The 72,089-nt window shown below is 46.2% G+C and overlaps 1 protein-coding gene across 2 annotated transcripts; it reads left to right on the top strand.

Annotated features, from left to right (window-relative positions):
- The first annotated feature begins 18,362 nt into the window (after window positions 1-18,362).
- On the top strand, window positions 18,363-69,844 carry kbtbd12 (kelch repeat and BTB (POZ) domain containing 12). 2 transcript variants are annotated; one of them, XM_070895683.1, is made up of 7 exons: window positions 18,363-18,493; window positions 24,774-24,882; window positions 30,622-31,842; window positions 39,860-40,130; window positions 43,294-43,444; window positions 61,601-61,798; window positions 64,138-69,844. In XM_070895683.1, the coding sequence occupies exons 3-7, from the start codon at window positions 30,764-30,766 to the stop codon at window positions 64,305-64,307; spliced, it is 1,869 nt and encodes a 622-aa protein (XP_070751784.1). In that variant the 5' UTR covers window positions 18,363-18,493; window positions 24,774-24,882; window positions 30,622-30,763; the 3' UTR covers window positions 64,308-69,844. The 2 variants fall into 2 exon arrangements, with proteins under 2 accessions (XP_070751784.1, XP_070751785.1); XM_070895684.1 differs by lacking the exon at window positions 24,774-24,882.
- Window positions 69,845-72,089: the final 2,245 nt, after the last annotated feature.

Genomic DNA, 72,089 nt, shown 5'->3' with positions numbered 1-72,089 from the left:
AGTAGCCAGGTCCCCTCAAGGTCAGAAGGTAATCCCCGCTCCAGGGATATGATTCTATTGCACAAGATCAAAGTTCACGGGTTGGGGGTAATATATTAGCATGGATAGAGGATTGGCTAACTAACAAAAAACAGAGAGTCAGAATAAATGGTTCATTCTCTGGTTGGCAACCAGTAACTAGTGGGGTGCCACAGGAATCAGTGCTGTGACCCCAATTATTTACAATCTATATTAACGACTTGGAGGAAGGGACTGAGTGTAACGTAGCCAAGTTTTCTGATGATACAAAGATGGGAGGAAAAGCAATGTGTGAAGAGGACACAAAAGATCTGCAAAAGGACATAGACAGGCTAAGTGAGTGGGCAAAAATTTGGCAGATGGAGTATAATGTTGGAAAGTGTGAGGTCATGCACTTTGGCAGAAAAAAAAATTAAAGAGCAAGTTAATATTTAAATGGAGAAAGATTGCAAAGTGCTGCAGTACAGCGGGACCTGGGGGTACTTGTGCATGAAACACAAAAGGTTAGTATGCAGGTGCAGCAAGTGATCAGGAAGGCCAATGGTATCTTGGCCTTTATTGCAAAGGGGATGATGTATAAAAGCAGGAAAGTCTTGCGACAGCTATACAGGGTATTGGTGAGGTCACACCTGAAATACTGCGTGCAAATTTGGTTTGCATATTTACGAAAGACTATACTTGCTTTGGAGGCAGTTCAGGGAAGGTTCACGAGGTTGATTCCAGAGATGAAGAGGTTGACTTATGAGGAAAGGTTGAGTAGGTATGGGCCTCTACTCATTGGAATTCAGAAGAATGAGAGGCGATCTTATCAAATCATATAAGATTATAAGGGGGCTTGACAAGGTGAACGCAGAGTGGATGTTTCCACTGACGGGGAGACTAGAACTAGAGGGCATGATCTTAGAATAAGGGGCCGCCCATTTAAAACAGAAATGAGGAGAAATTTCTTCTCTCAGAGGGTTGTAAATCTATGGAATTCGCTGCCTCAGAGAGCTGTGGAAGCTGGGACATTGAATAAATTTAAGACAGAAATAGACAGTTTCTTAAACGATAAAGGGATAACGGGTTATGGGGATTGGGCGGGAAAGTGGAGCTGAGATCATGATCAGATCAGCTATGATCTTATTGAATGGTGGAACAGGCTCAAGGGGCCATATGGCTTACTCCTGTTCCTATTTCCGATGTTCTTATGTTCTTATGTGCACAAAATAGAATCACAGAAATTTACAGCACGGAAGGAGGCAATTTTGGCCCATCGTGGTCCGTGCAGGCCGGCAAAGCGCTAACCGGCCTAATCCCACTTTCTTGTTCTTGGTCCGTAGCCCTATAGGTTACGGCACTTCAAGTGCACATCCATGTACTTTTTAAATATGATGAGTGAGTTCCAGGCCCCCATCATCCTCTGGGTGAAGAAATTTCCCCTCAAATCCCCTCTAAACCTCCTAAAGCAATAATAAGGAAGGACATTAACTTGGATGATGTGGAATCTGTATGGGTGGATCTGCGGAATACCAAGGGACAGAAAACGCTGGTGGGAGTTGTGTACAGACCACCAACAGCAGTAGTGAGGTTGGGGACAGCATCAAACAAGAAATTAGGGAGGTGTGCAATAAAGGTACAGCAGTTATCATGGGCGACTTTAATCTACATATAGATTGGGCTAACCAAACAGGTAGCAATACGGTGGAGGAGGATTTCCTGGAGTGTATTAGGGATGGTTTTCTAGACCAATATGTCGAGGAACCAACTAGAGGGCTGGCCATCCTAGACTGGGTGATGTGTAATGAGAAAGGACAAATTAGCAATCTTGTTGTGCGAGGCCACTTGGGAAAGAGTGACCATAATATGGTAGAATTCTTTATTAAGATGGAGAGTGACACAGTTAATTCAGAGACTAGGGTCCTGAACTTAAGGAAAGCTAACTTCGATGGTATGAGATGTGAATTGGCTAGAATAGGCTGGCAAATGATATTTAAAGGGTTGATGGTGGATAGGCAATGGCAAACATTTAAGGATCACATGGATGTGCTTCAACAATTGTACATCCCTGTTTGGAGTAAAAATAAAACGGGGAAGCTGGCTCAACCGTGGCTAACAAGGGAAATTAAGGATAGTGTTAAATCCAAGGAAGAGGCATATAAATTGGCCAGAAAAAGCAGCAAACCTGATGACTGGGAGAAATGTAGAATTCAGCAGAGGAGGACAAAGGGTTTAAGGAGGAGGGGAATATAGAGTATGAGAGGAAGCTTGCTGGGAACATAAAACCTGACTGCAAAAGCTTCTATAGATATGTGAAAAGAAAAAGATTAGTGAAGATAAACATAGGTCCCTTTCAGTCAGATTCAGGTGAATTTATAATGGGGAACAAAGAAATGGCAGACCAACTGAACAAATACTTTGGTTCTGTCTTCACGAAGGAAGACACAAATAACCTTCCGGAACTACTTGGGGGCCGAGGGTCGAGTGAGAAAGAGGAACTGAAGGATATCCTTATTAGGCTTGAAATTGTGTTAGGGAAATTGATGGGATTGAAGGCTGATAAATCCACGGGGCCTGATAGTCTGCATCACAGAGTACTTAAGGAAGTGACCTTAGAAATAGTGGATGCATTGGTGATCATTTTCCAACAGTCTATCGACTCTGGATCAGTCCCTATGGACTGGAGGGTAGCTAATGTAACACCACTTTTTAAAAAAGAAGGGAGAAAACAGGTAATTATAGGCCGGTTAGCCTGACATCAGTAGCGGGGAAAATGTTGGAATCAATTATTAAAGATGAAATAGCAGCGCATTTGGAAAGCAGTGACAGGATCAGTCCAAGTCAGCATACATTTCTAAAAAGGAAATCATGCTTGACACATCTTCTAGAATTTTTTGAGGATGTAACTAGTAGAGTGGACAAGGGAGAACCAGTGCATGTGGTGTATTTGGACTTTCAAAAGGCTTTTAACAAGGTCCCACACAAGAGATTGGTGTGCAAAATTAAAGCACATGGTAACATAGAAACATAGAAACATAGAAAATAGGTGCAGGAGTAGGCCATTCGGCCCTTCTAGCCTGCACCGCCATTCAATGAGTTCATGGCTGAACATTCAACTTCAGTACCCCATTCCTGCTTTCTCGCCATACCCCTTGATCCCCCTAGTAGTAAGGACATCATCTAACTCCTTTTTGAATATATTTAGTGAATTGGCCTCAACAACTTTCTGTGGTAGAGAATTCCACAGGTTCACCACTCTCTGGGTGAAGAAGTTCCTCCGCATCTCGGTCCTAAATGGCTTACCCCTTATCCTTAGACTGTGACCTCTGGTTCTGGACTTCCCCAACATTGGGAACATTCTTCCTGCATCTAACCTGTCTAACCCCATCAGAATTTTAAATGTTTCTATGAGGTCCCCTCTCATTCTTCTGAACTCCAGTGAATACAAGCCCAGTTGATCCAATCTTTCTTGATAGGTCAGTCCCGCCATCCCGGGAATCAGTCTGGTGAACCTTCACTGCACTCTCTCAATAGCAAGAATGTCCTACCTCAGGTTAGGAGACCAAAACTGTACACAATACTCCAGGTGTGGCCTCACCAATGCCCTGTACAACTGCAGCAACACCTCCCTGCCCCTGTACTCAAATCCCCTTGCTATGAAGGCCAACATGCCATTTGCTTTCTTAACCGCCTGCTGCACCTGCATACCAACCTTCAATGACTGATGTACCATGACACCCAGGTCTCTTTGCACCTCCCCTTTTCCTAATCTGTCACCATTCAGATAATAGTCTGTCTCTCTGTTTTTACCACCAAAGTGGATAACCTCACATTTATCCACATTATACTTCATCTGCCACGCATTTGCCCACTCACCTAACCTATCCAAGTCGCTCTGCAGCCTCACAGCATCCTCCTCGCAGCTCACACTGCCACCCAACTTAGTGTCATCCGCAAATTTGGAGATACTACATTTAATCCCCTCATCTAAATCATTAATGTACAGTGTAAACAGCTGGGGCCCCAGCACAGAACCTTGCGGTACCCCACTAGTCACTGCCTGCCATTCTGAAAAGTACCCATTTACTCCTATTCTTTGCTTCCTGTTTGACAACCAGTTCTCAATCCATGTCAGTACACTACCCCCAATCCCATGTGCTCTAACTTTGCACATCAATCTCTTGTGTGGGACCTTGTCGAACGCCTTCTGAAAGTCCAAATATACCACATCAACTGGTTCTCCCTTGTCCATTCTACTGGAAACATCCTCAAAAAATTCCAGAAGATTTGTCAAGCATGATTTCCCTTTCACAAATCCATGCTGACTTGGACCTATCATGTCACCTCTTTCCAAATGCACTGGGGATAATGTACTGACATGGATAGAGAACTGGTTGGCAGACAGGAAGCAGAGAGTCGGGATAAATGGGTCCTTTTCAGAATGGCAGGCAGTGACTAGTGGGTGCCGCAGGGCTCAGTGCTGGGACCCCAGCTATTTATAATATACATTTGTAAAGTCCTGTCCCCTCAGTACAGATTCACACGAGGCATGTAGTGAAGTCAAGGTCACTCTGGACCTGCTTCTTTATTTCACAGCTCTGGAATGCTGCACTTGCCTGAGACCTGTCCTTATATACCTGTCTCTTGCAAGTGCACACCTGGTGGTAAGGTATGCTGGTGGTTACAGGTCATATCTTATTACAATCATGTATAGCATGTTAGGATACAGTTATATATAATAATGTAAGATTCATGACATCACCCTCCCCCAAGGTCTTATTGTCTTTATAGGTTCAGTCTCTCATGTGGTCTAGGCTCTCGCGTGGAGCGTCTGAGTTGTGGTTCAGTTGTTTGCCTTGGTGTCTGTTTTTCTTTGGGTGTGGTTGCTGGTATCTTGCCTGGGCTGTCTGTTTCGATTGGTGTGATTGTTGTTGACTCGCCTGGGCTGTCTATTGGGATTGCCCTTTCCTCAGGTTGTTCCCTCTGTCTGTCCACCAGGTGTGGTGCGAGTTCCACATTGTAGTCTGCCTCTGGTTCTGCAGTGTTGTTGGTAAATCTGCTTTTGACTTGGTCTACATGCCTCCGGCAGGTTTTGCCATTGTCCATTTGTACTACCAGTAGTCTGTTTCCTTCCTTGCCCGTTACTGTCCCAGCAAGACATTTGGGACCCCTGCCGTAGTTTAGTACAAACACTTTGTCCCCGATCTCATTCCATCTCCCCCTCGAATTTCTGTCATGGTACTCAGTCAGCTTATGGCGCTTTGCCTCAACGATTTCGTGCATGTCTGGGAGGATTAATGAGAGCCTTGTTTTTAAAGTCCTTTTCATCAACAGTTGCGTGGGGGTGGATCCCAGTCAGTGAGTGCGGACGAGATCTGTATGCCAGCAACAGTTGCGACAGGCGACCCTGCAGCGTGGGACCTTTGATTTTAAGCATGCCTTGTTTAATGATTTGCACTGCTCTCTCTGCCTGACCGTTGGAGGCCGGCTTGAACGGTGCCATCTTGACGTGATTTATGCCGTGGTCAATTATAAAGTCTTGGAATTCTGCGCTGGTGAAGCACGGACCATTGTCACTGGCCAATATGTCAGGGATTCCATGCGTTGCAAACATGGTTGCGAGGCTCTCCACAGTGGTGGAGGTTGTGCTCGAGTTTAAAATGGTGTATTCAATCCACTTTGAAAATGCATCTGCAACTACGAGGAACATTTTGCCCATGAATGGGCCCGCAGTCTATGTGCACCCGTGACCACGGTTTGGTAGGCCAGGGCCAGGGGCTCAGTGGAGCCTCCCTGGGGGCATTGCTGAGTTGGGCACAAATGGTGCACCTTCGGACACAGAGCTCCAAGTCTGCGTCAATACCAGGCCACCAGACGTGGGATCTGGCTATGGCCTTCATGAGAACGATCCCCGGGTGCTCGCGGTGGAGCTCCCGGACAAATGCCTCTCTGCCTCGCAGAGGCATGACTACTCGGCTGCCCCACATCAGGCAGTCTGCTTGTAGTGATAGCTCATGCATGCGCCTGTGAAAGGGTTTTAATTCCTCGGGGCAGGCATCGCGAGCCTCTGCCCAGTCAACCGGGATAACTAAGGATAACGTGGGGTCGCTGGCCGTCCAGGCTCTGATTTGGCGAGCTGTCATGGGCGAACCTGTGGACTCAAAGGCATTGATTGCCATGACTATCTCACAGTCCTGTTCATCAGACCCTTCCGTGGTCGCCAGGGGTAGCCTGCTGAGCACGTCGACACAGTTGTCTGTGCCTGGTCTGCGCCTTATGGTATAGTCATAGGACGCCAGCATGAGTGCCCACCGTTGAATTCGCACCGAGGCGTTGCCGTTTATTGCCTTGCTCTTGGATAGAAGGGACGTGAGGGGCTTGTGATCGGTTTCTAACGCGAACTTGGCACGCGAGCACCTCCTTCTCTACCATTCCGTACCTGCGCTCTGCCCGCGAAAGTGACCTGGAGGCATAAGCTATGGGTTGTAATTTGCCCGCACTATTGACATGTTGCAAAACGCACCCGACCCCATATGCTGACGCATCGCATGTGAGAACTAGCTTGTTACCTGGATCAAAGAAAGTCAAAACACTGTTGGAACACAGAAGGTTGCGTGCCTTATTGAAGGCGCGTTCCTGGGCGTCCCCCCAAAACCAATCGCACCCCTTCCTGAATAGCATGTGGAGAGGCTCCAGCAGTGTGCTTAAGTTCTGCATAAAGTTCCCAAAATAATTGAGTAGCCTGAGAAAGGCGCGCAGTTCTGAGACATTCCAGGGCCTGGGTGCCAGACGAATTGCTTCTGTTTTGGACTCTGTTGGGCAGATTCCATCAGCGGCAATCCTTCTGCCCAAAAATTCAACCTCGGGTGCGAGAAACAGGCACTTGGATTTCTTGACTCGTAGGCCTACCCGATCCAACCGCTTTAGTACTTCCTCCAAATTACGGAGATGGGAGTCGGTGTCCCTGCCTGTGATAAGTATGTTGTCTTGAAATACAACCGTCCCCGGGATGGACTTGAGCAGACTCTCCATGTTGCGCTGGAATATGGCAGCTGCCGACCTGATGCCGAATGGGCATCGATTGTACATGAAAAGGCCTCGATGTGTGTTGATGGTGGTGAGTAGCTTGGAATCCTCGGTCAATTCTTGCGTCATATACGCAGATGTGAGGTCTAATTTTGAGGAAAGTTTACCTCCAGCCAATGTGGCAAATAAGTCCTCCGCTCTGGACAGCGGGTACTGGTCCTGCAGGGAGACTCTGTTTATGGTAGATTTGTAGTCCCCACAGATTCGTACGGATCCATCAGGCTTCATGACTGGGACGATGGGACTTGCCCAGTCGCTAAATTCCACAGGTGATATAATGCCTTCCCGCAGAAGCCTATCTAGTTCGTGTTCAATCTTTTCCCTCATCACAATGGCTACAGCTCTGGCCTTGTGATGGACCAGTCTAGCATCCTGTGTGATGTAGATTTTGACTTTGACCCTTTGAAAGTGCCCACACCTGGCTGAAAGAGATGTTCAAATCACTTTATAACTGTTGAGCAGGAGGTCCGTTCCTCTAATGACATGGCATGGACATCATCCCATTTCTCGTTTAGTTTTGCCAGTCAGCTTCTCCCCAGCAGTGCTGGGGGGTCTCCGGGGACAATGCACAGGGGAAGTCGGTTCACTGTCTCTTTGTGTGTGACAGAGAGCATGGCGCTGCCGAGGACTGGTACGATTTCTTTGGTATAGGTCCTTAGTTTGGTGTCGACCCTTGTGAGATTTGGTCTGTCTCTTTTATGCGGCCACAGTTGTTCAAATTGTTGAGCGCACATGAGAGATTGACTCACTCCCGTATCCAGCTCCATGTTGACAGATATCCCGTTGAGTAGGACCCTCATCATTATAGGAGGCGTCCTGTTGTAGGAGCAGCGGCCATTGATCGTGTTGACCCGCTGTGCATCGGTGTCCCGGGTATTGTCCCCACCATCTTCTGGTCCGCTTTCCGACCCATCCGATTCGTATACCAGCCGAGCTGCCGTTTTTTTGCACATGCAGGCCAAATGCCCTGTATATTCACAATTTCTGCAAACAGCCTGCTGAAATCGACATCCCCTTGACGAGTACCCATCCCCACACCTCCAGCACGGACTGCTTGCAAAGAATGAGCTGCGTCTGGCTGATCTCTCTTGAGCTTCTCTCAGTTTGTAGTTGATTGCTCGCATTGTGGGTTGATGAGATGTGAACGGCCTTTCCTGTGGCCCTTGATGGCTTCTGCCTGCTGTTGAGAGCCTGTTCTCCCGGTTTTGTCGGTGTGGGGGGGTAGCAGCTTGTTTCGTGCTGTGAACTTCTTGTTCCGATATTTCGTTAGTTGTCGTACCTGCATTGTAAATCAACCTCGCATCTTCTTCCCCTACCAAGAATGTCTGTGCAACCAGTGCTGCTGCCTCTAAGGTCAGGTTCTTGGTCTCTATGAGCTTTCAGAATATGCCTGCGTGGCCTATTCCTTCAATGAAAAAGTCTCTCAGCATTTCTCTCCTTAGTTCATCAGAGAACTCACATAAACTAGCCAACCTCTGAAGTTCCGCCACGAAGTCGGGTATGCTCTGACCCACACAGCGTCTGTAGTTGTAGAACCTGTGTCTGGCCATGTGTAGGCTGCTCGCTGGCTTCAGGTAGTCTCTTACCAGTGTGCTTAATTCTTCAAACGACTTGCTTGCAGGTTTCTCGGGTTGCCAACAGATCCTTCATTAAAGCGTTTGTTTTCAAGCCACAGCTGGTCAAGAGATGGGCTCTTCTCTTGTCTGCCTTATCGTCGCCTAACCAGTCTTTGGTTACAAAACTTTGCTGGAGCCTTTCTATAAAGTCCTCCCAATTGTCTCCCGCATTGTACTTTTCATCTGATCCATTGTTTGCCATTCCGTGGATTCTGTAATCCCGTAACTCGTCACCACTGTAAAGTCCTGTCCCCTCAGTACAGATTCACACAAGGCATGTAATGAAGTCAAGGTCACTCTGGACCTGCACCTTTATTTCACAGCTCTGGAATGCTGCACTTGCCTGAGACCTGCCCTTATATACCTGTCTCTTGCAAGTGCACCCCTGGTGGTAAGGTATGCTGGTGGTTACAGGTCATATCTTATTGCAGTCATGTATAGCATGTTAGGATACAGTTATATATAATAATTAAGATACATGACAACATTAATGATTTAGATGAAGGAATTGAGTGTAATATCTCCAAATTTGCAGATGACACTAAACTGGGTGGCGGTGTGAGCTGTGAGGAGGACGCTAAGAGGCTGCAGGGTGACTTGGACAGGTTAGGTGAGTGGGCAAATGCATGGCAGATGCAGTATAATGTGGATAAATATGAGATTATCCACTTTGGTGGCAAAAACACGAAGGCAGAATATTATCTGAATGGCGGCAGATTAGGAAAAGGGGAGGTGCAACGAGACCTGGGTGTCATGGTACATCTGTCATTGAAAGTTGGCATTCAGGTACAGAAGGCAAATGGTATGTTGGCCTTCATAGCTAGGAGATTTGAGTATAGGAGCAGGGAGGTCTTACTGCAGTTGTACAGGGCCTTGGTGAGGCCTCACCTGGAATATTGTGTTCAGTTTTGGTCTCCTAATCTGAGGAAGGACGTTCTTGCTATTGAGCGAGTGCAGCAAAGGTTCACCAGACTGATTCCCGGGATGGCTGGACTGACATATGAGGAGAGACTGGATCGACTGGGCCTGTATTCACTGGGGTTTAGAAGGATGAGAGGGGATCTCATAGAAACATATAAAATTCTGACAGGCTGGACAGGTTAGATGCAGGAAGAATGTTTCCGATGTTGGGGAAGTCCAGAGCTAGGGGACACAGTCTAAGGATAAGGGCTAAGCCATTTAGGACTGAGATGAGGAGAAACCTCTTCACTCAGAGAATTGTAAACCTGTGGAATTCCCTACCGCAGAGAGTTGTTGATGCCAGTTCATTGGATATATTCAAGAGGGAGTTAGATATGGCCCTTACAGCTAAAGAGATCTAGAGGTATGGAGAGAAAGCAGGAAAGAGGTACTGAGGTGAAGGATCAGCCATGATCTTATTGAATGGTGGTGCAAGCTCGAAGGGCCGAATGGCCTACTCCTGCACCTATTTTCTATGTTTCTAATTTACCAATTACTTTAAATCAATGCCCCCTGGTTGTTGACCCCTCTGCTAAGGGAAATAGGTCCTTTCTATCCACTTAATCTAGGCCCCTCATAATTTTATATACTTCAATAAGGTCTCCCCTCAGCCTCCTCTGCTCCAAAGATAACAACCCCAGCCTATCCAATCTTTCCTCATAGCTAAAATTCTCCAGTCCAGGGAACATCCTCATAAATCTCCTCTGTGCCCTCTCTGGTGTTATCACATCTTTCCTGTATTGTTTGTATAATGTAGGTTAATTTTTCAGTGCAGTACTGAGGGAGTGCTGCATTGTTGGAGGTGCCATCCTTCAGATGAGATGTCAAGCCAAGGCCAGTACAGCCTGGCACTAGTGGTTTAGGTGTATCTCAAAAGGCCCTATGTGCTTTCTGAGCAGTGAGTTCTCCTGGTGTCCAGCCCAATATTCCCCCCTCAACCAGCACCCTCAAAAACCATTAACTAGTCACTCATTTCATTCCTGCCTGTGCACTCTTGAAGGCCGAGAGTGGGTACATGTCATGTTAGTTCCAGCTAGAGAAATACAGGGGGCAGATTTTTGGGTCTTTTCTGCGTTTTTCACCCCGGAGCGGCGGCAATGGCGGCGGTGAAGTGTTCTGGATGGGTGGTCAGCCTGCAGGGGCCGGTTTGTGGCACGGGGAGCAACATCGCCCAGAAGAGCTGTGCCCGGTATGCAACGCCCCTGGTTACAACACCGGCGCGAGTGTTCACTTCAGCCTGACCCGTTCACCCCACAGCATGCCCCGCAGTAATGGACTCCGAAGCTAAGTGTGATTGTTTTTTCTTTTAATTTTTTTTGTAATTTATGTTGTGGTGGCGTGGGCAATGTTTTGGGAATGTTTTTGTGGGTTTTGGGTTTTTTTCTCCCCAGGCGTCTCTCGGAGTGCTCCCGGCCTGGCTCTTTAGCTCGGGAGTTTCCCATGCTAGCGCCCAAGAGAGGTGTACGACGCCTCCCTAGCGCTGCGCCCCCTGACCCAGGGCTCAGCTGCCCAATATTACTTACTGAGGCGCAAACTGTTCCGGGGCACAAACTTTACAGTCCCCCTCTCCCCCACGCCGAAATCATCAAAGCCGAAAATCCAGCCACTTGCATCTATAGAGAAATAGAGAGAGGGACAGAGAGAGGGACAGAGAGAAATGGACAGAGAGAGGGACAAAGGGACAGATGATAAGGGAGTTGAGGGTTATGGGGAGTGGACAGAGAAGTGGAGTTGAGGTCAAGATCAGCTCAACCATAATCTTATTGAATGGCGGAGCAGGTTCGAGGGGCCAAATGGCCTACACCTGCTCCTATTTCTTATGTTCTTATGTTCAGACAGAGGGACAGAGAGAAAGGGACAGAGAGAAATCTGAGAGACAGACATGAGAGAATCAGAGACAGAGACACACATTAGACAGAGTGAAACAGGAGTCACAGAAAGAGGCAGAGACAGAGAGAGAAACACTCAGTCATATTGTTGATACATGAGAGACAGAAACAGAAGCGACAGAGTCAGAGGCAGAGAGAGAGACTCGGAAACAGAAAGAGAGACAGAGAGAAACACAATAGAGAAAGGTCGGAGAGGCACAGAGAGAGGCAGAGACTGAGAGAAAGACACACAAGGATATTAGGGAAACCCGAGAGACAGCAAGATTCAGAAGCAGAAACACGGGAGGCAAAATTAGACAAAGAGACGAGAAACACTGTGACAGTTTTAAAGAAACAGAGATAGAAAGAGAAGGGGAAAGAAACATCAGAGAGATACAAACAAAGAGACAGGGACATATCAGCAGCAGGAACAAGGAGAGAAAAGCCATTGTTGCAGAAAAGAGCCCAACTTCGAAAAGTACTTCATTGGCTGTAAAGAGTTTTGGGATGCGGAACCAACCAGGGAGCAGGCTGTCTTAGATCTGATACTGTATAATGAGACAGGATTAATAAATAATCGCCTAGTAAAGGACCCTCTAGGAATGAGTGGCCATAACTTGGTTGAATTTCAAATCCAGTTGGAGGGTGAGAAAGTTGGAACTCAAACCAGAGTCCTAAGCTTAAATAAAGGAGACTACAAAGTTATGAAGGCAGAGTTAGCTAAAGTGGACGGGGAAAATAGATTCAAGTGTGGAACGGTTGATTAGCAGTGGCAGACATTTAAGGAGATATTTCATAACTCACAACAAAAATATATCCCAATAAGAAGGAACGACTGTAAGAGACGGGATAACCATCCGTGGTTAACTAAGGAAATAAGGGATCAAAATGAAAACAAGGGCATAAAATGTGGCCAAGACTAGTGGGAGGCCAGAGGATTGAGAAATTTTTAAAGGCCAACAAAGAACGACTAAAAAAATAATAGAGGGAAGCAAGATTATGAAAGTAAACTAGCACGAAATATAAAAACATATAGTAAGTTTCTACAGCTACATAAAAAGGAAAAGAGCAGCTAAAGTAAATATTGGTCCTCTAGAGGATGAGACTGAGAATTAATAACGGAGAACAGGGAAATGGCAGACATTGAACAAATATTTTGTATCGGTCTTCACGGTAGAGTTCTTTGAGGATGTAATGAGTAGGGTGGATAAGGGGGAACCAGTGGATGTGGTGTATTTGGATTTCCAGAAGGCATTTGAGAAGGTGCCACATAAAAGGTTACTGCACAAGATAAAAGTTCACGGGGTTGGGGGTAATATATTAGCATGGATAGAGGATTGGCTAACGAACAGAAAGCAGAGAGTCGGGATAAATGGGTCATTTTCCGGTTGGCAAACAGTAACTAGTTGGGTGCCGCAGGAATCGGTGCTGGGGCCTCAACTATTTACAATCTATATTAATGACATGGATGAAGGGACCAAGTGTAGTGTAGCCAAGTTTGCTGATGGTACAAAGATATGTGGGAAAGCAAATTGTGAGGACACAAAAAATCTGCAAAGGGATTTACACTTGCTAAGTGAGTGGGCAAAAGTTTGGCAGAGGGAGTATAATGTGGGAAAATGTGAGGATATCCACTTTGGCAGAAGACATAGGAAAGCAAATTATAATTTAAATGGAGCAAAACTGAAAAGTGCTGCAGTACAGAGCAACCTGGGGGTCCTTGTGCATGAAACACAAAATGTTAGTATGCAGGTACAGCAAGTAATCAGGAAGGCAAATGGAATGTCGGCCTTTATTGCAAGGGGGATAGAGTATAAAAGCAGAGAAGTCCTGCTACAACTGTACAGAGCTTTGGTGAGGCTACACCTGGAATACCTCATACAGTTTTGGTCTCTGTATTTAAGGAAGGATATACTTGCATTGGAGGCTATTCAGAGAAGGTTCACTCGGTTGATTCTGAAGATGAGGGGGTTGACTTATGAAGATAGGTTGAGTAGGTTGGGCCTATACTCATTGCAGATCAGAAGAATGTGAGGTGATCTTATCAAAACATATAAGATAATGAGGGGGCTCGACAAGGTGGATGCACAGAGAGGATGTTTCCACTCATAGGGGAAACTAAAACTCGGGGACATAGTCTCAGAATAAGGGGCCACCCATTTAAAACTGGGATGAGGAGGAGTTTCTTCTCTCAGAGGGTTGTAAATCTGTGGAATTCTCTGCCCCAGAGAGCTGTGGAGGCTGGGTCATTGAATATATTTAGGATGGAGATAGACAAATTTTTGAGCGATAAGGGAATAAAGAGTTATGGGGAGCAGGCAGGGAAATGGAGTTGAGTCCATGATCAGATCAGCCATGATCTTATTAAATGGCAGAGCAGGCTTGAGGGGCCAGTTGGCCTACTCCTGCTCCTATTTCTTATGTTCTTATATCCTGAGGTTGTAAAAGGTGATATAGAAATGCAAGTTCTTTCCTTATTTTCCTTTCCTTTGTCCTAGCATAGACTGATGATCGAACTGAAAACATTCTTGGTCTAGGTGGCTCAGGGAAGGTAGGGCAAACCTTCGGAGTACATTGTTGTGGTGGGGAGCCTTGCCTGCATATCGCAGATGCACTGCCCACGATCTCCCAATATCCACAGGCAGAGGCCCAGCCTTCATCCACCAGTGCAACATCCCCAGGAAATTACCCCACAGCCAGCAAGGAGACAATTTTTATTTTTAAATAGTATTTTTTAAGCTGTTTGAAACTTTGCTTTCCCTCTGGATCATGGAAACTCAACATTCCTCCCCACTCGTGCCCTTCAAGAAATGCTTGGCACAGCACTCTATTGGCCCACCCACTCTCACATACTTTATGGGTCAACGTGGCATTCTTGAACCGCCTGAAACAATCTTGCAACAACTTCCAGATCACTTCACTGCATTCTTAACAGTGAAGGACAGGAAATCGGATTCCATCCTTTAAAGTCGTATCTCCCACAATCGCCTCATTACTGGGGGCAGCAGTACTGACACTAACAGACTGTGGACCCGACAAACCCACAATCCTACTCCGACATCGTAACAACAGCCAAACTCAGCAAGTGACAGCCATGTCTCAGTGGGCGGCTCTCTCGCCCCCCCAAGTCAGAAGGTCAAGGCTTCAAGTCCCACTCCAGAGATTAGAGCGCAAAATCTAGGCTGGCACTCCCAGTGTGGTACTGAGGGAGTGTTGCATTCTCAGAAGTGCTGTCTTTTTATGTCCTCTTAAGTGGAAATCTGGAATTCTCTCTCTTAGAAAACTGTTGAAGAATTGCTCATAGAATCATAGAATCTTACAGCACAGAAGGGGGCCATTCGGCCCGTCATGTCTGTGCCGGTTCTTTGAAGGAGTTGTCCAATTTAGTCCCACATCCCAGCTTATTCCCCATAGCTCTGCAACTTAGTCCTCTTCAAGTACATGTCCAATTGCCGTTTGAAAGTTTCTATGGAATCTTTCAGGTAGTGGGTTCCAGATCTCAACAACCCTCTGTGTGAAATAATTTCTCCTCATTTCCCCTCTAGTTCTTTCACCAATTATTTCAAACCTGTGGTTACCGACCCGCTTGCCAAAGGAAACAGTTTCTCCCTACTCACTTTATCAAAAGCCCTCATCATTTCAAATATCTCCATTCGGTCTCCTTCTCTGCTCTAATCGAATGAATATTTCAAAACTGAGATTGAAAGATTTTTTTGACAAAAGGTCATCGACCTGAAACGTTAACTCTGTTTCTCTTTCCACAGATGCTGCCTGACCCGTTGAGTATTTCCAGCATTGTCTGTTTTTATGTCGGATTCCAGCATCCGCAGTATTTTATTTTTGTATTTATTATTGAAATATTTTTGTTAGCTAAGGGTATTAAGGGTTACAGAACCAAGGCAGGTAGATGGAGATAATATACAGGTCAGCCATGATCCAATTCAATGGCAGACCAGATTAGAGGGGCTGAATGGCCTACTCAGCTGTGGCTCAATGTGTAGCGCATTTGTCTCTGAGTCAAAAGGTTGTGGGTTCCAGTCCCACTTCAGAGACTTGAGCACAAAAATCTAGTCTGACACTCCCAGTGCAGTGCTGAGGGAGTGCCCACTGTCAGAGGTGCAGTCAGAATCAGGGGAAGTCATAACATGGAACAAAGAAATGGCAGACCAATTGAACAAGTACTTTGGTTCGGTATTCACTAAGAAGTACACAAACAATCTTCCGGATATAAAAGGGGCCAGAGGGTCTAGTAAGAAGGAGGAACTGAGGGAAATCCTTATTAGTCGGGAAATTGTGTTGGGGAAATTGATGGGATTGAAGGCCGATAAATCCCCAGGGTCTGATGGACTGCATCCCAGAGTACTTAAGGAGATGGCCTTGGAAATAACGGATGCATTGACAGTCATTTTGTAACTCCATAGACTCTGGATCAGTTCCTATGGAGTGGAAGGTAGCCAATGTAACCCCACTTTTTAAAAAAGGAGGGAGAGAAAACAGGGAATTATAGACCAGTCAGCCTGACATCGGTAGTGGGTAAAATGATGGAATCAATTATTAAGGATGTCAGAGCAGCGCATTTGGAAAGAGGTGACACGATAGATCCAAGTCAGCATGGATTTGTGAAAGGGAAATCATGCTTGACAAATCTTCTGGAATTTTTTGAGGATGTTTCCAGTAGAGTGGACAAGGGAGAACCAGTTGATGTGGTGTATTTGGACTTTCAGAAGGCCCCACACAAGAGATTAATGTGCAAAGTTAAAGCACATGGGATTGGGGGTAGTGTGCTAATGTAGATTGAGAACTGGTTGGCAGACAGGAAGCAAAGAGTAGGAGTAAATGGGTACTTTTCAGAATGGCAGGCAGTGACTAGTGGGGTACCGCAAGGTTCTGTGCTGGGGCCCCAGCTGTTTACACTGTATATTAATGATTTAGATGAGGGGATTAAATGTAGTATCTCCAAATTAGCGGATGACACTAAGTTGGGTGGCAGTGTGAGCTGCGAGGAGGATGCTATGAGGCTGCAGAGTGACTTGGATAGGTTAGGTGAGTGGGCAAATGCATGGCAGATGAAGTATAATGTGGATAAATGTGAGGTTATCCACTTTGGTGGTAAAAACAGAGAGACAGACTATTATCTGAATGGTGACAGATTAGGTAAAGGCGAGGTGCAACGACACCTGGATGTCATGGTACATCAGTCATTGAAGGTTGGCATGCAGGTACAGCAGGCGGTTAAGAAAGCAAATGGCATGTTGGCCTTCATAGCGAGGGGATTTGAATACAGGGGCAGGGAGGGGTTACTACAGTTGTACAGGGCCTTGGTGAGGCCACACCTGGAGTATTGTGTACAGTTTTGGTCTCCTAACTTGAGGAAGGACGTTCTTGCTATTGGGGGAGTGCAGCGAAGGTTTACCAGACTGATTCCCGGGATGGCGGGATTGACATATCAAGAAAGACTGGATCAACTGAGCTTGTATTCACTGGAGTTCAGAAGAATGAGAGGGGATCTCATAGAAACGTTTAAAATTCTGATGGGTTCAGACAGGTTAGATGCAGGAAGAATGTTCCCAATGTTGGGGAAGTCCAGAACCAGGGGTCACAGTCTAAGGATAAGTGGTAAGCCATTTAGGACCGAGATGAGGAGAAACTTCTTCACCCAGAGAGTGGTGAACCTGTGGAATTCTCTACCACAGAAAGTTGTTGAGGCCAATTCACTAAATATATTCAAAAAGGAGTTAGATGTAGTCCTTACTACAAGGGGGATCAAGGGGTATGGTGAGAAAGCAGGAATGGGGTACTGAAGTTGCATGTTCAGCCATGAACTCATTGAATGGCGGTGCAGGCTCGAAGGGCCAAATGGCCTACTCCAGGCCCTATTTTCTATGTTTCTATGTTTCAGATGAGATATTAAATTGAGGCCCTGTTTGCCCTCTCAGGTGGAAATAAAAGATCCCACGGGCATTATTTCAAAGAAGAGTAGGGGAGTTATCCCCAGGGTCCTGGGCCAATATTTATCCCTCAATTAACATCTCTAAAAACAGATTATCTGGTCATTATTACTTTGCTGTTTGTGGGAGCTTGCTGTGCGCAAATTGGCTGCTGTGTTTCCGAAATTACAACATAAGAACATAAGAAATAGGAGCAAGAGTAGGCCATTCAGCCCCTCGAGGCTGCTCTGCCATTCAGTATGATAATGGCTGATCTTCCACCTCAACTCCACTTTATTGCTCTATCCCCATATCCCTTGATTCCCTTAATATCCAAACATCCAAATATTACAACAGTGACTACACTTCAAAAGTACTTCATTGGTTGTAAAGCGCTTTGGGGCATCATCCTGAGGTCATGGAAGGTGCTATAGAAATGCAAGTCTTTCTTTCTTCCTTTTACTCCTGTTTCTATGTTGACTTACTTACCATTTTGTCTACTATTTAAAACGTGGCTTTGTCTCTATTAAAACTTTTACATAGTTAAGAAGCAAAATCAATAGTTAACAACAATTCTTCCCATGGGTCCATGGGCTTTGAGGATCTGTCAAACTGCAGGACTGTTGTCGGAAACTGCAACTCCCAGGATACATCACGTTGGTGCATGTGATTGACAGCGGTGTCCACAATAATAATACAGTATTCCTGAGTGACATACCTTTTAACCAATAACAACGCGGGAAGGGCGGGAATAATTAGCATGTACCATAAAACACCCCGGGAGGGGGGATGGAGTGAAGGTAAATATGAATTTAGCTCAAGAAAACGACACTCGTTTCCAGGATTCAAATTTAAAAAAAATATTTTATGTGAATCATTAAAATTCTGAAATATTTAGACCAAGATTTTGTAAAGTTAGGTAGCAACTCTCTCGCTATTCAAAACCTTCCCTCATGCATTACCTGTATTGAGTGTTGCACAGTGGATTTGCTACAGTTCTGGATGTCCTGTGAAGGGTATTAAGGGGATTGTGTTGGAGGTAAGTGGGCTGTTACCTAAAATAAGTTAATTACTGAAAAAGAAACTCTTGCTTTTTTACATGACTTTGGAAATGTTCCCTGTAAATAAAGTTTTATTTTTTTCCCAGACGAGTTTGGAAGCAGTGGTGTTGATGTCCAGGGTCTATTTTTAATGCTAAGTCACTCAGGCATGTGGCAATCACAGACTATGTCAGCAGTGTGGTTTCCCACTAAAGAATGCTTTACGTTAGAAATTTAAGGAGCCCAGGTACTGGTTTCAGATTGGGACCAGGGTTAATAATAAATAGTTAAAGAAAGACTTGCATTTATACAGCGCCTTTCACGACCCACTGGATGTCCCAAAACACTTTGCAGCCAATGAAGTACTTTTGAAGTGTAGTCACTGTTGTAATTTTAGAAGCTAATTTGTGCACGGCAAGCTCCCACAAACAGCAATGTGATAATGACCAGATAATCTGTTTTAGTTATGTTGATTGAGGGATAAATATTGACCAGGTCACTCCTTCGAAATAGTGGCATGGGGTCTTTTACGTCCACTTGCGAGGGCAGACGGGGCCTCGGTTTAACGACTGATCCGAAAGACGGCACCTCCGACAGTGCAGCACTCCCTCAGCACTGCACTGAAATGTCAAAATGATATTTGTGACTTGAACTCTCAACCTTGTGACTCAGAGGCGAGAGTGCTGCCCACTGAGCCACAGCTTAAATGAGTATAAATGGTTTCCATGGTGCCTAATCACACAAAAACCATTCAAAGTGCTTCATGTAGCGAGTTACCTTCAAAATTGCAGTGACTTGTTGAAAAGGCAAAAGTGGCAGCTATTCTGAGTCGTCAACATATTGAAGAACCAGCAGGGAACAAAAGGAGAATTTATTTTACACACCGAGTTGTTGTGATCTGGAACGTGCTGCCTGAAAGAGTGATGGAAGCAGATTCAATAGTAACTTTCAAAAGGGAATCAGATATATACTTAGAAAGTAAAAGATTGCAGGACTATGGGGAAAGAGCATGGGAGTGGGACTAATTGGACACAGGCACGATGGAGGCTGAATAGCCTCCTGTTAGAGTCTGATTCCTATTTCTATCTCCTTAACATCTCCCATATCCACCCCTGCATCAGTTCATCCGCTGCTGAAGCCCTCGCCCATGCTTTTGTCACCTCTAGACTTGACTATTCCAACGCTCTCCTGGCCGGCCTCTCGAGTTTTACCCTACGTAAACTTGAACTCATCCAGTCCGTTCACCACGCCCCGTGCTCTCTGACCTACATTTGCTCCTAGTCAGGCAATGTCTCAATTTTAAAATTCTCATCCTTCTTTTCACATGCCTCCGTGGCCTCACCCCTCCCTATCTCTGTCACCTCCTCCAGCCCTACAACACTCAGATCTCTGCACTCCTCAAGTTCTGCCCTCTTGAGCATCCCTGATTATAATCGCTCCATTATTGGCAGCCGTGCCTTCAGCTGCCTGGGCCCTAAGCTCTGGAATTTCCTCCCTAAACCTGTCCGCCTCTCTACCTCTCTTTCCTCCTTTAAGATGCTCCTTAAGACCTACGTTCTTTGACCACATTTTTGTTCATCTTCCCTAATTTCCCCTTATGTGGCTCAGCAAGACACCTTGGGACGTTTTACTACGTCAAAAGCACTAATGAGTCTTTCTCCTGGCTGGAGAGTCTAGAACCAGGGGTCACAATCTCAGGATAAGGTGTCAACCATTTAGGACTGAGAAATGTCTTCACTCAGAGGGTTGTGAATCTTTGGAATGCTCTACCCCGGAGGGCTATGAATGTTCAGTCATTGAGTATATTCAAGACTGAGATTGATAGATTTTTGGACACTAAGGGAATCAAGGGATATGGAGATCAGGTGGGAAAGTGGAGTTGAGGTACAAGATCAGCCATGATCTTATTGAATGGTGGAGCAGGCTCGTTGGGCCGTATGGCCTACTGCAGATCCTATTTCTTAGGTATATAAATGCAAGTGGTGTTGTATGATTCTATGAACATCCCACAAATGAAATGAGTGATCAGTTAATCTGATAGTGGTGTTGGTTGAGAGATGAATGTTGGTCATGACTGTTATTGAAATAGTGCCATAGGATCTTTGGTGTTCACCTAAACCATTGGAACAGTCAAACAGAGCCTGGAATTGATTGGAAGTGCCAAATGAGACAATGATTCAGTCCTCCAACTACTCTTTGTGGGAAGAGGTGCTTCCTGGTATCAATCCTGATTGTCCGAGCTCTGATGAGGTTATGCCCCCTTGATCTGGATTTCCCTGCCAGAGGAAATAGTTTCTCTCTATTGACCCGATCATATCCTTTAATCATAAGAACATAAGAATTAGGAGGTGGAGCAGGCCATTCGGCCCCTCGAGCCTGCTCCGCCATTCAGTAAGATCATGGCTGATCTTCGATCTCAACTTCACTTTCCTGCACTATCCCCACATCCCTTGATTCCCTTAATATCCAAAAATCTATCGACCTCTGTCTTGAATATACTCCACGACTGAGTCTCCACAGCCCTCTCTAGAGAATTGCAAAGATTCACCACCCTCTAAGTGAAGAAGTTTCTCCTCATCTCAGTCCTAAATGGCCGACCCCTTATTCTGAGACTGTGACCGCTGGTTCTAGACTCCTCAGCCAGAGGAAACATCCACCCTGCATCTACCCTGTCAATCCCTATAAGAATTTTGTATGTTTCAGTGAGATCACCTCTCATTCTTCTAAACTCTAGAGCATGTAGGCCTAGTCTACTCAATCTCTCCTCTTAGGACAATTCCCCCGTCCCAGGAATCAGTCTGCTGAACCTTTGTTGCACTCCCTCTATGGCAATTATATCCTTCCTTGGGTAAGGAGACCAAAACTGTACACAATACTCCAGGTGTGGTCTCACCAGGGCCCTACATAATTGCAGTAAGACATCTTTACTCTCATACTAAAATCCTCTTGTAATAAAGGCCAACATACCATTTACTTTCTTAATTGATTGCTGTACCTGCATCTTAAACATCTGAATTAGATCATCCCTTAGTTTTTTATACTCGAGGGAATACAAGCCCAGTTTGTGCAACCTGTCCTCTTAATTTAACCCTTTTATCCCCGGTATCATTCTGGTGAATCTGTGCTGCTCCCTCTCCGAGGACAATATACCCTTCCTGCACTGAATGCAGCATTCCAGGTTTTGGCTTTTGCATTTTTAATTGCATTAATTAATAATCATTAGAATGGAAAAGGGTGTTGAGAGCTTAGTGACTAAAGTCGGACATAAGGCATGAGGTCACCTTGAGTAGATTTTAATCCTTGTTCTTTATGTTAAGTGCGTTAGAAATGACAGAGGACCGCAAATCAATACTGAAATTTTACTACGCATCACTCACACTGAGATACATTTTCAAACCAGTTTGTTATTTAATGTTCAGGTTAATTGAACCAGCCATAGACATTATGATCCGCGGTTGGATGGAGCTTTCATACTGCAGGGAGGTTATGCTTGAACTGTATAAAACACTAGTTAGGCCACAACTGGAGTACTGTGTACAGTTCTGGTCACTACATTACAGGAAAGATATGATTGCACTAGAGAGGGTACAAAGGAGATTTACGAGGATGCTGCCTGGACTGGAGAATTTTTTCTATGAGGAAAGATTGAATGGGCTGGGGTTGTTTTCTTTGGAACATAGGAGGCTGATGGGTGACTTTATTGAGGTGTATAAAATTATAAGGGGCCGAGATAGAGTGGCTAGGAAGGACCTATTTCCCTTAGCAGATGGGTCAACAACCAAAGGGCATTGATTTAAAGTAATTGGTCAGATTACTTCACCCAAAGGGTGGTGGGGGTCTGGAACTCACTGCCTGAAAGGGTGGTAGAGCTGGAAACCCTCATCACATTGCTTGGATGTGCACTTGAAGAACCGTAACCTATAGGGCTATGGACCTAGTGCAAGGTGAGATTAGGCTAGATAGCTCTTTTTCCACCGGAATGGACACGATGGGCTGAATGGCCTCCTGTGTTCTAATTTTTTTATGATTAGCAAAAGTGAGATACAGAATTTCTAAAGGTATAGAATTGAAAAGTAAGGAAGTTATGCTAAACCTGTATCGAACCTTGGTTAGACCACACTTAGGGGCCAAAATTGATCAACTCACCGACCGCTGCCACTGAGATTGCTCTTGCAGATCCGCCCAGTGCCACTTTCCGGGTGGCCTGGAGCGGGCAGGAGGAGAGAGCTCCTGTATTGATGTGGGCGGAAGTCAGCGCCAGAACGGGGATGGACCGTTAGCTGGAGGCTGGTCTGTCTCTAACAGTAAGTATGAAGAACCTGAAAAAAAGGTGAGTGAACATTTTATATTTTTTTTCCCACAGCGATTTACCTGGATGGGGTCCCCTGAAGCTCTTCCAATAGTCTTGAAATTTTTTACTGTTGATGTTTTTTTTCAGGTCTTCGACCCTCCGTGGGCCCGACTCCATCCTCGGCGTTACCTGGGCGGCAAGTGCCTCTGCCGCCGAGAATGAGACCTCCCGCCTATTGCCACTCAGATTGGCAGCATATGTCCTTGATTTGCCGCCCGCCGACCTTCGAGAGACCGAGACGATGAATATCCCGCCCAAAGTGCCATCCGGTACTTCAGCAGCCATCGGCGGCACTTTGGGCTGCACTTGGGTGGACAGAAGCCTTGATCAAAATCGGCCCCATAGCGTACTGAGTACAGTTTCTGGTCACCATATTATAAAAAGGATATAGAGGCACTAGAGAGGGTGCAGAGAGGATTTACAAGGATGATACCAGAAATGCGAGGGTATATATATCAGGAAAGGATGAACAGGCTGGGTCTCTTTTCTCTTGAAAAAAGAAGGTTGAGAGGTGACCCATTCGAGGTTTTTAAAATGATGAAAGGTTTTGATAGAGTGGATACAGAGAGAGTGTTTCCACTTGTGGGGAAGAGCATAACTAGAGGACATCAATACAAGATAGTCACCAAGAAATCCAATAGGGAATTCAGAAGAAAAATCTTTACCCAAAGAGTGGTGAGAATGTGGAGCTCACTACCACAGAGTGGTTGAAGCGAATAGTATAGATGCATTTAAGAGGAGGCTAGACAAGCATATGAGGGAGAAAGGAATAGAGGCTCTAAGCTCTGGAATTCCCTCCCTAAACCTCTCCGCCTCTCTACCTCTCTTTCTTACTTTAAGACGCTCCTTAAAACCTACCTCTTTGACCAAGCTTTTAGTCATCTGCCGTAATTTCTTCTTTTGCGGCTCGGTGTCAAATTTTTTTTGTCTTATAACATTCCTGTGAAGCGCCTTGGGACGTTTTACTACATTAAAGGTGCTATATAAATGCAAGTTGTTGTTGTTATGCTGATAGAGTTAGATGGGGAAAGACGGGAGGAGGCTCGAGTGGAGAATAAACGCCGGCTTGGACTGGTTGGGCCGAATGGCCTGTTTCTGTGCCATATATCCTGTGTAAAGTAATCCTATGTAATAAGGCTCAATATCACCTTCATTCCCAAATACCCCGTATGAAAATAAAACCCTGAAGGTATATTTTTTTCCCGCAAAAATTGATTTTAAAAAACTGTAAATACAGTTGCTTTGGGATCAGAATGAGCTGTTTCTGGTCTAGTTTCCATCACATTTAACTGCTTCACTTTGGGTCCCATCAACCACCATCTCCACAGTTTGACAGAATTGAGCCAATTTCCTCTCTGGAAATTAGTGATGCCTTAAAGGTTGCATAAACTTGATATTTGTATTCCCTTGAGTTTACAAGGTTGAGGGGTAATCTGATAGAGGCCTTTAAAAGGATAAAGGGATTACCGACCAACAGTTGTGGGGAAATTACTATCATCAGAGACCGAGTGAGTGAACATTTGGACAAATTTGAGCTGCTCGGAGAGAGGCAGCATGGACTTGTGAAGGGCAAGCTGTAGGGGGTGGTGGGTCTGTCAGTTTGCCTTCCTGACCAGAGCGGTTGCGAGTCGCTCCCACTCCCTGGTTCTCGAGCTTGGATTTATTAATCAGGGTGTGATAAAGTGCAGCAGACATCTGTTTTGTACAAATAAGGTATGGATTTTATTCAAGAAAGCAAATAACACAAATACAATCCAATAAAACTAAAATCTTACAAAAAGATTCCAAACAATGGGGAATACTTTATTACAGGTAATAAACACCACAGAAGTACCTCCCACTTACTCTCTAACTAAGTCAAACTCTAGGGTTCCAGGGATTCATGCTCACCAAATCCTTCCTCGCTGTTTCGCGGTCCTTGCTTTTAGCCGGTTTGCCTTGCCGTACCCCGGACGTGGTAGAAGACCTCTGCCGTGTATTGAAGCCAGTTGGGTTGAGTCCGCTGATGCGGTTAGACGCGTTTTGGATTTATCTCTGGTGAGTACCCACTTTCCTTTGTTAGCAATAGGGTTTTAAGTTCTTTAGGTAATTTTTACCCGCTGGATAGTCTAGGCCTACCAGTTGGTATTGATGTTCCACTGATTGGTTTTTGAAGTTCTTTTCTCCGATGTTGCGATGTTTCTTCCTGTGGTTTCTCGCCGTGCGCTCTCGATCTTGATCTTGTTGTTTTGAAGTGCTTGGTCAGAAAAGTTTTCCTGTGATGGTCAGAATAGAAGTCATTCTCTTGGTACGATAGGCCCTCAATTAGTCTCTGGGAGGCTGCTTAATCTTTGCGCCAAATCTAACGTTTCTTTTGTTTGAGTTTTGCTGCCCATTGGATTTTAAGTGGTTTTCCTTGTATAAGTTTTGGCTGGCAAGCTAACTGAAACTTGATTAAATGTTTTAATCTGGCGTTGATAGACCTTGGGATTGCGATACCCCTTATTTATGAGCTGATGAACTCTTGTCCATTGTGATAGCACTGCTTTAGCTTCGGGAAGTCTGGGCTGAGCCAGATATTTCTATGCATGTTGGAAAAAGGTGTTGGAATATGTATGTGATATTTGAGTTCTGTGGATGGGGTGGATAATGTTTCTTCCGTGGTCAATTGTTTAAATGCTAATGTTTTCTGGGAGCCTGACTATGGTTAAACAGCTCCCCCAGACAAACTGAGTAGCTACAAAATCCAAATTCTAAAGGTAAAGGTTGATCCTGCCCCTTTGTCTCTGCAGCTTTCCCCACAGGCCCAAACATGCCTTTTAAAATCCCAAACTTGGTTAAAACTCGTAGATTTCTTCCATATGCATTTTAGGATCCCACACTTTCTGTTTAATAGGCCCAAATCGAATTTCCTTTTCAGTGAGTCCAAACACTGGGGGGTTTTCACAAATTTTGGAATTTTACAAAGCCATGTCAGAGTAATTGAGTTGAATTTTTTGAAGAGGTCACTAACGTGGTGGCTAGGGGAGTGTGTCTATGGATGTTATCAATATGGACTTCCAGAAGGCATTACATAAGGTTCTGCACAAGAGACTACTTGCAGAAATGTATACAGTTCTGGTCGCCATATTATAAAAAGGATATAGAGGCACTGCAGAGAGCGCAGAGAAGATTTACAAGGATGATACCAGAAATACGAGGGTGAGGCTAACCTCTCAGGAAAGGATGAACAGGCGGGGTCTCTTTACTCTTGAAAACAAAAGGCTGAGGGGTGACCGAATACAGGCCTTTCAAACTATGAAAGGTTTTGATAGGGTGGATACAGAGAGAATGTTTCCACTTGTGGGGAAGAGCATAACTAGAGGCCATCATATAAGATAGTCACCAAGAAATCCAATAGGGAATTCAGAAGAAACTTCTTTACCCAAAGAGTGGTGAGAATGTGGAATTTACTACCACAAGTAGTGGTTGAAGCAAATAGTATCGATGCATTGAAGGGGAAGCTAGACAAGCATATGAGGGAGAAGGGAATAGAGGGTTATGCTGATAGATTTAGATGAGGAAAGACGGGACGAGGCTTGAGTGGAGCATAAACACCGGCATGGACTGGTTGGGCCGAATGGACTGTTTCTGTGCCATATATCTGATGGAATCCTGTGTAAATAAAAACGTATGGAATTAGAGGTAACCTTGCGGCATTTTTTGGAAATTGGTTCAGTGGAAGGATACAGAGAGTATGAATATGGGGCTAGAACCTCCACTTTTTTGCATGCTTAACGCTCATTTTACCGCTGAAATGGCATCTAACGCCCATATATCACCTATTTTGGCACAAAATGGAAACTGACAGGCTTTTTTCGGAGACTTATCGGCGAGCGTTATTTTCCCAATGGGCTTAACGCCGTGAAAAACTATTACCACCGCCCACTTTTTTGGGGCGGAATCAGCAGAATGGGCGATTTCAACGCCCATAATATCGCCTAGCATTACTTTCCGCACGGAATTAACGCCGAGATTCAATATAAACGCCCGCCCACTGTTTTTTGTCGTAAAGAGCATATTTACCCAAACTAGCGGCCATGGAGATCGCCCATCGTCAATTTCACCACCTCGTACACATATTGCCCACAATATCGCTCGCTCAAAAAACCACCCACAAAAAGTGGAACTAACCGGAAAGAACACCAGCGGTGTGGCTGGCATTTGTTAAATCCCACACTTACGTGAGGAGCTGTTATCGGAAAGATTTGCCTGAAAGTGTGCTGATGTGAGTGACAACGCTGACACATTGCTGTGTGTGTGCAGCTCAGACATCAATGGTGCCAGTTAAAGTTTACGTTGATTGATGTTAAGTTGTCTTTAACCCTTTCATGGTAAGGAATCATTAGTGTGTAACGGTCCACCTATCTGAGACAATGTACAACAAGGTTATGTTCAATAACAAAAGTTTAGCAGCAACATTGGTCTGAAATCATAAGTATCACAGCCAATAACATTCAACCCCCGCCCACACCCCACTTTTTCCACCATTGACATAAATCACATGTTCAAATGTCCATCAACACAGAATACAAAGGCAAAGCAGGAGCATGGTCCCCAGTCCCCCGACATTGCAACAAATTACATACACCCAAAGGGAGATATAACCCAGCCATCACCTGCGCACATGTACCTCACTTTCCTTCCCTCCTCTCCTTCTCCCCACCTCTACCCCTTCCCCTCCTCGCTCCACGCGCCTGGCCGAGGAGCTCCTCAGGCGGTGCCTCATTGGGAGGGAGGAAGGCAGATGCGGTGGTTGGATGGGTACGTGAGCGGGGGGTGCCGAGGGGGCAACATTCTCTGATGCAGAAGCAGGATCTTGGTCCTTGCTCTCATCTGCCGTTCGCAGTGGTGGTACGGAACCTAGAGGTGGAGTGCCGCGCTCGGGGACCACTGGGAGGCCTGTAGCAGCAGTGTTCCTGGCTACCAGCTCCAGGGCCTCCTCCATCCCTTCCTTGTTATACCTTATTTGTTGGACAAAAACTCGGTGCCAACTATGTTCTTGGTGCTTAGTGAGCTTTTTGCTACTGGTGAATCTCCATCGTGCCTCCCACAACAGCCAGACAAGCACACACCACAGCCACACACGCTTCCAGTGTCTCTGAGCTCCCTCTCACTCTGTCTTCTCTTCTGCGCATGTCATGATGACCTTTGACCTCCTGAATCGCAGGAATCGAGCGTTGCCATGCCGTTGTTAAGGACAGCCACACTTTACGGCAGAAGGTCAAAAAAATGTAACACTATTGCCCATTTGATATCTCTCGCGGTAACGCCCATTTTCAAAAATGTAAACTAGGTGTTTTGAGAATGGGCGAGAAGCCGGCGATCTGAAAACCCTTTTTTAACGCCCATGCCGGAAATAACGTCCATTTTTGGAGGTTCTAGCCCAAAGAGTTTCTATTATAATTGGCAGAATATGACGGGCGGTGTTCCCCAGGGATCTGCACTGTGGCCTCAGCGTTTCACCATATTTAACTATGACTTGCATGAAGAAATATTGAATTCTACATTCAAGTTTGCAGATGACACTTAGCTGCAGATTTTTGGGTCTTCTGCACTCGATTTTTGCCCCGGAGTGGCGGCGGTGAGGTGTTCTGGGCGGGTGGTCAGCCTCCAGCGCCCCGCTGTGATCCTCGGGTCGGGTTTAGAGGCGGCACGGAGCAGCATCGCTCGGAAGAACTGTGCCCGGTGTGCAACGCCCCTGGTTGCGATACCGGCGTGAGTTTTCACTTCAGCCTGACCTGTCCACCCCGCAGCATGCCCCGCAGTGACCACCTGGGAAATTAAGGGATGCAACAATAGCGACTGCAGAGAGGTAAGTAATGGACTCCTGAGGTAAGTGTGATTGCTTTTTCTTTTAAGTTTATTTGCGATTTGTGTTGTGGTGGCGTGGGCAATGTTTTGGGAATGTTTTTGTGGGATTTTCAGGTTCCCCTGCCCCCCCCGCCCCGCCCCCCGCCAGGCGTCTCTCGGAGCACTCCCGGCCCGGCTCTTTAGCTCGGGAGTTTCCCACACTAACGCCCAAGAAAGGTCCACAAGGCGTCCCTTAGCGCTGCGCCCCCTGACTCAGGGCCCAGCTGCCCAATGTTACTCACTGAGGCACAAACTGTTCCCGGGCGCTAACTTTACCACCCCGAAATCATCAAAGCCGAAAATCCAGTCCTTCAGCTGGGAGACACAATAATTTGCATAGATGGGAGCTGGAAATTACAAATGGACATAGATAGATTAAGTGAGTGGGCAAAATTGTGGCATGTGGAGAAATGTAATGCCACCCCTTTTGGATCCCAGAAAGACCAATCAGAATGTCTTCTAAATGGCGAGAGACGAGAACTGTAGAGGAGCAAAGAGATTCGGGTGTCCACGTGCACAAAGCACTAGAAGCTAGTCATCATCATCATCATAGACAGTCCCTCGGAGTCGAGGAAGACTTGCTTCCACTCTGAAAGTGACTTCTCAGGTGACTGAACAGTTCAATGTGGGACCTACAGTCTCTGTCACAGGTGGGGCAGACGGTGGTTGAAGGAAAGGGTGCGTGGGGAGCTTGGGTTGACGCATGCTCCTTCCGCTGTCTGCGCTTGGTCTCTGCATGCTCTCGGCGACGAGACTCGAGGTGCTCAGCGCCCTCCCGGATGCTCTTCCTCCACTTTGGGCGATAATGGGCCAGGGATTCCCAGCAGTTGGTGGGGACTAGTGGACAGGTACTAAGAGCAATCAAAAAGGCTAACGGAATGTTGGCCTTTTCTCGAGGAGGGTGGAACACAAAGGGGAGGAAGTGATGCTTCAGTTGTACAGAATTTTGCTCAGACCCCATCCGGAGGACTGTGTTCAGTTCTGGGCACTGCACCTCCTGGAGGTCCTCCTACATGAAACACACAAAGTTAGTATGCAGGTACAGCAGGTAATCAGGAAGGCACTTGGAATGTTGGCCTTCATTGCAAGGGTGATGGAGTATAAAAGTAGGGAAGTCTTGCTACAACTGTACAGGATATTGATGAGGCCACACCTAGAGTACGGTGTACAGTTTTTGTCTCCTTATTTAAGGAAGGATATACTTGCATTGGAGGCTGTTCAGAGAAGGTTCACTGGGTTGATTGCAGAGATGAAGGAGTTGTCTTATGAGGAAAGGTTGAGCAGGTTGGGCCTGTACTCATTGGAGTTTAGAAGAATGAGCGGTGATCTTATTGAAACATATAAGATTCTGAGAGGATGTTTCCCCTTGTGGGAGAATCTTGAACTAGGGGGCATAGTTTCAGAATAAGGGGTCGCCCATTTAAGACGGAGATGAGGAGGAATTTCTTCTCTCAGAAGGTCATGAATCTTTGAAATTCTCTACCCCAGAGAGCTGTGGAAGCTGATTCATTGAATACTTAAGGCTGAGATAGACAAATTCTTGAACGATAGGGGAATCGAGGGATATGGGGAACGGGCGGGAAAGTGGAATTGAGGTCGAAGATCAGCCATGATCTTATTGAATAGCAGAAAAGGCCATAGGGCCTACTCCTCCTCCTATTTCTTATGTAAACGTTATACTGGCCTTGGAGGGTGTACAGCACAGATGCACCAGAATGTTACTGGGGCTATGAGGACAGACCATTCAGGAGTGAAATTAGCAAATGGCGGGACAGGCTCGAGGGGCTGAATGGCCTCCTCCTGTTCTTAAGGGTAATGCAAGTATTTATTGCTTTTATAATCTTAAGTCGGGGAAGAGGTAACAGTAAATTCTAGTTGACGCTTATTTATCTGTTGTGATTACAGAAGATAAGGGCTCACCACTTTCATGGGCTGTACAAATTGAGGCACTGATTGGTGACAAACCCACTCAGATCGAGTGATAGTTGAAGATAACTTTAAGTAGCCCCAAACTTTTTGGTACGTTCTTCTGAACAGTGGAAAATCGATGCTGGCAGCCATGGATTGTGAGAACAGTGTCCGAGTCAAACACAGCTTGAATTTGCTTCACCAAATCAATAAAATGAAAGACTCGGATGAATTGACTGATGTTGTGCTCATGGCGCAAGGGTCCAAGTTCCCGTGTCACCGGCTTTTGCTGGCTGCGTTCAGCCCGTACTTCAAGGCAATGTTCACGTGTGGCCTGGCTGAATGCGGTCAGAGAGAGGTGGCGTTGCACGACGTGCAATCTGAGAGTGTGGCCACCATCCTAAACTACATGTACAACTCGGACCTGTGCCTCAACAACTCGAATGTCCAAGGGGTGGCCACCACCGCCTATTTTCTCCAAATGGAGGCCATTTTCGTGGCTTGCCAGAAGTACATGATGGAGCGCATGGATGCGTCAAACTGCCTCGGGGTTTATTACTTTGCAAAGCAACTCGCGGCTGAAGACCTGTCTGATCAGGCGAGTCGGTACCTCCATCGGCACTTTGCGGAGGTCTGTTTGCAGGAGGAGGTGCTGGAGATAGAAGAACACCAGCTGTTGCCCTTGGTCTGCTCCGATGATCTCAACATCTCGCGGGAGGAAAGCATCTTGGATTTGGTCCTTCGATGGGTGAATCATGACCGGAAGTCGCGAGTAGTACACCTTGTGCAACTCTTGAGGCAGGTACGGTTGGTGCTCATAAGTCCTACCTTCCTGAAGGAGGCCCTGAAAAGGAACACCATCCTCCTTAGCAATGTGGAATGCTACAACATGGTTCAGGTTGCTATAGAAACCATCCATAAGGCACAGCAACATCCGTCTCTGAGCCTACGTTATGGAATGGAGAATACTGACCTCCTCCTCTGCATTGGCACCAGTGGTCAAGGAATAAAGTCAAGACACAGCAGTTATACCGAAACCAACTATTGCTACGCACCCACAACTAAGAAGTCATATTATATTGTGTCACCAAGATGTGGTGAAGCTTTGGGATATGTCTGCACTGGAGTTGTGATGGAGAATAATGACATTATTTTAACTGGTGAAGCAGGAGTGACTAACCTATCGAGGCAAAAGATGAAGAACGTGGAGATAGTGAGGTGGGTACCATTTTGTGCAATTTCTTTTTTGGGGGTTAGGGACACCCAGAGCTCCGTAAGAAGCACTCCAGATGATAAGCAAAGGTCCCTCTACTCCTTGAATAAATGCATTAATTCCAACCTCAGAAGACTGTTCCCTTCTGAGAGTTTTCATGTATGCCACCCTTCTGCCTCTTTCTCAGTGACCGTACCAAATTGTCCTGAATTATGTAAAATTTAATGCAACGAGATTGGGCCCACCAAGTGGGGTAGAGAAACATTGCGGTACAGATCCACAAATCATTAAAAGTAGCAACACAGGTTAACAAGGCCATTAAATAGAAGCAAACAAAGCACTGGGGTTAATTTCTAGAGGGATAGAATTGAAAAGCAGAGAAGTTATGTTAAACCTGTATCGAACTTTGGTTAGACCATTTGGAGCACTGCGCACCGTTCTGGTCACCATATTACAAAAAGGATATAGAGGCACTGCAGAAGGTGCCAAATAGATTTACAAGGATGATCCCAGAACTGAGAGTTTATGCCTATCAGGAAAGGATGAACAGGGTGGGGCTCTTTTCCCTAGAAAAGTGAAGGCTGAGGGGTGCCCTGATAGAGGTCTTTAAAATTGTAAAAGGGTTGATAGGATAGACGTAGAGAAGATGTTTCTGCATTCAAGAGGGAATCCAAAACTAAGGGTCATAAAAATAAGAGAGCGGGAGCCGAGAGAAACGTTTAAAAAGAGCGCGAGTCGGAGCGGAGAGGAGAGGAGTGAGAAAAAAAATCAAAGAGTGACGTCATGGGAGAGCGGGTAGATGATTGATTGGTGAGTATTACAGCTTTTCTTTGCTTTCTACGTCGGGTTTAAATTAAGAGCTGAAAAACTGTAACTTGTTAGTACTTATTAAATTAATAACTTAGAACAGATTAAAATAATTAAACAAGAAAACTAAAATATCGATTGAATAAAAGCTTTAATTAATAAATAAAACAAGGTTGGAGATGGCAGGGTAGGTGGTGTGCCTCAACTGCGGATTGTTTCTTAGAACAGTATGTAACAGAGCCTACAAGGGAGCAAGCCATTTTGGATCTGGTCCTGTGTAACGAGACAGGAAAAATAAACGATCTCCTTGTAAAAGATCCTCTCGGAATGAGTGATCACAATATGGTTGAATTTGTAATACAGATTGAGGATGAGGAAGTTGTGTCAGAAACGAGAGTACTATGCTTAAACAAAGGGGACTACAGTGGGATGAGGGCAGAGTTGGCTAAAGTAGACTGGAAACAAGGACTAAACGGTGGCACAATTGAGGAACAGTGGAGGACTTTTAAGGAGCTCTTTCATAATGCGCAACAAAAATATATTCCAGTGAAAAAGAAGGGCAGCAAGAGAAGAGATAACCAGCCGTGGATAACCAAGGAAATAAAGGAAAGTATCAAATCAAAGACCAATGCGTATAAGGTGGCCAAGGTTAGTGGGAAACTAGAGGATTGGGAAGATTTTAAGCAACAGCAAAGAATGACTAAAAAAGCAATAAAGAAAGGGAAGATAGATTACGAAGGTAAACTTGCGCAAAACATAAAAACAGATAGTAAAAGCTTTTACAGATATATAAAACGGAAAAGAGTGACTAAAGTAAATGTTGGTCCCTTAGAAGATGAAAAGGGGGATTTAATAATGGGAAATGTGGAAATGGCTGAGACCTTAAACAATTATTTTGCTTCCGTCTTCACAGTGGAAGACACAAAAACCATGCCAAAAATTGCTGGTCACAGGAATGTGGGAAGGGAGGACCTTGAGATGATCACTATCACTAGGGAGGTAGTGCTGGACAGACTAATGGGATTGAAGGTAGACAAGTCCCCTGGTCCTGATGAAATGCATCCCAGGGTATTAAAAGAGATGGCGGAAGTTATAGCAGATGCATTTGTTATAATCTACCAAAATTCTCTGGACTCTGGGGAGGTACCAGTGGATTGGAGACCAGCTAATGTAACGCCTCTGTTTAAAAAAGGGGGCAGGCAAAAGGCAGGTAACTATAGGCCGGTTAGTTTAACATCTGTAGTGGGGAAAATGCTTGAAACTATTATTAAGGAAGAAATAGCGGGACATCTGGATAGGAATAGTGCAATCAAGCAGACGCAGCATGGATTCATGAAAGGGAAATCATGTTTAACTAACTTACTGGAATTCTTTGAGGATATAACGAGCATGGTGGATAGAGGTGTACCGATGGATGTGGTGTATTTAGATTTCCAAAAGGCATTCGACAAGGTGCCACACAAAAGGTTACTGCAGAAGATAAAGGTACGCGGAGTCAGAGGAAATGTATTAGCATGGATAGAGAATTGGCTGGCGAACAGAGTCGGTATAAATGGGTCCTTTTCCGGTTGGAAATCAGTGGTTAGTGGTGTGCCACAGGGATCAGTGCTGGGACCACAACTGTTTACAATATACATAGATGACCTAGAGGAGGGGACAGAGTGTAGTGCAACAAAATTTGCAGATGACACTAAGGTTAGTGGGAAAGCGGGTTGTGTAGAGGACTCAGAGAGGCTACAAGGAGATTTGGATAGGTTAAGCGAATGGGCTAATGTTTGGCAGATGGAATACAATGTCGGAAAGTGTGAGGTCATCCACCTTGGGAAAAAAAAATGGTAAAAGGGAATATTATTTGAATGGGGAGAAATTACAACATGCTGTGGTGCAGAGGGACCTGGGGTTCCTTGTGCATGAATCCCAAAAGGTTAGTTTGCAGGTGCAGCAGGTAATCAGGAAGGCAAATGGAATGTTGGCCTTCATTGCGAAAGGGATGGAGTACAAAAGCAGGGAGGTGTTGCTGCAACTGTATAAGGTATTGGTAAGGCCGCACCTGGAGTACTGCGTGCAGTTTTGGTCACCTTACTTAAGGAAGGATATACTAGCTTTGGAAGGAGTACAGAGACGATTCACTGGGCTGATTCGAGAAATGAGGGGGTTAACTTATGATAGATTGAGTAGACTGGGTCTTTACTCGTTGGAGTTCAGAAGAATGAGGGGTGATCTTATAGAAACATTTAAAATCATGAAAGGGATAGACAAGATAGAGGCAGAGAGGTTGTTTCCATTGGTGGGGGAGACTAGAACTAGGGGGCACAGCCTCAAAATACGGAGGAGCCAATTTAAAACCGAGTTGAGAAAGAATTTCTTCTCCCAGAGGGTTGTGAATCTGTGGAATTCTCTGCCCAAGGAAGCAGTTGAGGCTGGCTCATTGAATGTTTTCAAGTCAAAGATAGATAGATTTTTAAGCAATAAGGGAATTAAGGGTTACGGGGAGAGGGCGGGTAAGTGGAGCTGAGTCCACGACCAGATCAGCCATGATCTTATTGAATGGCGGAGCAGGCTCGAGGGGCTAGATGGCCTACTCCTGTTCCTAATTCTTATGTTCTTATGTGGGCGCTGGCAGAGAACATCGCGATCCCGAGTAAGTGTCTGCAACTCGAGGAACTTCAGCTCAGAGTTGTTGAGCTGGAGTCCAAGCTGCAGACATTGTGATGCATCAGGGAGAGGGAGAGTTAGCTGGACACTTTGATCCAGGAGGCAATCACACCCCTTAGGTTAGATAGTGTTACAGGTCTGGTTTGTGCTCAGGAACAGGTGGGTGTGACTGCAATTCGGCAGGTAAGAAGACCCCAGGTGCAGTGCTGGAGGAGCCTCAGCCTTTGCCTTGATCCAACAGGTATGAAGTTCTTGCTGCCTGTGTGGATGAGGGAAAAGCCTGCAGGATGGATGAGCAGGCTGACCATGGCACCATGGTGCAGGAGGCCATTCAAGTGGCGGAAGTGAAGGGGAATGTAGTGTGGAAGGGGACAGTATAGTCAGAGGGATAGATACTGTTCTCTCCAGCCGCGACACGGAGTTTCGAAGGTTGTGTTGCCTGCCCGGTGCAAAGGTTAAAGACATCTCCTCGCGGTTGGAGAAGAACTTGGAGTGGGAAGGGGAGGATCCAGTTGTCGTGGTCCATATAAGAACCAATGATGTCGGTAGAATTAGGAATGAGGTTCTGCTGAGAGAGTTTGAGGAGTTATGGGTCCAAATTAAAAAGCAGAACCTCAAAGGTAATAATCTGTGGATTGTTACCTGAGCCACGCGCCAATTGGCATAGGTCTAAACAGATTAGAAGGTTAAAGGCGTGGTTCAAAGAATGGTGTGGGAAGTAGGGGTTTTGCTTCCTGGGGCACTGGCACCAGTACTGGGGAACGAGAGAGCTGTTCCGTTGGGACGGGCTCCACTTGAACCGGGCTGGGCCCAGTGTCCTGGCGAATTGAATAACTAGGGCAGTCGACAGGGCTTTAAACTAATGAAAGGGGTGGGTGGCGGGGGGGGGGAATGGGGGGGTGGCGGCATTGGGGGGCGGGCGGGGGGGATGGGGGGTGGCAGGGAGTGGGGGGGGGCGGGAGGGGGGAGGGCGGAGGGGAACATTCAGGAAAGAGTAAATTTGAAAGCAGCAAAAGAAATGTCAAGGCTCTAGAGCAGAGCAGAGTTTGGGGTAAAAATAAGCAGAATGTGTCAGGAAGGGACAGAGAGAGTAACAAAGCTCATAGGGCATCAGTGACTAAAGTGACATAAGGGAAAAATAGAAAAAAGTCAAAGATAAAGGCACTATATCTGAACGCGTGAAGCATTCGCAACAAAATAGATGAATTAATAGCGCAGATAGAAATGAATGGTTTTGATCTAATAGCCATTACGGAGACATGGTTTCAAAGTGACCACGGTTGGGAACTAAATATTCCAGATACTTAACTTTCTGAAGAGATAGGTAAAATGGAAAAGGAGGAGGGGTAGCCCTGATATTAAAGGATGGGATAAAGACAGTAGAGAGAAAGGATCTTAGCCCAGAAAATCAAGAAGTAGAGTCAGTTTGGGTGGAGCTAAGAAACAACAAGGGGCAGAAAACATTGGTGGGTGTTGTTTATAGGCCCCCAAACAGTAGTGGTAATGTAGGGCACAGTAATTAGAGGTGCCTGTAACCGCGGTAATAAAGTTATAATCGGGGCGCCACGCTGCTTCCAGGGCCGCCGCTCCTCCTCTTGTACCCCGGCCTGCGAGGAGACACCAGCCGCAGGTCAAGGGTATAAAAGGAGCCACTTCAAGATACAGCGCGGGCCATTCCAGGAGGGCGATGGCCTCGAGGAGGGCGACTGGGTGACGTCACCAAAACCCAGGTCGCCGATTGGAGCAGGCAGAAACTTCGGCAGGGCCCAGGTACAGCAGAGGTGTGCTGAATGATCAGGTCAGAGGAATGGAGAGAGATCGGGATCCACGAGCGACGTGATCGGGGCCCAGGAGAGACAAGAGTTCGGGGCCCAGAAGAGGCGAGGACCCAGGGGCAGCACGGGCCAGCCCACACTGCTATATGTGTGCGCACTAGGTCCGTGCAGCAGAGCAGGTCTCCAGTCGTCTTGGTTAATCCTTGCTACTGGACCAAGACCGATCTCTGTCAAGCCCGTGTGGTAGCTGGTGTGCAACAGACACCACACATATACAAAATCTACGCATAGGCATCTTCCACCCTTCAACACGTAGACGGAACTATCAGGTCCTCATCGAAACACCTCTGAACTTATCCCTTTTTGGATTGGAAGCAAGTCATCCTCGATATGAGGGACCGCCTAAGAAGAAGAAAAATTATAATGGGGGACTTGAATCAACATCTAGACTGCGCAAACCAAATACGCAGTAATAATGTGGAGGACAAATTCATGGTTTTCTAGATCAGTATGTTGAGGAATCAATCAACTAAGGAAAAGGCTATTCTAGATCTAGTATTGTGCAATGTGAAAGGGTGAATTAATATACTTGTGGTAAAGGGGTCTTTAGGGAAGAGTGAACATAATATGATAGAATTTTATTATGGCTTAGAAATTCCGGCCTCCCTAGGTCCATTCGGAGTGTGTATGGACCCGGGAGGGTATCGCAAAAGCCAATTTTCAGCGCACAATGCGCATGCACTGAAAACCGGCTTTTCTGATCTGCCAAGCTCCAGCTTAACAAATCCTCTATATCTCGGGAGCGAGGACATTTGCAAGGGCAAGATTGCGGGATTTACCCATATCTTGCCCAGCAAATGTCTTCAAAACTCTTGCGGCTGATAAAAACAGGCGCATAGCCTACTTTTACAGGTGTAACAGTTTTAAAAACATACAAAAAAAATAACAAAATAAAATTTTAAAAACACATTTTATTGTTTAAAAACCCTGCCCACTATGGTATTTTAAACCATAATTTTAAAAACTTTTTTAAAAATCGGAAAAATATTTTTTTCATATAAGAAAAAGCTCCAGCTTGACAGATCAGAAAAGCCGGTTTTCAGCGCATGCGCATTGTGTGCTGAAAACCGGCTTTTGCAATGCCTTCCCGGGTCCGTACACGCTCCGTACGGACCCAGGAAGCCGGGATTTCTGGGCCATTAGTCTTGGTAAAAAAATTAGTACTGGAGAAAGTAATGGGACTGAAAGCCAATAAATCCCCTAGACCTAATGGCCTGCATCCTACGGTTTTGAAAAAGGTGGCTATAGAGATAGTGGATGCATTGGTTGTCATCTTCCAAAATTCCATGGATTCTAGAATGGTTCCCGCGGATTGGAAGGTAGCAAATGTAATCATGCTATTTAAGAAAGAAGGAAGAGAGAAAACAGGGAACTACAGACTGGTTAGCCTGACATCGGTATTATTAATCTATTGACAATCTATTTTTAAGGACGTAGATACAGGGCACTTAGAAAAAAATTAAAAGATTGGGCAAAGTCAACATGGATTTATGAAAGGGAAATCATGTTTGACAAATCTGTTAAGAGTTTTTTGAGGTTGTAACTAGCAGAGTAGATAAGGGGGAACCAGTGGATGTGGTGTATTTGGATTTTCAGAAGACATTCGAAAAAGTGCCACACAGGAGGATATTGAACAAAATTAGGGCTCATGGGATTGGGGGTAATATAATAGCATGGATTGAGGATTGGTTAACAGACAGAAAACAGAGTAGGAATAAACAGGTCATTTTTGGGTTGGCAGGCTGTAACTAGTGGGGTACCGCAAGGATCGGTGCTTGGGCCCCAGCTATTCACCATCTATATCAATGATTTGGATGAAGGGTCCAAATGTAATATATCCAAGTTTGCTGATGATACAAAGCTAGGTTGGAATGTAAGTTGTGAGGAGGATGCAAAAAGGCTTCAAGGGGACATAGACAGGCTAAGTGAGTGGGCAGGAACATGGCAAATGGAATATCATGTGAAGTTATCCACTTTGGTAGGAAACATAGAAAAGCAGAGTGAGAGATTGGGAAAGTTGGTGTTCAGAGGGACCTGGATGTCCTTGCACACGAATCACTGAAAGTTAACATGCAGGTACAGCAAGCAATTAAAAAAAACCTGGTATGTAGACCTTTATTACAAGAGAATTTGAGTATAAGAGTAAGAGTGAGACCGCACCTGGAGTATTGCGTATGGTTTTGGTCTCCTTACCTAAGGAAGGATATACTTGCCATGAGGCAGTGCAACACAGGTTCACCAGACTGATTCCTGGGATGGGGGAGATTGTCCTGTGAGGAGAGATTGAGTGGACTAGGCCTATATTTCCTAGAATTTAGAAGAATGAGAGGTAATCTCATTGAAACATACAAAATTCTTACAGGGCTTGACAGGGTAGATGCAGGGAGTATGTTTCCTCTGGCTGGGAGTCTAGAACCAAGGATCACAGTCTCAGAATAAGGGGTCGGCCATTTAGGACTTAGCTGAGGAGAAACTTCTTCACTCAGAGGGTGCTGAATCTCTGGAATTCTCTACCCCAAGGGCTGTGGAGGCTCAGTCTTTGAGTATATTCAAGACAGAGATCGATAGATTTTTGGATATTAAGGGAATCAAGGGATATGGGGATGCTGCAGGAAAGTGGAGTTGAGGTCGAAGATCAGCCATGATCTTATTGAATGGTGGAGCAGGCTCGAGGGGCCGAATGGCTGACTCTTGCTCCTAATTCTAATGTTTTTCTGTTCTTTAGGTACCACGTTCGAGGAAACCAACACTGGGAGAAGCTTTGCTCTGCTCCCTTCCGAGAACTCTACTCTGCGGGAACGTCCCACGGTGACCTGTACCTGATCGGAGGCCAGATGAAGCTGAAGGGACAGTACGTGGTCACCAACTGCGTGGACAAGTACACCCTGGAGACGGCCCAGTGGGGGAGCGTGGCACCGTTGCCCTTGCCGTTGGCGTGTCACGCCGCGGTCACAGTCCGTAACCAGATCTACGTGCTGGGCGGGTGGACACCACAGGTTAAGATGCTTGTAGAATGCTGCTGACTGCTTTAGCATGCAAATATTCTAACCCTTGCCCAGAGGCAGCTCTTCGTCCTTCCAACGCCTCAGGATATTTGGAATAAGGTTCGTATTGGCGATGTTTCGCATCAAAAGAAAAAAGCTCCTGCACGCAGTGTGATGCTGCAGCATTAAGCTATCCACCGTGTCAGCCATGGCTCAGTGAGCAGCATTCTCGACTCGCAGTCAGAAGGTTGTGGGTTCAAGTCCCACTCCAGAGACTTGAGCATGTAAATCTAGGCTGACTCTCCAAGTGCAGTACTGAGGGAGTGCCGCACTGTCGGAAGTGCTGTCTTTCGGATGAGACGTTAAACCAAGGCCCCGTCTGCCCTCTCAGGTGGACGTAAAAGATCCCATAGCGCTATTTCAAAGAAGAGCAGGGGAGTTATCCCCCGGTGTCCTGACAATATTTATCCCTCAATCAGCATAACAAAGAAGCAGGTTATCTGGTCATTATCACATTGCTGTGTCTGGGAGTTTGCTTCTGTGCAAATAGGCTGCCGCGTTTCCTACATTACAACAGTGACTACACTTTAAAAGTACTTCATTGGCTGCAAAGCACTTTGAGACGTCCGGTGGTCGTGAAAGGGGCTATATAAATGCAAGTCTTCTCATCCATCTATCTATCTATCTATCTAAGGTTGACCTCGGCCAGTCTGCATCTGCGGCCAATACAGACGACTGTGTCCCTGGGCGAGGAAGATGACAAATCAATTAGGGTTTCGTGCTTCGGATCACTAGGCAGGGACACCCCTGCTGCAAAGCGGGTGGGTGCCAATTTTGGGAGGAACATAAAAGGGCTCCGCCGTGATGATCTCCAGAGTTGAACACCCTGCTGTCACTCTTCAGGCTTGCATGTATGAAATGGCGAGATTGAACAAGCTGGGCCTCTTTTCTCTATTTAAAAAAAGAGTAGACCGAAAGGTGACCTGATAGAGGTCTTTAAAATAATGAAGGTGTTCTCCTTGCATTTATATAGCACCTTTAACATAATAAACAGGCTCCAAGAAGTGTTACCAGTCAAGATTTGACACCGAGCCACATAAGGAGTTATTAGGCCAGGTGACCAAAAGCTTGGTCAAAGAGGGAGGTTTTAAGGAGCGACTTAAAGGAGCAGAGAGAGGTGTGGAGAGGTTTGGGGAGGGAATTCCAGAGCTTGGGGCCTAGACAGCTGAAAGCACGGCCAGTGGTGGGGTGAAGGAATTCAGGGATGCACGAGAGGCCAGAATTGGAGGAGCACAGAGATCTCGGAGGGCTGTAGGGCTGGAGGAGATTACCGAGATCGAAGGGGAGGGGTGGGGGTTAGAATTGAACAGGAGGATGAAAAATTTTAAATCGACATTTTCCAACGCTGCTTCTACAACAGGTAGATTGCTGGTGTGCAACGGCCAACACACATTAAAAAAAGTCCACGCACAGGCATCTTCCACCCTTCAGGATGTAGTTCAGGACCTGGAATATTAGGTCCTTCATTGAAACACCTGTGAACTCATCCTTTTTTGGCTTGGAAGCAAGTCATCCTCGTTTCGAGGGACTGCCTGTGATGATGATTCTACAACATCGAAACAAGATCATATGGCTGTGTTAAGTTACAGGTTGTGACTAGCTGCCATACCTAACCCAATGGCTTCAGAGACGTAACACAGAGCAGCAAATGCAAAGCTTCTTTGATGGCCGAGGCTATGGATTGAACCACAGGCTGGTGGTCATAGAAAAGATGGGTGTTTTTGTTACATCTGGGGAGGGGTAAACAGGTATGCCACAGTTCAGTTACACCAAAGGTACCCAAACCTTGGACAGTGGCCGGCGAGCTTGAGCAAGCTGAGCTAAAAAGCCCAGGCAACAATGTTCTAGTTCCACTTTTATTTCTCTCTCACTCACCATTTTGTCCCATTGGCATTTTGCAGCAATGGAGGTTTGGAAAGGGTTGTTCATAGCACTGAAAGAAATAAAGTCTTGCATTTCTATAGCACCTTTCACAATCTCTGGACGTCCCAAAGTGTTTTGCAGCCAATAAAGTAATTTTTGAAGTGTAATCGCTATTGTAATGCAGGAAGCGCATTGTAATGTGTTTGCTTCATGGGTTCTTTGCTTAAGAATTCATAGCAACACATTGCTATTAAGAACTAGTTGCTTTATTAACAAAGGTTTAACAATCACACTACAAGTTCATCCACTAGGCTCACACCTGCATACCTCATCGTGAATGACCTAGATCCAATTGGCTGGGGTTTTATTGAGTCTTGTGAACATCACATGACTGGCTAAGCCACTCACAATGCAACAGACTCTACAAGCATACATTACACACAGCAGCCAATTTTCACACAGCAAGCTGCCACAAACAGCAAAGTGATAATGGCCAGATAATCTGATTTTTGTAAAGTTGGTTGAGGAATAAATATTGGCCCCAGAACACTGGGGAGAACTCCCCTGCTTTTCTTCGAAATAGTGCCATGGGATCTTTTTACATCCACCTGAGAGGGCAGACGGGAGCCTCAGTTTAACGTCGCATCTGAAAGACGGCTCCTCCGACAGTGCAGCACTCGCTCAGCACTGCACTGGGAGTATCAGCCCAGATTTTTGCGCTGAAGTCTCTGGATTGGGGACTCGAACCCACAACCTCCTGACTCGAAGGCGAGAGTGCTGCCCACTGAGCCACGGCTGACAGGGTCAGAAACAGTTGTTACTTTTCCTAACCTACGGCACTGAAGCTAACTATAGTGCACCCTGCAGCTGAAATCGGCCAACTCCGTACAATCCAGGGGTTGAACCTGGATCTCCCTCATCTCATGCTTTGAGGGACACAGACTTTACCGGTAAGCTGAGGGGACAACTGAGAAGAGAGGCTTACGTTGATTGCTGGGTGGTGTTCAAGTTGAGAGCTATCGAACTCCATTCTAATGAACGGCGATTGTGTTGCTTTTTCCATTTAAGGTAGACAGTTGCTTTGGAGAAACTGTTTTCACCATTATCAATTGGCATGCGTATTTTATCGCTTGTCCTTGCAGGCATTTTATCCACATTAGTGTCCAGTCAGATTAATTGCTTGCAATCCTGCGAATAGAACTCCCTTTTATGTCCCCTCTTTCTTCTGGCTGTCGTGCTTCTTCCTCCACAGATGGACCTTCCCGATGATGAACCCGATCGTCTCAGCAACAAAATGTTTCGTTACAACCCAGGCAGGGACAGATGGACTGAGTGCGAGCCTATGAAATTCTCCAAGTATCGTTTCAGCACAGCTGTCCTCAACAATGAGATTTACGTCTTGGGTAAGGAATTGGGGGCGGAGATATGGGGTTAGGGCATCGATGGGCTTTCGATCCTTGGCCCAAGCACGGGCTCAACCCGCAGCTTTGAATGCTCGGACGTTGGGCTTTTTGCCCCCAATTTGTTATTGAGATGTGGTGACACCGGCAAGGTGGCACTTGTGTTGTTGTCTCGTGTGATGGGAAAAGCTTATAACGGGACGTCTAGTTTGGTTCTCCATTCGACGTCCCTCCTGAGATGCCGAGTGGAAAAATGAGGTGCCTCTCGCAGCAGGTCTCAGTGGGCAGGTTGATGTGACGTGTTCCATGATCTGGGATTCGTAGCCACAGTTGCACTTCTTTGGACGGATGAGCAGATGGGAGGTGGCGATGTGGTGAAGTAGCTGCCTTTTCAGTGGAAGTGTGCGCTGGAGGGTGAGAGTGAGGGTGTGCACACACACACAAGGAAAAGATTGGATGTAAAGTGAAGCCTGAGCGGCGGGCGGGGAACGCAAAAAAAATCACACGCGTGCAATGCAGATCACAAGCCACAATGAGGAACACAAAGTTAGCACAGTGTGGAGGATTAAGAATGGGAATTCAGCGAATGGAGCGGGCAGCAAGGCTGAGGCTACTGCGATAAAGGGAGCTATCCTGTTCCCACATAGTCATGCAGCATGGCTGCAATGTTTAGCTGCTAAACAAAGCCTGGTCCTTTAAGGCCTCTCCGCAGGAATTTCCTGTGAGGAAGTGGCCTCAATTCTGAAGCCAGTTAGAGGCTAAGAACTATTATGGGATGTTTCTCAAGATGGCCAACTGCTTGGCTCTTCTTGTTATCTCAACAATCTCCAGCTCAGCCAGCAGAATGTGACCAGAAATCTTTCTCTTTCTCTGAACTTTTTTTTAATGTGCCAGCCATGGCTCAGTGGGTAGCACTCGCCTCTGAATCACAAAGTAGTGGGTTTAAGCCCCACTTCAGAGACTGTGAGCACAAATATCTAAGTTGACACTCCCAGTGCAGTACTGAGGGAGCGCTGCGCTGTTGGAGGTGCCGTCTTCTGGATGAGACGTTAAACCGAGGCCCCGTCTGCCCTCACAGGTGGACTTGAAAGATCCCACGGCATTATTTCGAAGAAGAGCAGTGGAGTTCTCCCCAGTATCCTGACCAATATATCTCCTTCAATCAACATCGCTGAAACAGATTATCTGGTCATTATCACATTGCTGTTTGTTGGAGCTTGCTATGCGCAAGTTGGCTGCCGCACAAGGCTCCAGACCAAGAGTTGGAAAGTAGGCTGGATAGCTCTTTTTCGTCTGGCACAGGCACGATGGGCCGAAAGGCCTCCTTCCGTGCTGTAAATTTCTGTGATTTTATTACAACAATGACTACACGTCAAAAAGTACTTCACTGGCTTTAATGCGCCTTGAGACGTCTGGAGTTCGTGAAGGCGCTATATAAATGCAAGTCTGTCTTTCGTTTCTGTCTTTCTTTCAAAAAAAAATGTTCAGCTGTGATTTGGAGTTTTAAACAAAGTGTGAAGGCTGAAGTATTGTGGAGCATTTATTAAAATATCTATTGCATGTAGGGGAGTATAGTAGGGTGCGTCGCTTTTACTATTTGAATGAATCACATTAGTTGAGACAGTGATAAAAACAAACTTTTTTTGTTCGACAAGTATATTTAAAGTGCAATATGTGTTAAACGCAGAGGACCATTAATGGTATAAATCGGCATGCGTTAGTGTCCCCTACATTTAAATGTCCTGTACAATCAGAATCTACTCTAGAGCTGGCTCATATGCTCTTGATCTTATCCGTATCTTAAGTCCCGTTCACCCATCTTGAGAGAGCAGACGGGGTCTCGGAATAATGTCTCATCCAAAAGACGACCCCTCAGACAATGCAGCACTCCTCAGTACTGCCCCTCCGATAGTGCAGCATTCCCTCAGCACTGCCCTTCAGACAGTGCAGCATTCCCTCAGCACTGCCCCTCAGACAGTGCAGCACTCCCTCAGCACTGCCCCTCTGACAGTGCAGCACTCCCTCAGTACTGGCACTGACATCGGCCTAGATTTATGTGCTCAAGTCTCTGGAGTGGGACTTGAACGCAACACCCTTCTGACTTGAGGCGAGAGTGCTGCCCACTGAGCCACGACTGACATGCAAAGGATAGGGGGCGTGGGAGAAGGCAATCCATAGTTTTAAGCTGCTGAAACAAAATGAGTTGGAGTACGAGACGGTGTGATACAGAAAAAAAAAATTTTGCAATTCTACAGCGCCTTTTACGACCACTGGATGTCCCAAAGTGCTTTACAGCCAATTAAGTACTTTTTTTGAAGTGTAGTCACTGTTGTAATGTAGGAAACGAGGCAGCCAATTTGCACACAGCAAGCTCCCACAAACAGCAATGAGATGATGACCAGATAATCTGTTTTTGAGTGATGTTAATTGAGGGATGACTATTGGCCCAGGACACCAGGGATAATTCCCTTGCTCTTCTTTGAAATGGTGCCATGGAATCTTTCACGTCCACCTGAGAGGGCAGATGGGACCTCGGTTTAAAGTCTCATGAGAAAGTCTGTGCAGCACACTGGGAGTGTCGACCTGGATGTTTTTGTGCTCAAGTCTCGAGAGCGGGACTTGTACCCATGACCTTCTGACTCCAAGGCGAGAGCGGTGCCCACTGAGCCAAGGAAGAGGGTGTAGATGATGAAGGACACGAGCGGAAGGTTCAGAGGAGCAATGATGATATCAGCATCAACAAAACCGAGAAAGGCTACAAAATAAAAATGGTTGTTGGCGCAGAGCTACGTTGGAAGCTGGAGATGAAAGAAAGATCACCCATTAAACAATTGAGCCTTTTTATGAAGTGAAAGCATTCTAGCGTTAGTGGGACCGACTTTGAAGACCATTCAATGAAACTCTCTGTAGAGTTCAGGAACAGTGTTAATCTGTACTGTTCTCAATTAACGAGGCCCCTTAATGCATTTGTGGCAGTTCCCACCAGATTAAAGCCCGGTGCCTGGAGGTTGTCCAAGTGTATCTCAATTGCCTTGGCATTTAATGAACAATCAAAGCCTTTTTTTCCCTTTTAATTTCCTGACAAACGTGCTTATGTCCTGGGAAAAAAACACACACACACAAACAGTCGAATACAGTTGAGCTAAATTCAGCAGCAAAGAACAGAAAAAGTCCTGTGCGACTTCTGTAGGGAACAGCGAGTACTGGAGGTTTATTTTTGTACACAGCGGCCACAAAACGAACTATGGTTAACACTGTCACGCAGATCAGCTGATTCAAGCTGGGGCCATCTGCATTTCTGGAGTTCGGAACAAATCAGCGAAAGCTGCTGATGGTTTACTGATTGTAATGTGGAATCTGCACATTATTTGTCAAAGATGTATTTTTAATCGTAGCTTCTGTATTTAAGAACTGAAAATCCAGACTGTTGACATCTGCGCTCACAAGACAATTTCTGGTCTCCATATTATAAAAAGGATATTGAAGCACTGGAGAAGATGCAAATAAAGATTTACTAGAATGATACCAGAACTGAGAGGTTATACCGAACAGGAAAGATTGAACATGCTGGGGTTCTTCTCTTCAGAAAAGAGAAGACGAGGGGAGACTTGATCGAAGTCTTCAAGATTGTGAAAGGGGATCGATAGGGTAGATGTAGAGAAGATGTTTCCACTTACAGGCGAGACTAGAACAAGGGGCCATCAATATAAGATAGATACTAATAAATTCAATAGGGAATTCAGGAGAAACTTCATTACCCAGAGAGTGGCGAGAATGTGGAACTCGCTACCACAGGAAGTGGTTGAGGTGAATAGCAGAGATGCATTCAAGAGGAAGCTGGATAAACACATGAGGGAGAAAGGAATAGAAGGATATGTTGATGAGGTGATATGAAGAGGGGTGGAAGGAGGCTTGTGTGGAGCTTAAACACCGGCACTGACCTGTTGGGCCGAATGGCCTGTTTTCTGTAAATTTTCTGTAAATATTTTGTAATCATTTGTAAGACGAGCTATTGGGCAATTCTTCCAGAATAACAACCAAATCATAGAATCATTGGGGTTGAAATTCGGTCCCGCCGTGTTTGAGGTGGTGTCACCGGCTGAGTGCTGATTTTAGCGTCGGGCGGTAGGTGCCGCCTCAAACTGCCAAATTCAGTTTTTACCCCCAAAGATGAGAGAGCAGCGCTAAAAGTGCCGTTGCACACTCATCCTCGGCACCAACAGGGCTGGAGCTCAGGAGACCGACTCAATCTCCCGACGGGAGGCTCGAGAGGTATGCCAGCTGGGAAAATGGGAAGAAAAAAAACAGGAAACCGTCTCCGAGCTGCACCCACACTTATCCACTGGTACAACTAATGAATAAAAGCTGAAATAAATAAAGAAAAAAGTTCCCCCCAGCACCGCTATGTTCCCTCCACTTTTCCCAGGCTGTACGGACACCTGGCCTGTTAGGTCTCCGTACAAACCAAATATCGCGGGAGCATTGCACGCTGGATGATGTCACCACGTGGGCGGCATTAGAGCGAGCAGCGTTACCTCTTGGCGCCTCCACCAACGAGCAACTTAATGTGCCGGGAGGCATGGACGCTGCTCACCGCCGACAGTAGGCCTTTGCCGCCAGTTAGCCGCCCATTGCCAGCGTTAATGGGCGCCATTAGCAAGGGAATTTCCGCCCCATAGAATCATAGAATAATACAGCACAGAAGAAGGCCAATCAGCCCATCGAGTCTGTGCCGGCTCTTTCGAAGAGCAATCCGTTGGTCCCACTCTCCCACTCCCCCCCATCGCTCCCCATATCCCTGCAATTTTTTTCTCCTTCAAGTATTTATCTAATTCCCATCGGGTGGTGCATTCCAAATCCTTAATACTCGTTATGCAAAAAAAATTTCCCTGACGTTGCCTCTGGTTCTTTTACCAATCACCTTAAATCCGTGTCCTCTGGTTATCGACCCTTTCAATGGTTACTCATTAAAAGTATCAGCTTGGCTCAGTTGGAGGCCAAGTCAGGAGGTTGTGGATTGACTCCCCACTTTGAAATTTGTTGCCTGGGTATTTTTGTATGTGTATGATACTGGCAAAGTCACAACTCGCACAGGGAGTGGTCGAGGTGAATAGTATGGATGCCTTTAGGGGGAGGCTAGATAAGTACATGAGGGAGCAGGGAATAGAGGGTTATGCTGACAGAGTTAGATGAGGAAAGACAGGAGGAGGCTCGAGTGGAGCATAAATGCCAGCATGGACTGGTTGGGCCGAATGGCCTGTTTCTGTACTGTATATCCGATATAATCCTATTGTCCATCCCTCGTTGCCCAGAGATGGTGGTCTTCTCCTGGAACTGCTGCAGTTCTTCTAGTGTCGGTGCTCCCTCAATGGTGCCAGGTCAGGAATTGAAGGATTTTGACCCAGCGACTCTGAAGGAAGGGCCGATATTATGTTCAAATCAGGACGGTGTGCGACTTGGACGGAAACTTGGAGGGGACGGTGTTGCCATAACATTGCTGCTCTTGTGCTTCTCGGTGGTCGAGATCGTTAGGGAGAGGGAGTCGTTTTTTTTTGCTTTGTTCATTCCTAGAATGTGGGCATCGCTGGCGAGGCCAGTATTTATTGCCGCCTTCTTGAACCGCTGCAGTTCGTGTGGTGAAGGTACTCCCACAGTGCTGTTAGGGAGGGAGTTCCAGGATTTTGACCCAGCGACGATGAAGGAATGGCCGATATATTTCCAAGTTAGGATAGTATGTGACTTGAAGGGGAATTTGCAGGTGATGGTGTTCCCATGCGCCTGCTGCCTTTGCCCCATGTGGTGGAGGTCACGGGTTTGGGAGGTGCTGCCAAAGAAGCCTTGGCAAGTTGCTGCAGTGCATCTTGTAGACGGTACACACTGCAGCCACGGTGCACCGGTGGTGGAGGAAGTGAATGTTTAAGATGGTGGATGGGGTGCCAATAAAGCGGGCTGCTTTGTCCTGGATGGTGTTGAGCTTCTTGAGTGTTGTTGGAGCTGCGCTCATCCAGGCAAGTGGAGAGTATTCCATCACACTCCTGCCTTGTGCCTTGCAGATGGTGGAAAGGCTTTGGGGAGTCAGCAGGTGAGACACTCGCCGCAGAATACCCAGCTTCTGATCTGCTCTTGTTGTCACAGTATTTATGTGGCTGGTCCAGTTAAGTTTCTGGTCAATGGACCCCCAGGATGTTGATGGTGGGGGATTCAGCGATGGTAATGCCATTGAATGTCAAGGGGCAGTGGTTAGACTCTCGTTAGTTGGAGATAGTCATTGCCTGACACTTGTGCGGCACGAATGTTACTTGCCACTTATCAGCCCAAGCCTGAATGTCGAACAATTCTTGCTGCATGCAGGCATGGACTGCTCCATTGTCTGAGGAATTACGAATGGCATTGAACACTGTGCAGTCATCAGCAAACATCCCCACTTCTGACTATATGATGGAGGGACGGTCATTGATGAGGTAGCTGAAGATGGTTGGGCATAGAACACTGCCCTGGGAACTCTGCATCATTGTCCTGGGGCTGAGATGATTGACCTCCAACAATCACAACCATATTCCTTTGTGCTAGGAATGACTCCAGCCAGTGGAGAGTTTTCCCCCTGATTCTTATTGACTTCAGTTTTACCAGGACTCCTTGATGCCACACTCGGTCAAATGCTGCCTTGATGTCAAGGGCAGTCACTCTCACCTCACATCTGGAATTCAGCTCTTTTGTCCATGTTTTAACTAAGGCTTTAATGAGGTCTGGAGCCGAGCAGTCCTGGTGGAACCCAAACTGAGCATCGGGGAGCAGACTATTGGTGAATAAGTGCGGCTTGATAGCACTGTCGACAACATCTTCCATCACTTTCCTGATGATTGAGAGTAAACTGATGGGACGGTAATTGGCTGGATTGATTTTGAACTGCTTCTTGTGGACAGGACATACCTGGGCAGTTTTCCACATTGTCGGATAGATGCCAGTGTTGTAGCTGTACTGGAACAGCTTGACTAGAGGCACGGCTAGTTCTGAAGCACAAGTCTTCAGCACGTCAGCCAGGATGTTGTCGGGGGCCTTTACTGTAGCCAGTGCGCTCAGCCATTTCTTGATATCGATTTCTTGATTGAAGTGACTTTGATGATGTTCCTGTACATCGTACGTACTGCAGACACGGTGCACTAGTGATGCTGGATGTGGGTATGGAGTCCTGTGGGTGGGACACCGATCATGTTAACTAGCAACAGGAGGAGGCCATTTAGCCCCTCAACTCTGCTCCACCATTCCATTAGATCATGGCTGATCTGCATCTCTCCAGTTTCCCGCCATTGCTCCATATCAACAACAACAACTTGTACCCTTACCTAAAAGAAATTTATTGATCTCAGTCTTGAAAATTTCGATTGACCCCCAGCATCCACCGGGTTTTGGAGTCTCGTGTAGACCAGACCGGATAAGGACAGCCGGTTTCCAGCCCTAAAGGACATTAGTGAACCCGTTGGGTATTTACAACAATCCAGCAGCTTTCTTGATCATTGCGCACATAAGCTATCTTGATATTGGGAACGGTAGCACTTGATATTGGGAACGGTAACTGGACTAATGATCCAGAGGCACGAGTTCAAATCCCACCACGGCAGCTGGGGAATTTAAATTCAGTTAATTAAATAAATCTGGAATAAAAAGCTAGTATCAGTAACGGTCAATCATGAAATTATTGGATTGTCGTAAAAACCCATCTGGTTCACTGATGTCCTTTAGGGAAGGAAATCTGCCGCCATTACCCGGTCTGGCCTATATGAGACTCCAGACCCCCAGCACTGTGGTTGACTCTTAACTGCCCCACTGAACTGCCCGCCAAGTGAGACACTCAGTATAAGGCGACTCACCACCGTATTCTCGGGGTAATTAGGGATAGGCAATAAATCCCAGCAGGTTGGAAAACTGCAAATGTAACGCCCCTATTTAAAAAAGGAAGCAGACAAAAAGCCGGAAACTATAGACCAGTTAGCCTAACGTCTGTAGTTGGGAAAATGTTGGAGTTCGTTATTAAGGAAGCAGTAGCAGGAAATTTGGAAAAGCATAATTCAGTCAGGCAGAGTCAGCATGGATTTATGACGGGGAAGTCCTGTTTGACAAATTTGCTGGAATTCGTTGAGGATGTAATGAGCAGGGTGGATAAAGGGGAACCTGTGGATGTGGTGTATTTGGATTTCCAGAAGGCATTCGATAACATAAAAGGTGACTGCACAAGATAAAAGTTCACGGGATTGGGGGTAATATATTAGCATGGATAGAGGATTGGCTAACTAAACGGAAAACAGAGAATCGGGATAAATGGTTCATTCTCGGGTTGGCAATCAGTAACTAGTGGGGTGCCGCAGGGATCAGTGCTGGGACCCCAACTATTTACAATCTATACTAATGACTTAGAAGAAAGGACTGAGTGTAACGTAGCCAAGTTTGGTGACGATACAAAGATGAGAGGAAGAGCAATGTGTGAGGAGGACACAAAAAATCTGCAAAAGGACATCGACAGGCTAAGTGAGTGGGCAAAAATTTGGCAGATGGAGTATAATGTTGGAAAGTGTGAGGTTATGCACTTTGGCAGAAAATATCAAAGAGCAAGTTATTATTTAAATGGAAAAAAATTGCAAAGTGCTGCAGTACAGCGGGACCTGGGGGTACTTGAGCATGAAACACAAAAGATTAGTATGCAGGTACAGCAAGTGATTAGGAAGGCCAATGGAATCTTGGCCTTTATTGCAAAGGGGATGGATAATAAAAGCAGGGAAGTCTTGCTACAGTTATACAGGGTATTGGTGAGGCCACACCTGGAATACTGCGTACAGTTTTAGTTTCCATATTTACGAAAGGATACACTTGCTTTGGAGGCAGTTCAGAGAAGGTTCACCAGGTTGATTCCGGAGATGAGGGGGTTGACTTATGAGGAAAGGTTGAGGAGGTTGGGCCTCTACTCATTAGAATTCAGAAGAATGAGAGGTGATCTTATCGAAACGTATAAGATTATGAGGGGCTTGACAAGATGGATGCAGAGAGGATGTTTCCAATGAGAGGGGAGACTAGAACTAGGGGGCATAATCTTAGAATAAGGGGCCACCTATTTAAAACTGAGATGGCGGAATTTCTTCTCGGCGGGTTGTAAATCTGTGGAATTCGCTGCCTCAGAGAACTGTGGAAGCTGGGTCATTGAATAAATTTAAGACAGAAATAGATAAGGGGAGCAGGCAGGGAAGTGGACCTGAGTCCACGATCGGATCAGCCATGATCTTATTAAATGGCGGAGCAGGCTCGAGGGGCCGTATGGCCTACTCCTGCTCCTATGTTCGTATGTTCTTAAATGCTGGCCTTGACAGCAACGCCAACATCCCGTGAACTAATAAATAAACATTTTAAAATGCCCCCCGGGGGATTGTTGTTGGAAATGCCATGCTTCAGGTAAGATAATAACTGTAGACATTGTCTCTACCGATTCCTTGGTGTTTTTCAAAGAAGAATAGGGAGTTCTGATCAACAAACACGATCAGAAAATAGCTGGCCAATCACCTCATTGCAGAGTGTGGCGTCTTACTATACACAAAGTAGCTGCATTTACTTACCTGATGACATTCACTGATTAAGCCTTATTGTACATAAAAAACGTTAGGCATTTCTGAGGGATCTGATAAGGTGGTCAGTGCTCACTACTGAGGGAGCAACACTCTGTCAGAGGGACAGTACTGAGGGAGCGCCGCACTGTCGGAGGGGCAGCATTGAGAGAGAGCTGCACTGTGGGAGGGGCAGTGCTGCACTGTGGGAGGGGCAGTACTGAGGGAGAGCTGCACTGTGGGAGGGGCAGTGCTAAGGGAGTGCTGCACTGTGGGAGGGGCAGTACTGAGGGAGAGCTGCAGTGTCAGAGGGGCAATATTGAGGGAGCGCCGCATTGTCGGAGGGGCAGTACTGAGTGAACACTACACTGTCGAACGTGCCGTCTTTCGGATGAGACGTTAAACCGAGGCCCAAACTGCTTGCTCAGGTGGACGTAAAAGATCCCAGGGCACTATTTCGAAGAAGAGCAGGGGAGTTATCCCCAGTGTCCTGGGCCAATATTTATCCTTTAACCAACAACACTTAAAAAAAACAGATTTGTTTGCGGGAGCTTGCTGGGCATAAATTGGCCACCGTGTTTCCTTCATTCTTCTAAACCCTAGAGTATAAGTCTATTCACTCAATCTCCTCACAGTAGAACCCTCTCCTCCCAGGAGTAAATTAATTAAGCAGGAGGAGATAAGTTAGGGGAAGTGGTCAGTTGGAAGAGGCTTTTGAAAGAGAGGAGAGAGGTCGTAATGTGAAGGAGATTAGGACATGAATATCTGAGTGTCTGCGGGGAGAGGAGCAGCAGAGCAGACTGGAGCAGGAAGAGTGGAGGTTTGACGTTAGGAGATGGGGCTGGAGAAAGTATGCATCGTGAGACCAAGGATGGAAAATGAAGATGTGTTTGAAGGGTGATGGGTGAGTTGGACTCTGTGCATGATACATGCCGCAGAGTTCTGGATGAGTTAGAAAGAATGTGCATTTAGATAGCACTTTGATGTCCTCATGACATTCCAAAGCACTTCACAGCCAATGAATTACTGGAGGGATAGGCTTCAATGGGAGAGTTAGGGTACTGAGGGGATGGGCTTCAATGGGAGAGTTAGGGTACTGGGGGGATGGGCTTCAATGGGAGAGTTAGGGTACTGGAGGGATGGACTTCAATGGGAGAGTTAGGCTACTGGAGGGATGGGCTTCAATGGGAGAGTTAGGGTATTGGAGTGGTGGGTTTTGATGGGATAGTTAGGCGCGAGAGGCATGGATTTCAGTGGGAGAGTTAAGGTACTGGCGGGATGGGTTTTGATCGGAGAGATAGGGTACTGGAGGGATGGGCTTAAATGGGGAGTTAGGGTACTAATGGGATGGGCTTCAATGGGAGAGTTAGGGTACTGCAGGGATGGGTTTTGATCGGAGAGATAGGGTACTGGAGGGATGGGCTTCAATGGGGGAGTTAGGGAACTAGCGGGATGGGTTTCAATGGGAGAGTTAGAGTACTGGAGGGATGGGTTTTGATCGGAGAGATAGGGTATTAAAGGGGTGAGCTTTGATAGGAGAATACTAAATGGTTGTACTTTGATGGGCTGAAGGGCCTTTCCTCATCCTGGTCTTTTTCTTCAGATCTTCCTATGTTCACTTGTTTAGGTATCACCGTATCCCTGAGGGATAGAACATGGTTTCCCTCCCGTGGTTCCTCAATTAGAAATAGAACACCTACGGTAAATGGTTCAATTCAAAAGGAAGTTGGCTGAGCTGTACCCGCAGTGAATATTAGCATAAACTTAATGCAACAGAGAAAAGACCACACAGATTTCAGGCGCCCAGCAGTTGACACGCAGCATACAAACTGTGATCTAAATCCGTACAGTCCTGCATCGCAGAAGGATTGAATCAAACTGGTTAATAGGCGTGAATATTCAATTGATCACGCTTGCCAAACTGGCTGGGTCCAGACAATCTGTGGTTGATATGACATGACAGAGTAATCATACTAACATGAGCTCCAGAAAATGAAAGTCATTTCAGATGTCATGATCGCTCTCAGTCCATCATGTACCTGACTAATTAATTCCAGGGCTGGTGGCAGGATGAGAGGAAGGGAAATCGTTATGTAAAATATCAATTTATTCTCTTTTTCCTCGTCCCCTTTCCAAGTCCAATTTACAACTTGCAAATTAACAGTTGGTTTAAAGAAGGAAGACTTGCATTTCTATAGTGCCTTTAATGACCACCGGACGTCTCAAAGCGCTTTACAGCCAGTGAAGTACTTTTGAAGTGTAGTCAGTGTTGTAATGTAGGAAACACAACCAATTTGAGCACAGCAAGCTCCCACAAACAGCAATGTGATAATGACCAGATAATCTGTTTTTGTTATGTTGGTTGAGGGATAAATATTGGCCAGGACACCGGGGAGAACTCCCCTGCTCTTCTTCAAAATTGTGCCATGGGGTCTTTTACGTCCACCCAAGAGGGCAGACAGGACATCAGTTTAACGTCTCATCTGAAAGACGGCACCTCCGACAGTGCAGTGCTCCTTCATCACTGCACTGGGAGTCAGCCAGAATTAGGAGTTCAAGTTGATTGCATGGGATTCGAACCTACAACCTTCTGACTCCGAGGAGTCTCACCGCCTCCCGTTATCAAATTCCAGGTCCCGTGGATGGCTGAATGCCACTTTCCTGTCCCTGAGGTTCCTTGGGTGCAGAACGGAAACTGATCTATTCTTTGTCTGTTCAGCATTAAGGCTGAAGATGAGGATAAGGGCAGTTGGAGATGAGTGCTATATGGAACATCAGCTGCAACAACCGTGGAGATACCGAGTCATTTCACAAGTCCTTACTGTGAGTCGGGAGCCTCACCTATCAGTATCACGAGGAAGAAATTCACAATGTCTTAACCATTACAATGAATGAGGGCTCACTCCCGGCTGTACGCACTCGGTAAATTACTCTCCCTTCGTGCGGAGGTGAAACGCTTTTTACCGCACTTGTTTCCACGACTGCCTTTCCGACATCAAGTTGTGGCTAAATCAGAACTTTCTCCAGCTGAACATTGGCGAGATCAAAGCCATCCTGGCAGAAACTCCATCCCATCTCCTCTGCCCTTCCCAAGTACCTGCTCAACCTCAACCCAACAGGGTACAACCTCTGCGTCCTGCTCCCCTACAAGCTGAGCTTCAAACCTCCTGCCTCTGAAGTATCATCCACATCCGTCCATACTTGACCCCCCACTCCATTGAAGCCTTTATCCGTGTCTTTACCTTCTCCGGACCAACTTTTCCAGTGCCCTCCTTGCTGCTTCTCCTAGCTCCACTCTACACAAACTCCAACTCATCCCGCATGCCACCGATTGCATCCTATCCTGCTCAGCAATCACCCTCATCTTTACAACCTCCACTGGCTCCCCCACTCCTCAATGCATCAGATCCCTTGATGGGTCTTGTTGCACCATATTTCCTCAGGCTGCTCTGGCCCTACATCGCCTCTGAGTCAGAAGGTCATGGGTTTGTTTTCTTTCTTTCTCTCATTGCTCTTCTGATTCTGATCTGCTGAGCGCTCTCCACTCAATGGCACAGCCTATGACCGTCTTGCTCCCTCTTCTACTTCTGACAAAGGAAGGACACAGCGCACTTCCATTATAAATTCAGGAGCAATATCAATGCTGCATTCCAGAAATAACAAAGGAACAATGATTATTTCTGTGCCAGCGCTTTGATTTGCAAAGATGAAATGTTTTGCCATGGAGCCGTGAACTTCTGATTTGACCCTTCTACATCCATTATTCTAGCCATGTCTGAAGAACGTTTGATGAACTGTTTGCCTGCACAGCTAACTGACTGTAATTGAGGAAGAATAGACTGGTAGTAATTAATTAATAGACTCCAAAAGCGAGTTAGATTAACCCTTTTTTTAACGTATATAGAACAGGGTCAAAATTCAATTGGACGACATGCCGAACCACAGGAGGTCAGTATATGACTGTACTGATACACCCTACATTAGCAAAATCCTGGCCTAGACTGGGCTTACTGGTACCTGTAGGGTGCAGCTCACCACTCCCCTTCTCATTTAGGGGTAAATTAGAGCTAAAGAATACCACAGAACACAGAGCCAGGACTGCCAGACAGACATAAACAAACTTTGCAGAAGCACGGGAAACCGGGACGCCACCCACGCAAAGCGGCAGTTCTGCAAACTAATGCCAAACCACGGATGTTTCCGGACCACAGAGTCCCGGACCAGAGAGGTTGAACCTATATCTATAATGGTGACCATGAAAAGCTATTATCAGTAACAGTAACCATGAAACTATCATAAAAACCCATCTGAATCACTAGTGCCCTTTAGGGAAGGAAGTCTGCCATCCTTATCCGGTCTGGCCTGAATGTGACTCCAGACCCATGACTCTTAACTGCCCTCTGAAATGGCCTGGCAAGCCACTCAGTTGTATAAGGTGGCTCGCCACTATCTTCTCGAGGGCAATTAGGGACGGGCAATAAATGCTGGCTTTTCCGGCGATGCCATATCCCGTGCATGAATAAATTAAATTAAGTTATATGTGCCATAGGGGTCCCCAAAATGGACGCTTCTCGGGCCCTGGTGGGGTGAGCGATGACCTTTCACCTCTAGTCTTAGAATCCAGCTGGTACTGTCTCCGCCATCTATCTGGCTTCATTGCCGTCTGCTTCAACTCTGTGCTTATCTACCACTCATCAACACAAATTGACGAGCCTGGGCCAGACAGCACAGGACTCCCAATTGATTCCATGAATTTCGCAGGCCGGGCACCTGACTGGTGGTTCAATCCTACATTAGAACAACTAAGACCACAAGAAATAGGAGTAGGAGTAGGCCAGACGGACCCTCGAGCATGCTCTGCCATTCAATAAGATCATGGCTGATCTTCAACCTCTACTCCACTTTCCCGCCCGATCTCCATATCCCTTGACCCCCTTAGTATCCCTTAAGATCTGTTGGTTTCAAAAACTAGGGGCGTGTGCAAATGAATGGGAACATAGGAAAAAAACTTCATATGTGACCCACAAAGAGACACACTTGGACACTCTTCTAAGATGGAGGCTAAGGTACATTGTTGGGACAAACATTCTTAATCTCAGCTTTGGTGTTATCATAGAATCATAAAGTACAGAACGAGGCCATTCATCCCAGCGATTCTATGCCGGCTCTACTTAGTCCCACTCTCTCCACTCTTTCTCCATAGCCATGACTATTTTTCCTTTTCATCTATCCAATTCCCTTTTGAAAGTTACTATTCAATCTGTTTCCACCGCCCTTTCAATCAATGCATTCCAAATCACAAGAACTCACTGCGTAAAAAATGGCTCCTCATCTTGCCTCTGGATCTTTTGCCAATTACCTTTAAAATTGTCCTCTGGTTACCGACCCTTCTACCAGTGGAAACAGTTTCTCCTTATTTACTCTATCAAAACTCCTCATGATTTTGAACACCTCTATTAAAATCTGCCATTAACCTCTCTGCTCTAAGGAGAACAACCCCAGCTTCTCCAGTCTCTCCATATAACTGAAGTCCCACATCCCTGGGACCATTCTGGTAAATCTCCTCTGCACCCTTTCCAAGGCCTTCCTAAAATGCGGTGCACACAATTGGACACAACACTCCAACTGAGGTCTTAACCAGTGATTTGTAAAGGTTTAACGTAACTCCCTTGCTTTTGTACTCCATGCCTCCATGTTTATAAGGGCAAGGATTCCATCTGATAGATTCTGTTATTCCCATAGGTGCGGCCATCTGGACTCTGGCAGTTCAGACACGTATGCTTGAAATTTACCTTAGATTTTTGGCTGTGCTGCAAAGCAAAGAACCTCTCAAAGTCGCTCTGTTGTTTGGCAGGAATCATCCACCAACACAAATTTCAACTAGGGAATCCGATTATTCTATCCTATGTCGCCAATGTGATATATTCCTTATGACATCACAAACACACACATACCTAAGATGGCTCTACAGGAACTTGTCATGTGACCTGTTTTTAGCGCTATTGGTTGAGGGTCTGCTTGACTGGGACAGGCCAAGTCCAACCCTGTCCTCAACCCCAATGTCCACAGACACGCAGCTCCCATCAGGGGTCATTGGAGAAGGACTTCTGGTGGTACTGAGGCCGATTAGAGCATCCCAACTGCCGCCCAGGCTGATGGGGGCTGACTTGGCAGTGCCCAGCGAGCGAACCTGAGGTCTTCCTGTGCTTTGGGGGCAGGCTACCTCACCACGAGGATGAAATGACCCACTAAGGGAACCCAAATACTTGTCAAATTTCTTTTGAAACCGCAGAATTCCTCAGGGTCACTTGTCACGCCATTATATTAAGGGATGCCTCATCCACCTCTCCTTTGCTTACTGACCAAGGGGACATCCCACTTACATTTTTTTTAAAGTATCAAAAAATTCCCCAAAAGGGATTAGGCCCAAGCCACCAGCCCTGTGTAGCGGACAATAATCCGTGAGGTTAGCTTCTCAGATTAAGTGGAGCATCAGTTTATAAAGGGATAACAGCTGTGTCAGCCGTGGCTCAGTGGGCAGTGTGATATATTCTTTACAACATCACAAACACACACATACAAGATGGCTCCATTACACAGGAACTTGTCAAGTGACTGTGTCACATGATCCTTTTATTATATAAATCAGCAGTTGCATTACAACAGTAGTCCACTCGGGGGAGCTCAATATTACATCCCGTATGCTTCTTTAACAGCTCTATTGATTTACCTTGCTGTGAGCAAAAAATAGCGAGGGAGTGCAAGGGGAGCCATGTGCACAAATCTTTGAAGCTAGCAGGACAGGTCAACAAAGCAGTTAATAAAGCATATGGGATCCTGGGCTTTTGAAATAGAGGCATAGAGTACAAAATCCAGGAAGTTATGCTAAAGCTATATAAAGCACTAGTTTGGCACCAGTTGGAGTGTTGTGTCCAGATCTGGGCATCACACTTTAGGAAGGACGTGAAGGCTTTGGAGAGGATACAGAGGAGATTTACGAGAATACTTCCAGGGATGAGAGATTACAGTTGTATAGATAGACTAGAGAAGCTAGAGTTGTTCTTAGAGAAGGCCAAGAGGAGATTGACTGAAGGGTTGATAACCAGAGGGCACAGATTTAAGATGATTGGCAAAAGAACCAGAGGCGACGTGATGAAAAAGGCTTTTTATGCAACTAGTGGTTAGGATTTGGAACACACTGCCTGATAGGGTGGGGGATACAGATTCAATAGTAGACTTCAAAAGAGAATTGAATAAATACTTGAAGGAAAAAAAATTGCAGGAATATGGGGAAAGAGCAGGGGAGTGGGACTAACTGGATCCAAAATTGGCTCAGAGGCAGGAAGCAAAGAGTAATGGTTGATGGGTGTTTTTGTGACTGGAAGGATGTTTCCAGTGAGGTCCCAGCACTGATCCCTGCGGCACCCCACTAGTTACTGATTGCCAACCAGAGAATGAAATATTTATCCCGACTCGGGCTCAGTGCTAGGTCCCTTGCTTTTTGTCATATATATCAGTGATCTAGACTTGAATATAGGGCGTATGATTAAGCAGGGCATATGATACAAAAATCAGCTGTGTGGTTGATAATGAAGAAGAAAGCTGCGGACTGCAGGAAGATATCAATCATCTGGTCAGGTCGGCATAACAGTGGCAAATGGAATTTAATCCAGAGAAGTGTGAGGTAATGCATTTGGGGAGGGCTCACAAGGAAAAGGAATACACATTAAATGGTAGGACATTGAGAAGTGTGGAGGAACAAAGGGACCTTGAAGTGCATGTCCACAGATCCCTGAAGGTAGCAGGCTAGGTGGGTAAGGTGGTTAAGAAGGCATACGGAATGCTTGCCTTTATTAGCCGAGGCATAGAATATAAGAGCAGGTGGGTTATGCTTGAACTGTATAAAACACTGGTTAGGCCACAGTTGGAGTACTGCGTGCAATTCTGGTCACTGCATTACAGGAAGGACGTGATTGCACTGGAGAGGGTACAGAGGAAATTCACAAGGATGTTGCCGGGAATAGAGAATCTTAGCTATGAGGAAAGATTGGATAGGCTGGTTTGTTTTCCTTGGAACAGAGGAGGCTGAGGGGAGACCTCATTGAGGTGTATAAAATTATGAGGGGCCTAGATATAGTGGATAGAAAAGGCCTATTTCCCTTAGCAGCGAGTCAACAACCAGTGGTCATAAATTTAAAGTCATTGGTAGAAGGTTTAGAGGGGATTTGAGAAGACATTTCTTCATGCAAAGGGTTGTGGGGGTCTGAAGCTCACTGCCTGAAAGTGTGGTAGAGGCAGAAACCCTCACTACATTTAAAAAGTACTTTGATGTGCACTTGAAGTGCCGTAACCTGCAGGATTATGGATCTAGAGCTGAAAAGTGGGATTAGGCTGGATAGACTCTTGTTGGCCGGCGCGGACACGATGGGCCAAAATAGCCTCCTTCCGTGCTGTAAACTTCTATGATTACTCTTCGAAAGAGCTGCCGCAGACTCGATGTGTCGAATGGCCTCCTTCTGTGTTGTACTATTTATTCTAAGTTTGTATGTAACTTATAATTCTGTTATTTAAGGTGGGATAGGCTGCTTAGGTGCAGACCGAGGTCAGGCCAGGAGATGTTTGGATGCAGTGGAAATCTACAACCCGGATGGAGATTTCTGGAGGGAAGGACCTCCATTGCCAATGCCAATTCTGTCGCTCCGAACCAACTCCACAAATACCGGGGTGGTGGGCGAGAGGCTGTATGTCTGCGGGGCATTTCATGGTGCAGGTACGAAAATATTCAACAAGCTGTTTACTTGACTGACTCTGATCTGACCTAATCAGACAAAGAAATTGACACCGAGCCAAAGAAGGAGACATTAGAACAGGTGACCAAACACTTGGTCAAAGAGGTAGGTTTTAAAGAGCGTCTTAAAGAAGTAGAGTAAGGTGGAGAGGCGGGGAGGTTTAGGGCGGCTATTCCAGAGCTTAGGGCTGAGACTTAAGGCATGGCCGCCAATAGTGGGGCAATTAATATTGGGGATGCGCAAGAGGCCAAAATTGGACAACCGCAGAGATCTCGGGGGGCGGGTGGGGGGGGGGGGGAGGTTGTGGGACAGGAGGAGGTTACAGAGATAGGGAGGGGCGAGAGCCATGGAGGGATTTGAACATGAGGGTGAGACTTTTAAATTCAAGGCATTGCCAGACTGGGAGTAAATGTAGGTCAGTGAGCCAAGGGGGTGATGGGTGAGCAGCACTTGGTGCGAGTTAGGACATGGATAGCCGAGTTTTCGATGAGCTTAGGCTTGTGGAGGGTGGAAGATATAAAGCCGGCCAGGAGAACATTGAAATAGTCAAGTCGAGGTAACAGAAACATGGATGAGGGTTTCAGCAGCAGAAAAGCTGAGGCTCCTGGGTTAACATAGGAAATAGGAGCAGGAGTCGGCCATTTGGCCCCTCGAGCCTGCTCCTCCATTCAATAAGATCATGGCTGATCTGATCTTGGCCTCAACTCTACTTCCTTGCCCGCTCCCCATAACCCTTGATTCCCTTATCGTTCAAAAATTTGTCTATCTCCACCTTAAATATATTCAAAAACCCAGCCTTCATCGCTCTCTGGCATAGAGAATTCCAAAGAGTCATGACCCTCTGAGATGAAATTCCTCCTCATTTTCATTTTAAATGGGCGACCCCTTATTCTGAGACTATGCCCCCTAGTTCCAGATTCCCCCATGAGGGGAAATATCCTCTCTGCATCCACCCTGTCAAGCCCCCTTATCCGTTTCAATAAGAGCAACTCTCAGTCTTCTAAACTTCAATGAGGATAAGCCTAACCTGCTCAACCTTTCTTCATAAGACAACCCCTTCATCTCAGGAATCAACCTTGTGAAACTTCTCTGAACTGCCTCCAATGCAAGTACATCCCTCCTTAAATAAGGAGACCAAAACTATACGCAGTACTCCAGGTGTGGTCTTACCAATACCCTGTACAGTTGTAGCAGGACTTCTCTGCTTTTATACTCTATCCCCCTTGCAATAAAGGCCAGCATTCCATTTGCCTTCCTGATTACTTGCTGTAACTGCATACTAACTTTTTTTGTTTCATGTACAAGGATCCCCAGATCTCTCTGTACTTCAGCATTTTGTAATCTCTCCCCCATTTAAATAATAATTTGCTTGTTTATTTTTCTTACCAAAGTGGGTAACCTCATATTTTCCCACATTATACTCCATCTGCCAAATTTTTGCTATTGTATGGTTATGCTATTGTACGAATAGATATTGGGCAACGTAGGCGCTTCCCTAAAGGTAAGATGCTCAGACTGCTTATGGGAATGACTACCACTGTGGTACCCAATAGAATATCTAAAGGCAAGACACTAAACTTGTAACACAGACCCTTTTGAAGTTGTACAGCTATTGTAGTTCATTCAAAAGCAAAATACTGCAGATGCTGGAACCCGAAATAAAAACAGAAAATGTTGGAAATTTCAGCGGGTCCAGCAGCAGCTGTGGAAAGAAAAACAGAGTTAACGTTTCAGGTCGATGACCCTTCGTCAGAACTGGCGAATGTTCGAGAAGAACAGATTCTTAAGGAGCACTGAAAGGGGAAGGGGAAGAAAGAACAAAAGGGAAGGTCTGTGATAGAATGGCAGGCAGGAGAGATTAGAGAGACAAAAAGGATGATGGGTCAAATGGGTAATGGCAGAAGTTAGAAAAAGGTTAGTCTAGATAGGGTGTGAATGGCGGAATAATGACCAGTTGCCATGGGAGACAGAGAGAAAAAACATCAGGTGTGGGGGGGGGGGTGGCGGGGTGCAGAGAAAGGGAGCCAAATATGGGCAGAGCTTATACTCTGAAATTGTTGAACTCGATGTTGAGTCCAGAAGACTGTAAAGGCCGAACCGAAAGATGAGGTGTTGTTCCTCGAGCTTGTGTTGAGCTTCATTGGAACAGTGTAGGAGACCGAGGACGGAGATGTCGGAGTGGGAGCTGGACGAGGAATTAAAGTGACTGGCGACCGGAAGCTCAGGGTCACGCTTACGGACTGAACGGAGGTGTTCCGGAAAACGGTCACCCAATTTGCGAAGCACCTCTTATTGTAGTTTATTGTCCTTCTCCTCTTAGATCGACATGAAGTCATCGTCAAAGACATCTTGGAACTGGACCCTTGGGAGAATCTTTGGAATGTGGTGGCCCACAATGTCCTCATGCACGACAGCTATGATGTGTGTCTGGTCGCAAGGCTCAACCCCAGGGATCTCATTCCACCGCCTCCTGACTTGGTGGACCTGTGAGGGAAAGACTGTGCAGCTTTTGGCTCTTCTAGCTCCACCGTGGGCAGCGCTCTCACCGCTGAGGCAGAAGGTTGTAGGTTCAAGTCCCACCCCAGAGACTAGAGCACAAAAATCTAGGCTGAAACTCCCAGTCCAGTACTGAGGGAGGTGGCCGTCTTTCAGATGTTAAACCAAGACCCCGTCTGCCCTCTGAGGTAGGTGTAAAAAAATGATACTATTTCAAAGAACATAAAAGTGCAGGGGAGTTAGCCCCTGGTTTCCTGGCCAATACTTATCCCTCAACCAATGTCGCTAAAAACAGATTATCTGGTCATTATCACAGTACTGTTTGTGGGAGCTTGCTGTGTGCAATTTGGCTGCTGTGTTCCCTACATTACAATAGTGACTGCACTTCAAAAAGTACTTCATTGGCTGTAAGGTGCTTTGGGATGTCCTGAGGTGGTGAAAGGCGCTATAGAAATGCAAGTCTTTCTTTGCTCTTAGAAACAAGAGGGAGACGGTGATTCGGCTGATATCCATATAGACCACTTTTGATTCCTCAGTGTTTCGGTGGTAAATGTATTGAGTGATGTGCTAATCAGCCATACACACCAGGCGGGTCCAATATTCCAATTCCCTGATCTCAGTTGAAGGAGTGTTAGGACATCATGCTGTGAGATTAGGATCACAGGTCCCACAAAGATACCCAAAGGGTCTTAGGAGCTATAAGGCATTTTATTAAAAGAGCGTTAGTTCAAATAGAGTCAAACACAACACACAATCAGGACAGATATACAACCGTGACAAGTAGCTGGTACTAGCCTCGATCGGACAGACAGATGTTGGCACGAACAGCTCTTCTCTGCACCGTCTGCCCTGAAATGTGTTCTAGGTCTTTCATTTATTCTCTTTTTAGGGATGGGCCTGGTGTAGGATATGGGCAGGGCCATTTAACCCATGATATGTCGGGTTCTTTGTCTCAACTCTTGGGTGAAACACTCCTCTTCACATTTATCCTCCCAAGGTTGGAGTCAGTTAGGCCAGTCTTGGCCTTCAGATGTTTGGAGCTGCCAGTTATCAGTTATTTATGTTCACGCTGTTCAAGTAGCTTAGCCATTGTATCCTGTCATGAATCCTTCACTTCTAACACTAGTCTGAAGAGACATTTTGGTCTCAAGTTATTTCTTCCAAATCACAATTTCTTACACTGCATCTGCCCTAACCTTGCTCTGCCTTTACTCTGAATACTCCTTGGCTGGGGAGAAGCAAATCAACAGGGGGTCCTTGTTTATCATTGCTGTCATAACCAAATAAGAATTAGGAGCAGGAGTCGGCCATTCGGCCCCTCGAGTCTGCTCTGCCATTCAATTAGATCATGGCTGATCTTCTATGTCAATGAGGGACTTAACAGTTACGTAGATAGACTGGAGAAGCTGGGGTTGTTCTCCTTGGAGCAGAGGAGGTTGAGAGGAGATTTGATAGAGGTGTTCAAAATTATGAGGGGTCTAGACTGAGTAGATAGAGAGAAACTGTTCCCATTGGTGCAAGAGTCGAGAACCAGAGGACACAGATTTAAGGCGATTGGCAGAAGAACCAAAGGCGACACGAGGATCGGGAATGCATTGCCATGAAAGGGTGATGGAGGCAGACTTAATCGTGGCCTTCAAAAGGAAATTAGATAAATACCTGAAGGAAAAAATTTGCAGGGCCACGGGGAAAGGGCGGGGGAGTGGATTAGCTGAAGTGCTCTTGCCCCCGCTTCTCTACATTTGGTCTAATTCTCTTCCAATACTCACTGTTCAGACTGAAACACGAGCAAGGTACCAGGTGTCATCAGCCATGCAGTCGGGCCCCAGCATGAGTTAGAAATAAATAAAGAAGGAACTTGCCTTTGACGAGCTTAGGACATCCCAGTGCACTTTACAGCCCATGAAGCGTCACGACTGTTGTAATGCAGGAAACGTGGCAGCCAATTTGTGCACAGCAAGCTCTCTCAATGTGATAAATGACCAGATAATCTGTTTTAGTGATATAGGTTGAGGTATAAATATTGGCCCCAGGACACACAGGGGAACACCCTCCTCCTCTTCGAAATAGTGCCACGGGATCTTTTACATCGATCTGAGAGAGCAGACTGGGCCTCGGTTAACGTCCCATCTGAAACCCTCACCTCCGACAGTGCAGCGCTTGCTTAGTACTGGCACTGCATTGTCAGCCTAGATTTTGTGCTCAAGTGGGAATTTTTTTTGGTTGGAGTGGGGGGAAGGGTGGTTTACAAATTCAAAGATGGGAAACCTGTCTCCAATGCGCCCACTTCTGGTTTTAAGTGAGGCTGGTGGGGAGGGCGAACGACTAACTTGCTCTCCAGAGGCGGGTCCCTAATTGAAAAATGTTATTGAGGCTGCATCCCACAAATGTTAGCTGTGTTTTATATGTAAGCCTTGTCGGCCAGGTTTCCCGGGGCTCGGAAAACGAGGCAGCTGCAGGGAGGCACAGGTAAGTGCTTCCCCCGGCCCTCAAACAAGCCTGCATCCTACTCCGTACAACAAGACCCCGTGATTGGACGCCCCCCCCACTCCCATGATCAGGCCCCTCCCCCACGATTGGCCCCTCCCCTGTGATTGGACCCCCTCCCGTGATCAGCCCCTCCCCCATGATCGGACCCACCCCCATGTTGTGGACCCTCCGTTATGATTGGACCCTCCCCCATGATTGCCCCCGTTCCACCCCCGCGTGCGATCGGGCCCATCCCCTGCGATCGGTCCCCTCCCCTGCGATCGGCCGTTCACCAATAATCAGTGTTCCCCTGGGATCCGTCCCTCCCCCTCCCCATAAATATTGGGATTGTGTCCCTGGAGTGGGACTTGAACCCACAAGCTTCTGACTCAGCAGTGAGGCAGATTATCTGGTCATCGTCTCATTGCTGTTTGTGGGATCTTGCTGTTCGCAACTTGACTATTGCATTTACATAGGATTACACATGATATACGGCCCAGAAACAGGCCATTCAGCCCAACCAGTCCATGCTGGCGTTTATGCTCCACTCGAGCCTCCTCCCGTCTTTCCTCATCTAACTATCAACATAACCCTCTATTCCCTTTTCACTCATTACAAGAATGACTACACTTCAAAAAGTGCTTCATTGATTATAAAGCGCTTTGGAACGTCCTGAGGCCGTGAAAGGGGTGAAAGTCTTTCTTTGATTCTCTGATCCCATTAAGTTTGGGACAGAAACACACATTTTGACAACGTGTAATGCACTTTGAGGGCTATGATACTTATTGGGTTAACCAGGGTTCATACAGAGTTTAAAGCTTAGAGAGCTGCTGTTAGAATTAGATGACAAATCAGATGTCAGACCATTGATTCTCCAGGAATAAACATCCCTTTCGGGAAATCACAAACAGAAATTTCCAGCTTCCCTGGATTGATAATAACTAAAGCAATAACATCATATTGACATTAGGAAGTGTCACTCTATTCATATCCTGCATTTCAAAAAAACATAAGAATTAGGAGCAGGAGGAGGCCATTCGGCCCCTCGAGCCTTCTCCACCATTCAATCAGATCATGGCTGATCTTCGACCTTAATTCCACTTTCCTGCACTATCCCCATATCCCTTGATTCCCTTAGTGTCCAAAAATCTATCGATCTCAGCCTTGACTATACTCAAAGACTGAACTTCCACAGCCCTCTGAGTTAGAGAACTCCAAAGATTCACCACCCTCTCAGAGAAGATCCTTCTCCTCATCTCAGTCCTAAATGGCCGACCTCTTATTCTGAGACTGTGACCCCTGGTTCTAGACTCCCCAGCCAGGGGAACATCCTCCCTGTATCTACCCTGTCAAGCCCTGTAAGAATTTTGTATGTTTCAATGAGATCACCTCTCATTCTTCTAAACTCCAGAGAATATAAGCCTAGTCTACTCAATCTCTTCTCATAGGACAATCCCCCCATCCCACGAATCAGTCTGGTGAACCTTCATTGCACTCCCTCTATGGTAAGTATATCGTTCCTTAGGTACACACTGAGGTCCCACAGCATTCTAATGGCTCAGTCTCTACTCAGTAATGGCCGGACCTTCACACAACAGGACGGGGCCAGGTGCGAGGGCGCTGCTCTGAGACAGGCTGGCAGTCAGCACATAGTCATCACAAGGGAATGGCAAAAAAAAAATCAGCCAGGGTTTCCTCTGCTGCTTGCCACTTGTTGAATCCTGCTGTGAACCACATGTGTGTGTGTGTGTGTGTGGGTGGGGGGCTGAACTATGCTGCCTCCCATGATGCAACCTGCCAATACTTACTGTCAGCCTGGGCTCAGTGGGCTGCACTCTCGCATCTGAGTCAGACTTTCCTGGGTTCCAGCCCCAGTCCCACCCAGAGCACAAAATCTAGGCTGACACTCCAGTGCAGTGCTGCACTGTCGGAGGGGCGGTACTGAGGGAATGCTTTACTGTCGAAGGGGCAGTACTGAGGGAATGCTGCACTGTCGGAGGGGCAGTACTGAGGAAGTGCTGCACTGTCGGAGGGCCAGTACTGAGGGAGCGCCACACGGTCGGAGCGGCAGTACTGAAGGAGCGCTGCACTGCAGTGCTGAGGGAGTGCTGCACTGTCGGAGAGGCAGTACTGAGGGAGGGCCGCATTTTTGGAGGGGCAGTACTGAGGGAATGCTGCACTGTCGGAGGAGCAGTACTGAGGCAGCGTTGCACTGCAGTGCTGACGGAGCGCTGCACTGTCGGAGAGGCAATACTGAGGGAGGGCCGCACTTTCAGAGGGGCAGTACTGAGGGAATGCTACACTGTCGGAGGAGCAGTACTGAGGCAGCTTTGCACTGTTGGAGGGGCAGAACTGAGGGAGCGCTGCACTGTCGCAGGTGCCGTCTTTCGGATGAGACGTTAAACCGAGGCCCCCACCTGCCTTCTCAGGTGGACGAAAAAGATCCCACGGACTATTTGAAGTACAGCGGGGGGGTTATCCCCGGATTCCTGGCCAATATTTATCCTTCAATCAACGTAAAAAAAAAATATTATCTGGTCATTATCACATTGCCGTTTGTGGGAGCTTGCTGTGTGTAAATTAGCTGTCACCTTTCCTGAATTACAACAGCCTAAAAAGTACTTGCTAGTCTGTGAAGCGCTTTGGAGCCTGAGACGGTGAATGGTGCTGCAGGAATGCAAGTCCTTTCTTGATTGGCACTTACCGCCTAGAGCAAGAGATGTAAAATTAGCTTTTGTGGGTGACACATCGGCAGTCAGCCAAGCCTCTGGAATGTTCCGCAGCGCAGCCATGGAACTCGGGCGGGGTTTTCGAAGGGTGGAGGGTGGTTGGAAGGGTAGTAGGTACCAGAAGGGGGAAGCTGGCGGAAGATAGATCACTGCCTTTACTGATGTTGGAAATGGCACCTCCAAGATTTCTAGTGTCCAGTACTTGAGATGAGCAAAGGTCATTGAATACAGTTATAAATAAATTTCTGCTGTGTGCTTGTCCCTTTGCCAGTTTTGTTGGCACGTTGTTTAGCATTCCAGCATTGCTATTTAATTTTCTGCAGTTTGATTTTCTTTGGAAGGTGGGCGGGGTGGGGGAGCGGGGGGCGGTGTAATGTTCTGTTCTTATCGTTTTAACAGCTCGCTCATTAGAAGACACAGCCCTGTGGAATTAATTAGTAAGCCACACATTAGTGTCAGCCATAGCTCAGTGGGCAGCACTCTCATTGAGTCAGAAGGTTGTGGGTTCAAGTCCCACTCCAGGGACTTGAGCATATAACTTAGAAACACAGAAAATAGGTGCAGGAGTAGGCCATCCGGCCCTTCGAGCCTGCACCACCATTCAACAAGATCATGGCTGATCATTCCCTCAGTATCACTTTCCTGCTTTCTCTTCATACCCCTTGATCTCTTTAGCAGTAAGGGCCACATCTACCTCCCTCTTGAATATATCCAAAGAACTGGCATCAACAACTCTCTGCAGTGGGGAATTCCACAATCCAACAACTCTCTAAGTGAAGAAGTTTCTCCTCATTTCAGTCCTAAATGGCTTACCCCTTATCCTTAGACTATGTCCCCTGGTTCTGGACTTCCCCAACATCGGGAACATTCTTCCTGCATCCAGTCCCGTCAGAAGTTTATTTGTTTCTATGAGATCCCCTCTCATTCTTCTAAACTCCATTGAATACAGGCCCAGTCGCTCCTCATATGTCAGTTCTTGGAGATATTACACTCAATTCCTTCATCTAAATCATTAATGTATATTGTAAATAGCTGGGGTCCCAGCATTGAGCCCTGCGGCACCCCACTAGTCACTGCTTGCCATTCTGAAAAGAACCCATTTATTCTAACTCTCTGCTTCCTGTCTGCCAACCAGTTCTCTATCCACATCAGTACATTACCCCCAAAACAATGTGCTTTAATTTTGCACACCAATCTCTTGTGTGGGACCTTGTCAAAAGCATTTTTGAAAGTCCAAATACACCACATGCACTGGTTCTCCCTTGTCCACTCTACTAGTTACATCCTCAAAAAATTCTAGAAAATTTGTCAAACATGATTTCCCTTTGATAAATCCATGCTGACTTAGACCGATCCTGTCACTGCTTTCCAAATGTGCTGCTATTTCATCTTTAATAATTGATTCCAACATTTCCCTGCGACTGATGTCAGGCTAGCCGGTCTATAATTACCCGTTTTCTCTCTCCCTCCTTTCTTAAAAAGTGGTGTTACATTAGATTCCCTCCAGTCCATAGGAACTGATCCAGAGTCGATAGACTGTTGGAAAATGATCACCAATGCATCCACTATTTCTAGGGCCACTTCCTTAAGTACTCTGGGATGCAAACTATCAGGCCCTGGGGATTTAACGGCCTTCAATCCCATCAATTTCCCTAACACAATTTCCCGCCTAATGAGGATTTCCTTCAGTTCCTCCTTTTCACTAGACCCTCGGTCGTCTAGTATTTCCGGAAGGTTATTTGTGTCTTCGTGAAGACAGAACCGAAGTATTTGTTCAACTGGTCCGCCATTTCTTTGTTCCCCATTATAAATTCACCTGAATCTGTTTGCAAGGGGCCTACGTTTGTCTTCACTAATCTTTTTCTCTTCACATATCTATAGAAGCTTTTGCAGTCAGTTTTTATGTTCCCAGCAAGCTTCCTCTCATACTGTATTTTCCCCCTCCTCTGCTGAATTTATAAAATTCTCCCAGTCCTCAGGTTTGCAGGTTTTTCTGGCCAATTTATATGTCGCTTCCTTGGATTTAACACTATCCTTAATTTCCCTTGTTAGCCACGGTTGAACCACCTTTCCCGTTTTATTTTTACTCCAGACAGGGATGTACAATTGTTGAAGTTCATCCATGTGATCTTTAAATATTTGCCATTGCCTATCCACCGTCAACCCTTTAAGTATCATTCGCCAGTCTATTCGAGTCAATTCACGTCTCATATCATCGAAGTTAAATTTCCTTAATTTCAGGACCCTAGTCTCTGAATTAAATGTGTCACTCTCCATCTTAATAAAGAATTCTACCATATTATGGTCACTCTTTCCTAAGGGGCCTCGCACAACAAGATTGCTATTAGTCCTTTCTCATTACACAATACCCAGTCTAGGATGGCCAGCCCTCTAGTTGGTTCCTCAACATATTGGTCGAGAAAACCATCCCTAATACACTCCAGGAAATCCTCCTCCACCACATTGCTACTAGTTTGGTTAGCCCAATCAATATGTAGATTAAAGTCACCCATGATAACTGCTGTACCTTTATTGCACGCATCCCTAATTTCTTGTTTGATGCTGTCCCCAACCTCAC

This window comes from Pristiophorus japonicus, chromosome 12 (genome assembly GCF_044704955.1).
Source record: "Pristiophorus japonicus isolate sPriJap1 chromosome 12, sPriJap1.hap1, whole genome shotgun sequence".
Taxonomy (NCBI): Eukaryota; Metazoa; Chordata; class Chondrichthyes; family Pristiophoridae; genus Pristiophorus; species Pristiophorus japonicus.
This window is presented reverse-complemented; position numbering and strand designations above follow the sequence as displayed.

Coding starts and splice junctions, on each gene's coding strand:
- kbtbd12 (XM_070895684.1), top strand. CDS start 30,764: ATGCTGGCAGCCATGGATTGTGAGAACAGTGTCCGAGTCAAACACAGC. Junction 31,843..39,859: donor AAGAACGTGGAGATAGTGAG/GTGGGTACCATT, acceptor TCTGTTCTTTAG/GTACCACGTTCGAGGAAACC. Junction 61,799..64,137: donor CGGGGCATTTCATGGTGCAG/GTACGAAAATAT, acceptor TTCTCCTCTTAG/ATCGACATGAAGTCATCGTC.